Raw genomic sequence first — 72,089 nt, 5'->3', positions numbered from 1 at the left:
TCCGTCTAAGATCTTCCATCAAATGTTCCTTAACTTCGAGCTAAAGCCTCACTTCTGCTAAGCAAGGATCCTCTGAGTGTTAATTGAGCTCAGGTCTCACAGTACACAACTGATATTGTCTCAAGTAGTTCTTTAACTGCAACTGCAATCAATCCCACACTTCTGCCTACTTAATTCAGAGGGCCAGCTCCTCAGCTGTTGTAAATCAGCATAGCTCCACTGAAGTCATTCCAGCTAAGCATTTGACTCAAGAGTGCTTAGGAGTTTTTCCTCTAAGTGCACTGTTTCCTTGTCTGCATTTCTCAGCTGTTTGCCTAATGAGATACATTAACTTTATGATGTATAAAATGCCATGATATTTTCTTTTGAACAAGCCCCATGGGCTACTTTTAAACCATCTCATCCTAATTTAAATAGGACTGAGCAGGAATAGTGTACATGTCCTCAATGCATTTGTCAGTTGTGTTGCTTTGGGGATAAAAATGTAATTGAAACTGTTTATCTCCCATATTCTATTTCACAGCTTTTATCATCCTAAGCTTTGGGCTCAATCTTCAAGCCCATAGTACTCCTCTCCCAGAAGTACTAATTAAAGTACTTAGCCTCTCAATGTTTGAACAGTGCACAACATTAAAATTGCAACAGGTTCTGTTTGATCATTTCTGGTTTATACATTGCTTGCACCTCTGAGGCAATAAGAGTAAAGAGACAATGCTGCCTTTGTATTCTGCAGCTGTGAGTCTACCACCAGAATACTGGGTACAGTTATAATGTCAATACTCTACAAGATGTTGAAAAATGAGCTACAAGAGATGAACTACAAGAATGATTCCAGGGTTACAAGAGATGCCTTCCAATGACACACAAAAGGATCTCAAACCATTTAGCTTATCCAAGGAAGGGTTAAGATGCAACTTAAAATCCATTTAAAAAAAAAGTATCTGACAATAGATGGCTTTTTAATGTCTCAGACAAGGCATAACAAGATATAGTATCTGGAAGCTGAGGACAGAAAAATTCAAGCAGCAATAAATGTTTCAAGCATATAAATATGGTCAATTTGGCTCATGACAATCTTAGTACCAGAATATCTTCAAAAAGTGCAGTTCCCTAAAAGGTTACTTTTAGGATGAAAGGACTTAATTAACAACAACAACAACAACACACCACCTGATGACTACTGAATCCTTGGTCTTCCCTGTGCATGGGACAGTGTACAGCAAATTCTCTGTTGTCCCTGCAGAACTGGAACAACCCATTTCTTCACAACCCATTTTACTGATATTAGGGAATAAATGTCTGTTACTTAGGACTTTTGTGTGTAAAATTAGCTCTAGTAAATCCTTCTTCTCAATAGCGTCTTCTTTGGGATTATTGGTTTCCAAAAATTTTAGCAATAAAAAGCACTTATCAAATGATGTTAAAAAGTCAGTGGGGCAATACTGTTTGATAATTTTTTTTAAATTGATTGCCGTTTCAAAATGTATCCAAACAAGAAGCTGCATAGTAATTATAAGGTCCAAGTATTGCAAGCAAAACTACCATATTTTTTTTTAAATGAAACCTTAGAATAAAGAAATCTACAAAATAACCTTTGGATAGAAAACAAACCCTATTGCTTGACTATGGCATATAAATCATGACCATAAATTATACAGAATGTTACAAACAGAAAATATAATTGAGAAGGAAATTGAATAGATAATTAATCTTCAGTGCCCAATTCATCTTTATCTTTAGAAGTAATCTGCATGGAAAGAAAAGGTTTAACTTCAGCATAGTTGAACAATAATTGTTTCCAAAGTGAGACTTAGAGGAAGCTTAGCAGAGAACAAGACTAACATCTTGAAACCACAAGATAAGAATTCAGCTGTGTGAGGCTAAAATCTTTATCAGTTTTCATGTTCCTAGAGACATCTGCAAATATATGAATGTTTTAATTAAAAGAAATGGCCTTGTTATTTCTGAACTTGATCCATTAGCTTTTCCATTACCAGTGGTTAACAAAAGATACTATCTATTATGTGTAACAGCTTTCACTAATGGAAGTAGACAAAAGCACCTGATTAGAAATCTCATAAATTTCGATTTCTACATGGGAGGGTTCATGTTTCAGTTGTGTCTTTTACTCTGTATTCAACAAACAACAACAACAACAAGTAAAAATAACATGGACACGGGTGGGTTATAAATAGCCATGTTTACTAATTAAATACAAACATTCCAGGCCTAGCTACATATATACTGCTGCTACATATATACTGCTGTTTTTTTATCACCTTCTAAGGCCTGGTCTACACTAGGAGGTTATGTCAAATTTAGCAGCGTTAAATTGAATTAACCCTGCACCCGTCCACACAACGAAGCTATTTAGTTCAACATAGAGGTCTCTTAAATTCGATTTCTGTACTCCTCCCCAATGAGGGGAGTAGCGCTAAATTCGACATGGCCATGTCAAATTAGGGTAGGTGTGGATGGAAATCGACGCTAATAGCTCTGGGAGCTATCCCACAGTGCACCACTCTGTTGATGCTCTGGACAGCAGTCTGAGCTCGGATGCTCTGACCAGCCACACAGGAAAAGCCCCGGGAAAATTTGAATTCCTTTTCCTGTCTGGGCAGTTTGAATCTCATTTCCTGTTTGGACATCATGGCGAGCTCAGCAGCACTGGCAGAGTTCTCCAGCAGAGGTGACCATGCAATCTCAGAATAGAAAGAGGGCCCCAGCATGGACTGATCGGAAAGTCTTGGATGTGATCGCTGTGTGGGGCGATGAGTCCGTGCTTTTGGAGCTGCGATCAAAAAGACGGAATGCAAAGATCTATGAGAAGATCTCAAAAGCCATGAAAGAGAGAAGGTATAGCTGGGATGCAACACAGTGCCGCGTGAAAATCAAGGAGCTGAGACAAGCGTACCAGAAGACCAAAGAGTCAAATGGACACTCCGGATCCAAGCCCAAGACATGCCATTTCTACAAGGCTCTGCATTCCATTCTAGGTGCGGCCGCCACCACTACCCCACCATTGACCTTGGACTCTGAGGATAGGATATTGTCAACGGCCGCTTCCTCGGAGATGTTAGCGGACGGGGAAGATGAGGAAGGTGAGGAGGAGGACGAGGCAGTCGACAGCGCTTACAACGCTGATTTCCCAGACAGCCAGGATCTCTTCATCACCCTCACAGAGATCCCCTACCAACCATCCCTAGGCGTTAACCCGGACCTGAATCAGGGGAAGGATCAGTCAGTAAGTGTTTTAAACATGTAAACATTTATTTTGAACAGAACAGGAATATTAACAATGGTTTTTTATGATTTGTTTGCCCTAGGCGCTTAACGTTTTAGTCCTTGGCAGTGCAACTACTGCAAAAGAATCTAACAGCTTCTCTTTAAACAAACTTAGTAGTCACAGCTTACCCTGCTCACTCAGGAACCTAGCTTTCAAAGCCTCCCGGTTGCACAGCGCGTCCCGCTGGGCTCTTCTAATCACATGGCTGTCTGGCTGGGCGTAATCAGCAGCCAGGCTATTCGCCTCAACCTCCCACCCCACCATAAAGGTCTCCCCCTTGCTCTCACAGAGATAGTGGAGCACACAGCAAGCTGCAATAACAATGGGGATATTGGTTTCGCTGAGATCAGAGCAAGTCAGTAAGCTTCTCCATCTCCCCTTGAGACGTCCAAAAGCACACTCCACCACCATTCTGCACTTGCTCAGATGGTAGTTGAAGAGTTCTTTTTCAGTGTCCAGGGCGCCTGTATAGGGCTTCATGAGCCAGGGCATTAGCAGGTAGGCTGGGTCCCCAAGGATCACTATAGGCATCTCCACATCCCCAACAGTTATTTTCTGGTCCGGGAAGTAAATACCTTCCTGCAGCCATCTAAACAGACCAGAGTTCCTGAAAACACGAGCGTCATGAACCTTGCCCGGCCATCCTACGTTGATGTTTGTAAAATGTCCCCTATGGTCCACCAGTGCTTGCAGCACCATTGAAAAGTATCCCTTTCGGTTAATGTACTGGCTGGCCTGGTGGTCCAGTCCCAGGATAGGGATGTGAGTTCCATCTATAGCCCCACCACAGTTTGGGAATCCCATCGCAGCGAAGCCATCTATGATCACCTGCATATTTCCCAGGGTCACTACCTTTGACAGCAGTAGCTCAACGACTGCGTTGGCTACTTGCATCACAGCAACCCCCACGGTAGACTTGCCAATGCCAAAGTGATTCGCGACTGACCGGTAGCTGTCTGGTGTTGCAAGCTTCCAGAGGACTACGGCCACTCGCTTCTGGACTGTCAGGGCTGCTCGCATCCGGGTGTCCTTGCGCTTTAGGGCAGGGGACAGCAACTCACAAAGTTCCAGGAAAGTTCCCTTCCGCATACGAAAGTTTCACAGCCACTGTGATTCATCCCAGACCTGCAGCACTATGCGGTCCCACCAGTCCGTGCTTGTTTCCCGGGCCCAGAATCGCTGTTCCACAGCATCAACATGACCCATTGCCACCATGATGTTCACGGCGTGGGGTCCCGTGCTTTGTGAGAGGTCTGTGCCACTCTCAGACTTCACCTCCTTAACGCGCTGCCATAGCCTTCTCGCCTGGTTTCTCAGCATCTGCCTCTGGAAAAGGTGGATGATACGGTGCGAGGTGTTGACAACGGCCATAACTGCAGCAATGGTCACAGTGGGCTCCATGCTCGCAGTGCTGTGGCGTCCGCGCTGTCACTCACTAGAAAAGCGCGCAAACTGATTGCCCGCCGGCGCTTTCAGGGAGGGAGGGTGGGAGTGACGGTTGGATGATGACAGTTACCCAAAACCACCCTCGACACACTTTTTTTCCCCAGCAGGCATTGGGGGCTCGACCCAGAATTCCAATGGGCAGTGGGGACTGTGGGATAGCTGCCCACAGTGCACCGCTTCCAATGTCGACGCTTGCCCTGTTAGTGGTGGACTCACAAAGTCAAATTACTGTCCTTAGTGTGGATACACACGTTCAACTTTGTAATATCGATTCCACATATTCGATTTAAGTACAATCGAACTACTCTCGTAGTGTAGAAATACCCATGGACACAAAACTCAGTGAGAGCCACAAGAGGGCTCACAAACTATTTAAATGGATACTATCTTATTCCTATACACTACAGATTCCAACAAAGTTTTAGGATATTTGTAATAAAGTCATAAAGGACCACTGCCACAAAATCTCCAGCACAGCAACACTGTTAATCTTAGGCAAGTATTTCTACTTTCTTATACCATTCCATGTGATCTTTAACAAGCAATTCAGTTGTACTCTCTCTCTTTAATACTCTGTGCTAAAGCAGCTTTTACCTCTTGATCAGGAACATTTTTTAAATACAGAATCTAGGGTTTTGGTTTTTTCCTTAAAAGGGTGTTACAGGGCATGCTGACTCAGGAGCTAACTCAGCACACTGTCACTCTAATATCCACCCATATATATTAATTGGGACTTAATTGGATGACAGGGAGTTGACAGAGGGTGCTAACAGAGCAGAGCTACAACTGAAGGGCTAATTGAAGGTGAAGCAACCCCAGCAGGTGAGATTATATAAACTGACAGGAAGGAGGGGCAGGGAGCCTGAAGGAAGGCAGAGGTAGGTAGGACTGGCTGCTGCTGGTGGCACAGTTCCCAGAGGTCAGTAGCTATGACCTGGCTATGGAATGTAAACACATGTAATAGCACTGCAGGCTGCAGCCTGCTGAAAGTATACAATCAAGCAGTGGTTCTCAATTCTTCCAGACTACTATACTCCTTTCAGGACTCTAATTTGTCTTGTGTACACCAAATTGCATCTCACCTAAATACTTGCTTATAAAATCAAATATAAAAATACAAAGTGTCACTGAAAAATTGCTTCCTTTCTCATTTTGTCTGGATGAAATGTTAGTTTGTACCAGGGCCGGCTCCAGGCACCAGCTTGTCAAGCAGGTGCTTGGGGTGGCCACTCCGGAGAGGGGCGGCAGGTCCAGCTATTCAGCGGACGGTCCCTCACTCCGGCTTGGAGTGAAGGACCTCCCGCCGAATTGCCGCTGCAGATCGCGATTGCAGCTTTTTTTTTTTTGGCTGCTTGGGGCGGCCAAAACCCTGGAGCCGGCCCTGGTTTGTACTGACTTCACTAGTGCTTTTTATGTAGCCTGTTGCAAAACTAGGCAAATATCTAGATGAGTTGATTTAGCCCCTGGAAGGCCTCTGCATACCCCTGGTTGAGAACCACTGCAGTAAAGCATAGCGGTGGTGAAGGAGTGGTTGTGATCTGTGACCGAGGCCTCAAAGGACTCTCAGGGGAACCACCCTGTGACAAAGGGTCAAAACAGTCTTTGTGCTTTTGAAAAGCACATGAGGCATTTTCATATATAGTATTAGATATCATGGAGGAAACCATACACTTAAGCAGTTATTACTATTTCATCCAATTTGTCAGCGTCAACTCACAGAAGAGAGAATGACAGGGAGGGTGTGGGTGGGGGTGGGGAAGTTTGCTTATATCGGCAGATCTTACCTATCTAAGACACTTACAAAGTGCCATTGATATAGACTCCGTAGTAAACTGAGGACAGACCCATGCATGGAATTAAGCAGAAGGCCACAACTTTTATTACACTTTAACACAGAGAAGGGGCACTGCCTGCCCATTACCCATACTCACCTATACCAGACAATTAATTGGTTCCAGTGAGGTGGTTACAGGGCTCTTAACATGTAAACCATAATAAGGGATTGCTCTTCTTGGTCTGCCCCCCAGGATTCATCTCTCTGAGTCCTAGCACCCTCCTCCCCGTGAGAGGGACATAGGTGCAGCAGGGTGGGCACACTGGCTTTTGGGGGACACAAGGTTTCACCCTCTCACATGAGCCCAGGGCCCGTCACCAAAATCCTAGGTCCTTTATCTCTGTTGGAACAGAGCCAAAAGAGGTTCCACATGGCCCTTGTACTGAGCTAAAGTAAGGGAGTTGGGGAATGCTGGTCGATGAGCACTCATCTCCCCCAGCTGGCCAATGGGTCCCAGAGACTCCCAGGGAAAGAAGCTATCTATTGTGCCTTGGACAAAGTCTCCCTCCCTTGCTACTGGGACTGGCCCCCTTTCACCAACAACCCCATCAATTTCCCCCCACTTGTGGATGTGGGTGGCATTTCACTCAAGTATGTGCTAAGATGCTGTTGTGTCACTCTGAAGAAGCACTTACAGATTATTTTCATTATGGGAATTATATTCAGGCATGAGCAAATCACTATTTGTAATAAAGTGATGCCAATTCTCCATTTTGTGATACTAGTGTTATACCAGTATAACTCCATTGGCATCAAGGAGGTGAGATAGAGGCCTTTTATTTGTAAGCCTGACCTTTAGGTCTTCATCTGTAATAGATAATTTTCCATTTCAGTCATACAGCTGGCAAAGGAGCAGTTTCATACATACAATTAGTTAAAAAAATATTGCAAACAATTTTTCATGTTGTTTAAAGTTTCCCACTTGTTCAATGAAATGACTTGAAATGAAAAAATAAATAAATAAATAATTTAGAACCAATTCACAAGCAATTGAAATGAAACATTGGCATTTTTTGTTTGCTTCTCTAAGCTTTCTTCCCTTTTTAAGGGGGGGAAGAATCTGAATGATTTTTTTTTCTTTTCATAAAAAAAAAATCAGTAATATTTTGAATGAAACTCTTTTTTCCCTTTTGTCTTATTTTTTTTAAAGAAAAGAATTCCCATTTTTCAGATTAGTCCCCATATGAGCAAATGATTAGCATTGATAATTTACTTATCATTCATCATACAGCAAAAACTAATGATCTGATGATCAAGTCCCTGAAGACTATATTTTCTAAGGCTGATTCTGCCTATTTTATTAAACTCCTTGATTTAACTCAAAATATGCATGTTATTAGTATTATGTAGTAGTATGATCACTTAACTCTATGGAATGCTTCATGCAAGCCAGAGGTGGGTAAAACTTTATAATTTATAAAATGCCATAGTTCAACTCCCCCGCACCCAATCCATCTCACACATGCCACCTATTTTTGCTCAGCATTGTGCAGGGTTTTTTTAAAAAAACTCTAATTTATCAGAAAATCTTATTATGAATCAGATATTATCAAAAAATGAAAACAAATAACCGGGCTCCTCTAATATAAAGGTCAGAGCTGCATACATTTTTAAATAGATATGAATTTTAAAGATGATCCCTTCTTTCTGTAAAGTTCACTTTATGATAGATGAAGTAGGAAGATAAATAACTAACTGATTCTGGAAGGGTAGATTTTCTGATGTTGTGTGCTGTTGGATGACATTAGTATTTTCAAGTAGATTATTCCCATTCCAGTTTTACACTCAAGAGCTGCTAAAAGGTAACAGTATCAAAGAAGTGTGACAAGGTTTTGTTTCATCTCATCTTCCCCTTAAAATGCAGTTCTACTTTGAAAAGTGACTATGTAAAAATGCCCCCTTCTTACTTGACAGACCTTTCCCGTGTCTAAAAAGTACAGAGCAAATTATGCTCCCATTTCTCTTGTACATCATCAAGATAAAAAAAAACATCTAAATCTCAATTCCCATGTTGAATCTGTGGAAATGTCAGTAGGAAAGAAAGGAGGGAAAAAAACAGTTGTACTTATAAATGGAACATTTCCAAACTGAAAGGTAAACATGACAGTTTGCAATGCCATTCTTGTGAAGTTGCTTTTCAGAGCAGTACAGTACATGAAGCAGCAATATTAAAATGTTGCCCCTTTTACACTGGCTGTCTAATGCAGTCTAGTGCAGTGCTTCTCAAAGTCGGGCCGCCGCTTGTTCAGGGAAAGCCCCTGGTGGTCCGGGCCAGTTTGTTTACCTGCCACGTCCGCAGGTTCGGCCGATCACGGCTCCCACTGGCCACGGTTCACCGCTTCAGGCCAATGGGTGCTGTGGGAAGTGGCGGCCAGCACATCCCTTGGCCCATGTCGCTTCCCGCAGCCCCCACTGGCCTGGAGCAGCGAACCGCAGCCAGTGGGAGCCGCGATCGGCGAAACCTGCGGACGCGGCAGGTAAACAAACCGGCCCGGTTTGCCAGGGGCTTTCCCTGAACAAGCAGCGGCCCAACTTTGAGAAGCACTGGTCTAGTGGATGACAACTGAGTCTTGTCAGGTTTGTATTTTGAGCTCTGCCACTGACCTGCTTTGTGACCTTGTGTAACGCTTCCCCAGAGGGAGCCAGAGCTGTGAGGCATGTCCCTGTCACCTGCCCTTAGTGTGCAGAAGCCTTGTCTGTGCCTGCTGTGGATCAGCTCCCCAACTGCATGGGCAATATAGGCACTAGCTCCCTCCTGCAGGCCTTGCATGCCCTGCTGTTACTGTGCAGGTTAACAGTAGGCACACTCCAGGACCTGAGCTCTCCAAGCATCTTCTTGGAGTATCCAGCCCTGGTCCACTGGAAACTTCCAGCATTAACCAATTCGCTGCTTCCAAAGAAACAGTATATACCACAGTTTACCAGATTATCGCTCTGCCTAACACACAACACTTAGATTTGTTCATAGTAAAATCAAATATAGATTTGTTTAACAAGGCACAGAGAATCAATAGCAAGTACCAATGTGGGGAACAAATGGTTACATCAAATCAAATCATAAAATGCATTCCAAAGCCTAGACTTAATTACATGTCTGGTAGAGATTTGCTCACTCAAGAACCTTGCATTGCTTTACAGCCAGGCTGGATGTGATTTTCTTTTCTTTTCCTTTCCTAGGTAAAGGATTCAATGCATATCTCTTCACATGCCAAGATATACCAAAACAATCTTTTGTCTTTTATTCATAAACAGGACTCTCCCTGTTTGTTTCCTTCTGTAGATTTCATAATCTCTTAGTGAAATGACAAAGAACCTTCCATTCAGGTTCATAGTGGAGTTTTAGCACAGTGCTAACCAAGCGCCCACTTCAGCACAAACTGTATGTGTAACTTTGTGGTGGCTTAAGGGAAAAATAGCAATGAAGGATTTGTTTAAAAAAAAAATAGCTCTTACACTGTATTTCTTGGAATCCACTTTGCTTGACAATTTATTGTGACCTAATCAAAACTGCAAGATCTGGATCAGTTAGAATCTGTTTAAGTGTAAGCAGAGTCAGAATGAGCTCTCCCCTGACATCTGGTGGTGAGCTGTGGAAAAGGATTTCAGGGGCTGATCTTGTTTGCATGGGCACATCCACCCTGCCTAGCATGATGGGACTGCTTGCCCATATGGTCACTTTGGCTGCTGTGGGATACCCACTCTCTTTGTTATTGGGGTAGGAGCAATAAAGCGTTGTTATCCTGGTTATGTGAATCAAGGTCAGTAGAATTGTACTTGGCAGTCTCTGACTCAGGGACTCGCCCTCAACTAAGCAGCATGACCTAGACAAGGGACATGGGTTCCAAAACCCAGTGAATTGAGAGAGGTTGGAGACAGGCATTTGTACCCAGTAACATGGTCCTCCAAACACTACCTTGAGCCTTCCTTTCTTTACTGTGTAATAGAGCTAATTTAGACTCAAGTAAGAGTCTTATTACATGTTGCAGAACTGAAATCACTGATGCCTAAGCATTAGACTTACTCTGAGGTAGTGGTTCTGATACAAGAAGACTATGTAGGTGCACCAGCAGTGAGGTTCCCCTCCTAACAGCTGAAATCACTGAGAGCTGTGTTAAGTGGGGGCCCTGAAGACACATTGGTGAGTGGCTGGCGGAGAGTCTAGCAGGATACCACAGAGAGGTGTGACAATTGGCTGTTGAGGGCCCGAGCAGCAGAGAGTGTAATACCTCCCCCTTTCGACCCAGGCTGGGAGGTAAACTGCAGATGAACTTCTGAACTCTGGGTTGCATTGACCAAGGACAGCAACTGTTAGTTGGGTGACTTTTGGGTTGCTGGACTTAAGACCCTGAGGGAAAAGACACTTCCCAACTTACTTGGGCGTGGGTTTTTTGCTCATGGTTTGTGTTATGAATCCTGTTTCCCCAACATAATGCCACATTGTTTCCCTCCTTTATTAAAAGGTTTTTGCTACAGTCAGACTCTGTGCTTGTGAGAGGGGAAGTATTGCCTCTTAGAGGCACCCAGGGGGTTGGTATTTAATTGTCCCTGGTGGGGGCTCAAGCCAGTTTTGCATTGTGTTATTGAAAAGGAACCCTAGATACTGAACCCTGCCCTTGTTGCTGCCAACTCTGACGGGCAGAAGGGTTACATGAGCATTCTCATTATTTAAGCATTCTCAAAAGTGGATAATTAAGCAGATATTAGAAGGTGCATAGAAGAACAAGAACTTTTTAATCCCCTTTTTTTATATTGTCCTTGGAAATAATCACAGAATTTCACTAAGAGACTTTGTTTCATTTTGGGTGTAATTCACAGCCCACTGAAATCAACAGAACAATTCACATTGACTTCAGTGGGTTTTAGATCAGGGCCCGTATAAGTTAAACATGTGTAGTACCGTACTTAATATCGTACCAGATGGAACTTCTGACAAACAGTTCAGATGACATTATTCCTGTTAAAAAGGTTTGGGGCTCTTATTTCCACCCCCCTTTTTTTTTAAAGACAGCGCTACTTTGTTCAGCAGGAGATTTCTTTAAAAAGATGACTTTTGAAATCTCTATTTTATTTTAAAATCACAGGCTTGATCCTTTAACCACTTGATCACAAGTAAATTAGAGACATGAATATCTATTATTATTTTCTTAACAGTGGCACCCATGGTTTTGAAAATGGGACTTAGGTTTCTAAGTCCTGTAGGCCTAGATCCTCAATAGTATTTAGACATCTATATCCCAACTTATAAATTGCTTTGAGGATCTGGGCCTTAGGAATGTTTGAAAATGTCACCCTTGGTTGTTACAAACCTGAAGATGTCTCTGAGTAAGCCTCTAAAATCCAGAAGCACCCAAATTAGCATCTACTTTTGAACATTCAGATGACAGTGCTTAAGCCTGCAAGGTGGTGATCAACTCCCAGTGGGCCTAGCCTGGATTCCCTTGAAATCAACAGCGAAACTCCAGTAGACTGCATCAACCAATTGATTTCAGTGGGCATTGAGGATCCTCATGAGGAAAATTTTTGTCAAAATCTTACAGATCTATAACTTGGTTTTAAAAAAAAATGTTTTCATCAAAATCTGAAAAAATTCAGCCATCTCTAATTGTGAACAATAACTTAACCAGTGAGCCAATTCTATAATTAGAATAACTTACTGTAGGGATTGATGGTGAGGGCAAAACATATGAGGAAAGGCTACCCCATCCTAATTTCTACAACATATTTTGAACACAACATAAGCAATGTGACCTGGAACAAAGGGAGTAGAGACTAAGGCAAAATCAGAACAAAAGAATTTGAGGAACAGCAGTGCTCTAGTCTCCATGCACTGATTTCTCGGTTCCTCTGACGAAAACCACATCTTACTTGTTCTAATTCTTCCAAATGATTTATGAAACTTGCCAAACAATTTCTGTCCATATAATGTATTCTCAGCTTGCAGTGAATGGAGAAAGAGAAAGCCATGCTTCCCAATACTGACTTTAATCCATAGTCTTCCCTTTCAGAACCCCCTAGGTTACAAACTAATCCCATTGAAGTCCATAACAAAACCCCTATTGATTTAACAGAGCCAAGATTTCACTGCTGGTAACGATTGACATAATGCTTACAGTAAATTGTATTGGTAAATACAGGGCAGCAAATATAGACTATTTAAGATTTCTGAAAAAATAAATGCACCATTTTACTCTGACTGCTTACCTGTATGGTACTCTTGAGGTACTTCCATGGAATAGAGAGAAGTTAGCTAAATGACCAGAAATGTTACTGTATGTGCCCTGTCTCTTTAAAGCATATCAGAAAATTGGCATTTTAAATTGCTGTTGATGTCAAGGACAGGTTTAAACTGACTAGCAGGTTCACAGAGGATATCAGAAAGCTGTTGTGATTAAACAAAACCATGCAGTACATCTGCTTTTCAAAAAATAAATGACTGGTGGGCGTAATGCACTGGAATCAGGTTTACATTTAGAAATAAAGCATCAGCTGGCTAACTTTCCACCTCCCATGCCATCTATAATTTATTAAAAATGGTCAAAGAGGTAAGGTTATACTTCTACTGAGTGAATCTGTGGCAGAACAATATTAATAGCTAAAATCTGACTGCAACCCTGAGAAAACAGGAAAGATAATGAAATTGAGGAGGCAAGTGTGTTGGTGGTTATATAAAGAGAAGGTGAAATGAGGAGTTCAGTGAGAAGGTAAAGAAAGGCCTTTCATGCTTTGCCAGTGACAATGAAGACAGTGGAGGAAGAATGGAGGAAGATTACAGAATGTTTAATGAAGGCAGTAAAGGCAACGTGTGGCACAACGTATGTGTGACATTGTCTAAAATATAACCATGCAAACCATTGTTGCTACCACTGCTATATAATTGCAGCAAATCTTATACAAAATATAACTTATGGCCAGAAAGGGTTAAACAGCTTGCAGGCTGAATGACCCAAGGCCCACCTTTAAAGTCATGTTAGAAAGGTATGCAAATGATAATTAGGGCCATTCATGCTAAATAGGCTAGAACTTTGAAATGCAAACCTATATTGTAAGAAGTAATACTAATTGTGTGTATCTTAGATTCTACCCATAAACAGATTGTTCCTGTCTGTCACTATAACTATTGATTCTGAGATCAAAAGGGAATATTAACATTTAGATGAATCTTGGGTGAAATTATGTCATTGTCTATATGTCTCTTGAAGTTTGTAATAGACTGCCTAATGGATAAATTGCCCTATGTTAATTTGTGCAACTAATTACTGGTGGTGGGTAGGAAGTAGAAGGTTACATCAAAAGCCTATTATTTACCAAGGACTGTATGGTCAAGTGAATGCTAGAACACTGTATAAAAATACTCTTGGGTCCTGATTCTGTCATCTCAGATCTGCTTGAGATTTCATGCAGGGGAACCTAAGCCACAAAGATTGAGATCCCAGTTCTAACTGGATCACCCTGAAATATAAACATTGGACTATAACCTATGGACTATTTCTGAAAAATCTCTTTGCAACTACAAAGCTCACTATCTCTCCTATGAATCTGAATCTTAAGATTTGAACTCATGTCTGTATGTATATTGATCTTTTAACCATACTTTCTCTTGTTTTTTTAATAAATTTTAGTTTAGTTAATAAGAATTGGCTGTAGCATGTATTTGGGTAAGATCTGAAACATTCATTAACCTGCGAGGTAATATGTCCGATCCTCTGGGATTGATAGAAACTTTTCTTTTATATGATGAAATAAGATTTTCAGAAATCATCATATTTGACTTAGGTACTTGGATAGAGGCCTGAGGCTGGATCACTTTAAGGGAACTATGTTGTTTGGACTTCTGAGTAACCAGTAAGGTAATAAAGAAGCTGTTTTATGCTGGCTTGGTAAATCTAAGTATTGGAATATTCACCAGCTTTGGGGATTGTCTGCCCCATTCTTTGCAGTTCACCCTAACTGAGTGACCACAGCTGGCCCCCCCTGGGACCCCTGTCACAGCATGCTAAGAGAGTAACCTGATGGTGGCAGTCTGATGCAGAAGAGAAGTTAAAAATGAATGAATTATTCAAAGAGTTTGAGGAAGCAGGTTGTGATAATGAAAATCAAAAATGCATACAAGCAGGCAAAAAAAGAAGGCTAAAAAGGCAGTTGCTATGGCAAGAATGGAGGCTGTAGAGGAATTATACAGAAAGTTGAAGGAAGATGTCAGAAAGTTGGTTTTTAGTCTGGCAGAAAAGAGAAACAATGAAACATAAAATATGACAAAATCTTTGTGTGAAGGATGGGAACTGCTGGGTGACTAAGGAGGTGGTAGAGGTATGGGGAACAAAATTCCAAATGCTGTTAAGTGAGAAAACAGAGTTGCAAACGCAAGCACTACTGACAGTTATGGAGAAGCCTCAGATGGTATCTGTACAGGAAGTAGAAGCACTGCCTAAGATGAAACTTCTGAGAAAGATGATATAATAGTTGCTATGATCAAGTCAGTTGGAGATACTAGAGCACATGGCTTCATAGATTACTATGTGCTTGCTGGGATCAAGCTAGGATACCAGATGACTGAAGAATGGGTTGATTGTGCCTTTATGGAGGGGTAAGGGTGATGCAAACAATCCAAACCACCTATTGGTGCATCACCATGTTAAGTCAGCCTCTCAAAATCCTTGAGAGAGTTTTGGAGGCAAGGCTGAGGTGCAAGATGGAAGAAAATATAGGAAGGGAGCAATGTGGCTTTAGGAAGGGAAGGAGTACTATAAATATAATAGGTGCAATGATACAGAAGTTTGAAAGAATGATAAATGGATGGCATAACTGCTATGTGACATTCATTGATCTTGAGAAAGCATACAACTTGGTTCTATGAGAGCTGGTGTTTGGAGTACTGAAATGGATTGGAGGCGGGCCTGAAGTGGAGATGACAGAGGAACTGTATCAAAGGTCAAGAGCTCAACAGAACATGGAATTTCAGAGAGTTTTGATGTGATGGTGGGATTGAGATAATGGAGTGTGCTGAGTTAACTTCTCTTCATCCTAGTTATGAAGTTAATTAGTAGGAGAACCAAGACTGTGGAGCCACAGAGAAAACTAATGTATGCTGATGATCTGGTCTTTTTGGCTGATAAAGTGGATTTGGGAAATATGGTTTCAGAGTGGGAATCTGTGTTTAAAGATTATGGTTTGAAGATAAACAAATAAAACTGAAGTTATGCAAGTAGGGAAAGTGTCAGAAGAGCTGTTAGTTGAATTTTCAAGAGAGAAACTGAATCAGAAGAAAGAATTTGTGTACATCAGAAGTACACTTAATGCCAATGGAAAGTGATTGGGATAATTGAAGAAAAACCCAATGTTTATGTGCGGCAGTGGAAAAGTTGGGAGGAGTATTGTCGTACTGGCAATTAAGTAACAAACTGAAAGGGAAAGTGTATGCTGAATGTATTTATCCCTTCCTGCTCTATGGTTTGGAAACAGTGGGTCTTACAGAGATGGAAGAAAAAAAAGATACTACTAGTAGAAAATACACAGAGGAGAATGGCAGATATGTGGAAGGTAGGCAGCGTGTGCATGGAAGAAATTAGGAGGAAGATAGGCCAGATTGTGCACAGTTGAAGTGGGCTGGAAAAGTGATAAGAACAGGAGAAGAATGACCAGCAAAGAAAGAATGGAAGGAAGAAGACAACAAGAAAGGATGTGGAAGACCAAGGATATGATGGAAAGATTTTCTGTCAAGAAAAGTTTGAGGAGAAAAGGTCTGGAACTCACAGACCCAAGCCATGGACCGGAAGGTGTGGTGAAGAATCATGGGCACTTCTGACCCAGTGTAAAGGGGAAAAGGAGTCAAGAAGTGCAGTGAGATGATATACCGTCTTCTCTCACATAAATCTCTGAACCTCTTTCAGCTTCTTTCAGAAACAGCTGCATTCTAACCCTTTTGAGTATTGGAGGAGTTCTTACACCAAACAAACCTAAATTAGAATCAGTTCTATGACCTATGGGTCCATGATTTAGATTCTTCTCAAAGGCTCCTGGGTTCTTTGCACAGTTAAAGAATCCTTTTTCTCCATTGCTACCTTTCATCCCAAAGCTAATACCATAAGTATTTTCAAGCCTTTTCCTTTTATTATCATGCAATGCCTCTGTCAGTAGTCCTTGATGTGGTCTTTCAGAGTGTCTCTACTGCCCCCTGACTGGCTTTCTTTTGTTCGCGTCAGGTCAGGGCAGTTCTTGGTCCTGGTCTCTAATTAGGCCTAGCAGTCTGCTTTAGTTCCCTTGAGCTGTGTTTCTGGCGACAGCCTGATGCAGAGTGTTTCCCAGTCACTATTCCAGGCCTTCCTACTTTCCTTCCTTCTCTGAGCTCTCCCTTTTTATAGTAGGCTTTGTTTCCTTTACAGAATGGATGTGCAAACCCATCAGTATTCCATGCGCTCAGAGTGCAAATGATAATTATGCAACAACTGGGGTAGCAGGGCCTTCTACATATTGAGCTGCCAAAGGTTACTTTCTTATGTCATTGGATGATTTTTTTAGGTGGGAAAAATTTTCTCATGGCATACTTGATAATATATTTTAATATTTGTATTTTTTTCCTCCAGGCAAATGGGTATTTGCATTGCAGATCAGCTGATTGGTTGGATTTGGGGGTAGAACTGAGATTAGTCAGATTATTTAATGTACCTGATTAGCATTGGATCTTTCTGTCATTTGTTGTTATGTAAAATTTTGCAAAGAACTGAATGCTTGTACTGTGGTAAACTAGCACAAGATTAGGTTTGATATAGTACTCAGCATAGATAGGACTGTCATGTATACATTCAAGTCAACTATTCACAGTTAACCTTAGAATCTAATACAACCAGCTGATAGTAGACATGGAGGGTGGTGTTTAAAATCCTATGTGTTACATGGGGGTTGACATATTTGTTACAAACACACAATCTAACTTTCCATTGCAGATAAAAGTTTGAAACCAAAACTACAAAAATCAAAACCAATAAATACACCAAAACCAATTCCCATCATCTCCAGCGGAGAGAGATGTTCAGATTAAATTAAAACTATATGTCTTTCAAAGAAAGCTGAATCTTCAAAGCTATAACTATGTTTTCTCAAGCAATTTGAAATTCACTATCCCTCCTCCCTCCCCCCACCCAGTGCACAGCAGAGATTAATATTTTAAAGAAAAATGTCCCTTCCAATCAATGAATAAAAAAAAAAAGCAAGTGGGAGAGAAAAGAATAGATTCCAAAGGAAGGTAAAATATTTTCCACAGCAGGTAGATGAAAGTTAAATCATAGAAGGAAAAACTGGATGAGATAATAGGCCTTATTCTAAAAGGATGACTGACATTTGGAGATTATGTGGCATTTACAAAACCAACAACAGGTCAAAGAGAAGATTTCACAGAGCATGAGATGTTGCCTTAATTACCCAACGGTGTGTATTGAAATGTATTATCATTACTCAAAGATGATCAGAAGCATCATTTTGCTTTGTAACATGCCATGGCCTTTCATCTTCTACAATAAGCTTCTATCTATTGTGTTCTTACAATCCTATTTAGTTAGGCAAAGACTTTTGAAAGCTTCATTACACATGTTTAATATTCAGTGTATGAATTATTCCATTTTAATGTATAACTGCTTATTCAATATAAGTAATGAGTCTCTCAGCAATGAACTCACTGATTACAGGGAAAAACATCTTCATTTGTGTATGTGTTTTTTTTTAATGTGAATCATTAATCATTTATACCAATATAGCTTCAGAACATAGTCTCTGGGGTTTATCTTATGTAACCTAGAGATCTTAATTACATCTGACATAATTAAGCACATAAGAAAATCTGATAGTTTAGTGAATAGAAAATGTGGGAATACATAGTACTAATCATTGTTTTGAATTCTAATGGGTCTGAACCATCTTGGGACCTGCAACTTCAGGGTTTGATTCAAAGTCTGTGAAAGTCAATAGTTTTGGACCATGCCCAACAACTGTAGTCTATTTAAGCTACTTCATGCTGGTGTTACATTTTTGGCTTTGCAGTGATCTAGCAGACTGCTAGAGAGCCAAGTTTAGACCACAAAATCAGCCTCATGTTCCTAAGGCTGTCTTGAAGAACTGGTGTGCTCAGCCTACAGCCTGATATAAGTAGTGTAGGCAGTTCTGAGGGAATTCTGAAAGTAGCTCCAAGCATGCTTATTAGTTTCTGTGATAATACTCCCATAGGAAAATGGTGGAAGCCCCATCAAGTAAGTCAGTTAAAAATTGACAGGACAAAAATACCCAGGAATGAACTCAAGAAACAACACTGAACTAATAGTGGGATGGACACGACAACCAAATTGTTTCACATCTCCATTTAAAATCTGTGATTCGCTCAAGGGTCTCTTCTAGCCATACTAAGATGCTAATTTCAGTTTAACTGGTGCACAATAAGTCTGCATAAACGCAGGTATGTAAGGGTAAGTCTACACTGCCATTAAAAACCCATGGTTGTCCATGCCCACTGACTTGGGCTCATAGGGCTCAGGCTAAGGAACTATTTAATTACAGTGTAGTCATTTAGGCTTGGACCGGAGCCTGGGCTCTAGGCAGGGGTGAAAGTAAGTCCAGTGACTTACCAGTATGCTGGGGCCAGCTCTAGCCCCCGGAAGGGACGGGGCCTAGGGCGGAAGGGGCGTGGCTGAGGGAGTCAAGCCAGCCCCAGCCCACCCTGTAAGGTAAGTGCCCCCCCCACCGGGGTAGCAGCAGCAGCCTGGGGCTCTGGGGGCTATTTAAAGGGGCCATGGCTCCCCTGCTTCTACCGCCCCGGCCCTGTAAATAGCCGCGGGAGCCCTGGGGAAGTGGCGGGGCTCCCACGGCTATTTAAAGGACCGGGGCGGCAGAGGCAGCTGCAGCCCCGGCCTTTTAAATAGCCCCTGGAGCCCCCCGCTACCCCTGGGCTCCGGCGGCTATTTAAAGGGCCCGGGGCTCTCCTGCTTCTACCGCCCCGGCTCTTTAAATAGCTGCCGGAGCCCTGGAATAGCAGCGGGAGCCCTGGACTTTTTAAATAGCCCCCAGGGCTCCAGCAGTGAGGTTCTGGTGGCAATTTAAAGGGCCTGGGGCTCCAGCCCCTGCTGGGAGCCCCAGGCTCTTTAAATTTCCCCCTGGGGAAGCTGGGCCACCCCGGTATGGCAAAACGGCTCTTGCCGGTATGCCGTACTGGAGCGTACTGACTTACTTTCACCTCTGGCTCTAGGACCCTGCAAGGTGGGAGGGTCCCAGAGCTTGGGCTGCAGCCTGAGCCAGAATGTCTACACTGCAATTAAACAGCCCCTTGTCTTTGCTCAAGCACCTTAGCCCAAGTCAGATGGCATGGGCGAGCCACTGGTGTCCAAATGCAGTGTAGACATACCCTAAAGCAGTGGCTCTCAACCTCCAGACTATTGTACCCCTTGAAGGAGTCTGATTTGTCTTGCATGCCCCTCATTTCACCTCACTGTAAAAATACTTGCTTACAAAATCGGACATAAAAATACAAAAGTGTCACTAGCACATTATTACTGAAAAATTGCTTCCTTTCTCATTTTTACCATACAATTATAAAATAACTCAATTGGAATATAAATATTGTACTGACATTTCTGTGTACAGTATATAGAGCAGTATAAACAAGTCATTGTCTGTATGAAATTTTAGTTTGTACTGACTTCACTAGAGCTTTTATGTAGCCTGTTGTAAAAATAGGCAAATATCTAGATGAGTTGACGTATCCTCTGGAAGATCTTTACATACCTCCAATAAGAACCATTGCCCTCAAGGATAAGAAGAAGATTTGGGACAAGTGGATAACCTGTATTTTGGCAAACATTCATCCCTAATACTAAGGGACTCTACTGATTATATTCATCACCATTACCAACGGCAGTACATCCTTTAGTTTTGTGTGTAGTTATCCTCTTCCTTAATGCTCTTGGCCAGTGTTTCCCAAACTTGGGGCACCGCTTGCGTAGGGAAAGCCTCTGGCGGGCCGGGCCGGTTTGTTTACCTGCCGCATCCGCAGGTCCGGCTGATCGCGGCTCCCACTGGCCACGGTTCACTGCTCCAGGCCAATGGGGGCTGCGGGAAGCGGCGCAGGCCGAGGGATATACTGGACGCCACTTCCAGCAGCGCCCATTGGCCTGGAGCAGTGAACCATGGCCAGTGGGAGCCACGATCGGCCGGACCTGCGGACTCAGCAGGTAAACAAACTGGCCTGGCCCGCCAGGGGCTTTCCCTACACAAGCGGCAGCCCTAGTTTGTGAAACACTGCTCTTGGCTTTTCTTTTCCTATTATCTATCTGCTTGTTCCTTAAACATAGGAGTAGGTGTTTGTTTTCATTTTTGTTTTTGTTTTTAATAGTGTTATGTAAATAACCAGGATGGGAAAATCATTTGAATCTTTAAACAAATTTGGCTGGGTAATGTCAGTGTCCCATTTATATTCACTTTCTCCTTCCAGATTTTTGGAATTGAGCGTTGCAGTCATGAATGCTTCCACTCACAGAAAGCAAATTTTAAATTGATTTTCCATGAGTATTTGCACCAGAAACCTCATTGTAAGAGTTACATTTATCTAATCAGGAAACAGACCCATGTGGCCTGTGATGACAGAAGGAGTGATTTCAAATAGTAAGCTGCAGAATATAAGTAAAATTTATCTTGTATGGCAAATCCTATAGTCAAGTATTACTGACAGGAAGGTGGAAAAGATAACCTAATAGCAAAGATTGGAGAGGAAGTGTTCATGGTTTTGCCACTAGACTGGGTCTCAGTTCAGTGGGTTCAGTTCCTAGCTGTGATAGGCTTCATCTCTGTGACCTTAGACAAATCATTTACTCTCTACATGCCTCAGTTTCCCTTATCTAAATGAGGATATTAATACATTCTTTTCCTACCTTTAGTCTATTTAGATTATAAATGTTTTGGGGCAGATGTATGTACAGTGCCTGGAACAATGAGACCTCAATATCCGTTTGAATGACAAAGGCTACTGTAATACTAATAATTAATAATACTGCACTGAAAGACAATGCATCCTTTGTGCTGAAAGTTGAGGTAATTCCACATGCAGGGAACTAAGGCTTTAGGAGTCTCTGATGGCATGTTCCTGTACACCATTTCAGAGACTGCAGTTGGCCTCTTATTTTGGCTTTTAACTTTCTATTTTAATCACATTGCTTTCTTTGCCCGTTTATTTTGCTGGAAGGCATTTTGGTTTGTAGCCTCATCAATTACATCTTAATTACGTCTCCCTTTTCCACAGTGGATTTCTCAAACCTTGAGTTCTAGCCAGTTTTAATTTATTTTGTACTTTTTCAAAGTCTGTTTTCCCCCCCATGGTCCAATATTTGATTAAATTCCCTTCATTCAAGTTACACCAGATCATGGATGTTCAAAGTTATGAACCTTGAAAGAACTGGGAACATGAACAATAAGGCCACATACCTGCAACAGGATCTGCATAAGGGTTCCCTTAAGTACATGTGGAATCCCTAGGACTTCAGTGAGAATCTATATAGGCACAAAGTCTCACTTGCACATATCCCATCTCAGGATCAGGGTTTAATGCTGAGTCCATAGCTCCTTTAATTTCCTTTGGCCGAACGGTGTTCTACAGCTCCTTTCTTCATTTATAGTACTTTATCTCAAATATTAGATTCAGGTTTTAAAAATGCTTTAACATTTAACCCAAGTGCAAACTAATTTCTCTCCAGGTAAAGAGTTCTTTACTGCATTTGTTGTATACACACCACAGTTTCTATAACAGATAAATACTGAGCTATTGTTGTAATAGATGCCTTTGTTTTCTTATTTGGCCAGTCCAGAATAGTCCCTGAGTTAGAACAACATGATACCAAACAGCACAAATGGAAGAGGGAATGAACTTGTCTGTCATTCTTTGACTGTTTGGAAACCTTCTCTCTTGATGCACTTTTTGTGCAATTTGAACTATAAAATTAATTGTTCGTAGGAACCAAGTGTATTGTTGTAAACAATAGCAGTTTACAACAACTTTGGAGAAGCGTAGTTGACTACATAATATACACAGTGGTGAGAACTGGACAGGCATATTTTGGAGAGATTCACACTAAGAACAGGTGACCAACACTTTCAAAAGTAACTAATGATTTTGATTGACTTCATTTTCGGGTGCCCAACTTGATACATCTGGAAGAAGCCTGACTTTCAGAAGTGTAGAGCATGCATCCTTTGAAAAACCAGCTCCCTTTAAGGACCTCAAGCTGGGCACCCAAAAATTAAAATTAAATTTCTAAAATTTGAAAATTCTAAAATTTAGGCCTGTTATTTTTACCCATTTAAACACCGTTTGGCCACACCCAAATGTTTTGTCCATGTTGATGGTACTTGTGAAAACTATGGCAATATAACCTCACACATAGTTGTCTTGTTGATCTCCAAGAAGAGAGAATGAAATTAATACTGTTGACAAAAAAGGAAAATTCAATTCGTTTTAGCTTTGAATCTTAACTGAAGAGAGTCACTGATTCCTTGGGTTAATGAAAATATGATAGTAGCACATTAACCAAACAGTATTTGAGTTGCATGACAACCTGAGGGCAAGCTTCCTTTTTGGTGTTCGGGGCGAAGGGGAAGTTCAGGAGACCCAGTCTGATCCCAAACTTTTGTGGTTACCCACCTAGTTCCCTGATTTTATTTCATCACTTTTAAACAGCGGCCTATTTTTCCATGTTACATAATGCCTGAATGTTTAGCCCAAAGCAATATATGTTGGTGTTCAAAAAAAAAAAAAATCTTTCATATTATCATATATTCTAACAGATTATTTTAAACATGAAACCAAAAACTCCTCTATTTCTGGAGAGGAAAACTTGCATACCAACTTGAAGTTGATGATGGCAGGGAATGCAGTAAACAAAAGTTGCCAGAAACCTAGTAATGGAGCTGTGAGGCACAGCTATAAGACATAAGAGATGTATCAGTCCTGTGGAGATAGTTGCTAATCTGTTTTGTTCCTTGCATCAAGCATTAGAGTTCAGAGATCAGCAATCCCAGCAGGACACCTTCTGCTAACAAACAACAGCAATATTTCAGTTTGTGATTTGATCTCATGGAGAGGTAGCCACCATCCATTTTCCACAGGAAACCAGCCATTAATCCTTTTGGCTTGATTTTCCTTTGGGTTGACCAGGTTTTATTTTCAAAAACAGTCTCAAAAACTGTTCATTCGATAATTGTACTAAGTATGTCCTCCATACTAATTAGTTTCTGAGACCACTATTTCCTTTCCTCCCCACTCATATCTTGATAATTTCAGTTAACTTTTCATGTAATCAGCCTTTATGCATCAAGAGCATCTTATGAAAAGAGATAGACTAAGCAATTTCCTTCTTATTGTAGTATCCTTTGTGTGTTAGTCCCACTACCTACATTATCTATGCTCTGAAAAAAAGATTTTGTGCCTCCTAATGGGGAAAAGAGAACTTGCTTGCCTCTACAAAGCAACTAATGATTCCTACTAAGGGTTTAAATTCTTTCCAGTAAGTTATCTCTCATCTGATAGCACAGGCTTGTAACTTTATAGAGGAGGCTTAAAGGAATATTAACTTTTTATGCATCCCTTTCCCTGACAAAGTGGTGTGTCTTTAAATGTGCTATTTTATTCATGTTTCTTGCTCACATTTGCAGAGCTGAAAACCCCCCAGAAATCCCATTGTCTGTTAAAGTGGATGAATAAAATGGAATAATTAAGGACTATCGAGGCCCAAGGGGATGAATGAGTATCTGGAACCAGTCAAATTATTCATTGCAAGCAAATTATCTGATTAGTTTTTGGCATTTTCCTTAAATCAATTGTGACATTCCCCAGGGTACAATCTGGACTGCTGGAAAGCTGTGTCCCCTCAATTCTCCAGGCTGGGGTGTCTTTTACCCTGCTTCGCTGTGAGAGCAACCACTCCTGGTCTGCTCTCACACAGCCTCCAGCATGTAAATTATTCCCAGCTTTACTTCAAGAGTGTTTCAGATAGCCACTGCTGAATTATATTACAGAGTGATACCAGCAAATTCCCAGTTCCAGACTTCCACCCAGAAATGCCCAGTATCCTTATGGACAGTACATGGAAAGTTCGTAATTTCATTAATAGAAAATGATATGCACAAACATGGGCAGCATGTGACTTCTCCATTTGGGGAAGCTGGGTACACCCAAACCATGGCCCTGCCCCAAGGCCCACACCTCCACCTGCCCCTTCCCCCACCCTATTCAGCCTCTTCCCCCAAGATTCCCCCCCCCCCCATCTGCCAGCCAGCTGCTCACCACTTGTGCGTGCCTCTTCACCCCCAAACTCCCCTCACCCACTGGCCAGCCACTCACCACTTTGCTGCTTCACCTCCTCCCGCAGGCTACGCCCGCTGGCCAGCTAGCCACTAACATCTCTTCATCCCCTCCTCCAGCCGTGCCCCCCCAGCCAGCCAGCTGCTCACTGCTCATGTGCACCTCTTCACCTCCTCCCATGAGACCCCCATATGAGCGGAATGGGGACAGGAAGAGCGGGAGGGAGGTCAGGGACTCGAGGAAGAGGATGAGTGGGAGTGGGGCCTCGGGGTGGAGCATGTGTTGGGCCACGGCCAGGGTGCCCTTTCAGTGGTGGTGTGCTCTGAAGTTGGCAGGCTGGCTGTTTGGGAAGGCCTCTGTTTAGCCTCTCCTGGCCTCTTGTACCCGCTGCCCAGGTGCGCAAATCTTGTTATATCAAATGAAGTTTCCTGAACACTTCAATCCAAACATACACTGGTTTAGATAAAAAAACAAAACAAGTTTATTAACTAGAGAAAGATAGATAGATTTTGAGTGATTACAAGGCATAGGTCAGATTTATTTAAAAAGGAATAAAAGATAAGTTAGGTATTAGTTTGCATTTTATCAACCTAAATGAATTCAAACCAAAGATTTCTCTCACCCTATGCTTAAAGCAGTCTGGCTGGATCCTTCAGCCAGGTCTACTCCCCTAGTTCAGTGATGCTTCCTTTGTCTTTCAAACATTGTTGATCCCATGAGTAGCGATGAGGGAACAGAGGGGATGATACGTGTCCTCTGTTCTCCTGTCTTATAGCATTTCCCTTCTTCGAGGATCATCTCTAGCTAAGGTTCAAACAACAGCAAGTCTGTTTGCAAGATATAAAATTCTCGCTCACACCCCTCTTTCTGCCAAAGAATAGTCACATACCCAGGTGATTATCCAATTGATTTTGCTGACACCTGGCTGAGGCATCCATTTGCCTTTTGTATCTGAGAAACTGGTTTGGACTGCTTCCCCAGATTTGGAAAATGCCTTGGTAACATCACACAGTAGAATCTTATAACTTTACATACAGAGTTGCCACATACCAAGGCAATAAATGATCAGCAAATTATGGATTTTCATATGATACCTCTCAAGAAATACTTTTACAAAACTGTAATAAATTTTGTACAAGTGGTGAACATAAGTGTACAGTCTATCACATCTATTATTCAATCTTATCTGAAAAGTTCTAATCAGAGGAATAGAAACAAATATTTAGTTTATAATGCACCTTCTTTTTAATAAAACATCCTAATTAGACCATTCACCTCACTGTCCTCATAAGGCTGTGTGGTCTGGACAAACTGGAGTAAGGAGGTCCTGAGATTTAATCTCAGCTCTGCCACTGACTCACTACATGGCCATAAGCACCCCACTTTGCTTTTGTGGCTCAATTTCCCCCTCTAAACTGGAGATAATAATGCCTACCCATTGATCTTACAAGGGTATTGTGAGTATTATTAGTTTACATCTGTTGTAGAGTGCTTTGCGAACATATGAAGCGCTTTCAAAATGCTAGGTATTATAAGATGGGAGTTCATCTAACATGCTCTCCATGGACAAAGCAGACAAAATGAACTTGATGGATATCTAGTTTGGATGATTTTAGAAGTGCTTATCTGAGTTTAGGCTGCTGAGTAGAATTGGATTCTTAATTTTTAAAAAGACTTTTAAAAATAAGAATGAAAATCACTGTCTAATCTCCTTTTTTTCAAACATATATTGAAATCTTTACTATAACTGGCTGGAAATTCTTCATTAAGAAGTAAGAACACAATACTCCTTCAGTCGAAGTTTTGCTAGCAACTTCAGTCAGAGCAAGAGCAAACTGTATTTGTCTAGATTTACTACAAATCACAAGTCGGTATGTATACATTTTCTGACTTAGCCTCCATAATTTAGATGGTGTTTTTCATACTGAAAAATATAGGTAAACACCTTAGATTTAGTAGATGCCATCTCAGTGGCTTTGGTAATAAATGCAGCCAGAGTGTTTCAGCTTTCCCTTTCTCCCACACAGCTTCATTCCATGTGTTATTTGAAGGACTTCCTGGGCAGGGATTGATTAAGAATGTCAGATTCTTTCATTCACAATCACAAAATCTTTGCCAGAGGGGGACTGAAAATGATATAGAAACTTTCATCTCTCTATACTAGGTCTCTAGTTTGAACCTATTCCCAAAATTGCTAGTATTTGATGGCTTTAGCAGAGGCAATGTGTAGGGGAGGGGGGGGGTGTCAAGTGCCCCCCCCCTTCAGATTGACCTGCCGGGAGTGGGGAGGGAGAGGACCTCTGTCCTTCTCTCTGTACCCCTCCCCCTGGCACATTAAGCCACTCTCCCTGGCAGCTGGGCAGGGAGCAGGATGGAGCCACTTCTGCCTGACAGTGCCTGGCTGGGAGGTCATGTGTCCTCTCTGTTAGATTGTGCCCCCCAATATGGGGAGGCATGAGTCCTCTATGGTGTTTAGTGCCTCTCTACAGCTTCTAGAGGACAAATGAAACCCCCTACCACAACTGACACTAATAGGCAAATGTATTCACAGGACTTGGTGATAAATGAACCTCTGTTGCAGCTCATTCTGAGTTCAGCAACTATGCTTCTCTTCAAACTTGTCTGGCAGCAAAGTACAGTACTCCTGTTTCTGAGTTATTACATTGACTCTTAGGTCAACATATGTTAATTTTAAGATCTCATCGAACTTTAGAAAAGCTCTATGGATTGAGTGATGGGACACATCCCTGAAGCACACCCCTTTGTGGCACAATATGGTCTTGTGTATGCTTTAGTTCAGTTTCCCTCCCCCTACATCCTATCTGGCCATACTATCAGCCAGGCTCTACCTCCAATCCCTGTTCCTGTGTGCAACTGACAACTATTAAGTTCTAGTTCCGCACCTCTCAGAATGATAGTTCAGGTTCAGTTGCCATCTTCCTGGCTCAAATCCTTTCTTTTAGCAACTTACTCTAACCAGCCACAGTCCCCAGACATCTCCCTGCTTTCCAGCAAGCTGCTCGCCCCTGGCAGGAGTTGCCTACCTGCCATCTTCTCTTTCCCAGCCTCAGCAGCTGGACATCCCCCCTTTTAAGACCACATCCAACACAGGTGCAGCAGGAATGGCTGACTGACCCCAAGTCAGTTCTTTAACTCTTGCTAGCTCAGGATGGGCCTTTCCATCACAAGTGGGTCATCTATGTTCTTCATTTGTTAACTCCATAATGTCTGACACATTTTACAGTATGCAGAACAAGACTATTTTTCTTTTCCATATACCTCATCTGTGGAACCTAATGCCACTTGATAAAGAGCTCCGAATATTTTAATTAACAAACTGGAGACCTCTTTCCATGTTATATTTTTGGAATACGGAACTGTCATAACTATAAAGGGAAGGGTAACAGCTGTCCTGTGTACTGTACTATAAAATCCCTCCTGGCCAGAGACTCCAAAATCCTTTTCCCTGTAAAGGGTTAAGAAGCTCAGGTAACCTGGCTGGCATCTGACCCAAAGGACCAATAAGGGGACAAGATACTTTCAAATCTTGTGGGGGGGAAGGCTTGTGTTTGTGCTTTTTGTTTGGGAGTGGTTCGCTCTTGGGACTGAGAGGGACCAGACATCAATCCAGGTTCTCCACATCTTTCTAAACAAGTCTCTCATATTTCAAACTTGTAAGTAAACAGCGAGGCAAGGCATGTTAGTTTTACTTTGTTTTCTCAACTTGTAAATGTACCTTTTACTAGAGTGTTTATCTCTGTTTGCTGTACTTTGAACCTGAGACTAGAGGGGAGTCCTCTGAGCTCTTTAAGTTTGATTACCCTGTAAAGTTATTTTCCATACTGATTTTACAGAGATGATTTTTACCTTTTTTCTTTAATTAAAAGTCTTCTTTTTAAGAACCTGATTGATTTTTTTCCTTGTTTTAAGATCCAAGGGGTTTGGATCTGTATTCACCAGGGAATTGGTGAAGAGTTTCTCAAGGCTTCCCAGGGAAAGGAATCCATTTGGGAGTGGTGGCAGCGGACCAGATCTAAGCTGGTAGTTAAGCTTAGAAGTTTCCATGCAGGCCCCCACATTTGTACCCTAAAGTTCAGAGTGGGGAAGCAGCCTTGACAGGAACAAAGAAGCATAGTCAGATTCTGGCATTATTCTGCAGGCAGTGATAGGCAGAGTCATAGAGAAAGAAGATATGGGAAGAAAAAAAGATAGGTCAGGGTCAATCCTTGGTAACACTGAAAATATAAAGCACGTGTCCAGGGAGAAAGCAAAAATGAGAAAAGAAATAGATTAGTGCATTTGGATGAACATTAATGGTACTTACACCAATATGCAGAGAGGAGACTATGCCTCACAGAAATTGGTCTTTTCTGTTTTTGCAGTGCTGATGGTTTAATGAGGGCTTGATGCACGTGGCTCTAGTGGTCCAGCTTCCAATAACATTAACAGGAATTGGGCAAATCAAATACTGAGTTCTGAATCATGGAAATGTAGGATTGGAAGGGACTTCGAGAGCTCACCTAGTCCAGCCCCTGGTTCCAAGGCAGGACCAAATAAAACCTAGACCAACCCTCACAGGTATTTGTCTAACCTTTCCTTAAAAACCTCCAATGATAGCTCCCTTAGAACTGATTCAAGTGCTTAACAACCCTTTAGTTGTTAATTTAGTTTAGTTTAAAGAGTTTTTCCTAGTATCTAACCTAACCCTCACTTGCTGCAGATTAAGATGGATTACTTCTTGTCCTCCATCCAGTGGTCATTGAGAACAGTTGATCACCATCCTCTTTATAACAGATATAATATACCCTTTCAATATAGCTGAATACTGTTATCAGACACCCCCCCCCAGTCTTTTAAAAAATCTAAACATGCCAATTTTTTTAACCTTTCCTCATATATCAGGTTTTCTAAATCTTTTGTTCCTAATTTCTGTCTCCAATTTGTCCACATCTTTCCTAAACTGTGGTTTACTCCAGTTGAAGCCTCACCAATGCTAAGCAGAATGGGACAATTACCTCTTCTATCTGACCTGTTCTTCTTTTTGCGGATACAGACTAACACGGCTGTTACTCTGAAACCTATCTGACATATAACACTCCTGTTAATACCCCAGAATGAAATGTACCTTTTGCTCAACTGCATCACATTGTTGACTCATATTCAATGTGTTATCCACTACTGTTGCCCTGAAAATGGATTTTGGGGCACCCCTAGAAAAACCTGCCCATCACCCCTTTAACCTGTTCTTCCCAAGGTAAGGGTCTCCAGGGGAAACACTTAAAGGACACGAATATAACCATCTGATAAAATGATTGACACATGTAGTATTCTTTTCCTAAAAGTATCTTTTTAATTAATGTAATTTATAATCCCTACTACAAAATCTAGTCTAAAATTTAAAATCAGACACTAATCCCTTATTGCAAGTTAGAGAATATCCAAACTGCAATAACATACAGTTTAAATTATTCTAAGAGGTACTCTATTGGAGATGGCCAGTCTACAATAAATTGCTGCGTCATTTTTTAAACTTACACTTTAAATTTTACACAGATAAAATACAATTCACACACACTTCAAGCCCGCACATACTAACACTAATCCTATAATAAACTATCATTAAAACCGAGCAAGCTTATTCTATCTGTGGACTCCGCTGCATTGTTCATGGCTGCCGCTGCCTGCTGCTGCTTTTTCCACCACCGTCAGCTTCAGTCAGCTATCCATCTCTGCTCCTCTGTCTTTTCCTTCTTTGGCAGCTTCTGACTTCCTTGTCCGCTACTCTCCTGACTGACTTCCTCTGCTCCGATCTGAAGAAGTGGGCTCTGGCCCACGAAAGCTTATGCTCAAATAAATTTGTTAGTCTCTAAGGTGCCACAAGTACTCCTGTTCTTTTTGCTGATACAGATTAACATGGCTGCTACTCTGAAACCTACTTTTATACTGTTAGCTATTAGACCCTTACTGCGTGTGCTTATCACCTAGTTGTTTATCAGAGTTGTGATGCGTCTGTTTGGCTTTTTGCCTATACATTTTTTTTTTCTCCAGCTGAACTTTTGACTGGCTAAACTCTAGTCTGGGGAATTTCTCTGATATCACTATAACCCTCCAGATCCTTTTTCTTCAGTGCTACTGTTAGCCAGGTATTGCACAGCTATAAAATGTGGATTTGATTTTTTTCTTCTCAAGTATAGTAGTTTGCACTCATCTATACTGAATTTCATCTTATTGATTTCAGACTAATTTTCCAATTTGTCAAGGTCATTTTGAATGCTAATCCTGTACTCCTTGAAATGACATTTAATATTTTCATCTCTTCCATTTTAAAAGGTCAATCAAAATTTCCAAAGTTAGACTTACTAGAATAGGTCAAAAATTTATCATAAACTAATTAATATTGACAGCTTGCTAGGCGTCCCCACAGTATGTATGTAGGACACAATCCTGTTTCTATTTGTAATCAATGGAAGCTGAATCAGGACCCTATAAAACAAATATTGCCACATTTTTATATAAAATGAATATATCCAATTCCGAGTTCTGCTTTTAATGACATGTTTCCTAAGAGAGGTTTAAAATTGCTCGGAGAAGGAATTCACCAGCAATGAAAGCAAAACAAAACACTCAAGACATTCCCAGGACCAACCCACACACAGAGAAGGTCTGGCCTATTAGCAATTGGGATGACTAATAAGCTAGTATAATTGCATACCCAAGCTATGGATAACTGTCCAGAGGGCAGCAGTCAGTCATGATTTAGGACACTCTGGGTCACATTTGGGTACACACAGGTTAGATAAACTATGACTAAGGTTAAGATTTTTCACGGTTATTTTTAGTAAAAGTCATTGACAGGTCACGGGCAATAAACAAAAATTCACAGAAGCCTGTGACCTGTTTGACTTTGACTGTGGGACATCTTTATTTTTTAAAAAAGGTATATTCCTAATGATAATTTTGGCATAAATTTTAATTGTTTCACACTGCTATGTTTTTGTCTGTGACTCAACGTAGGGCATGATCTGCACTAAAAATTTAGACATATACAGCTATGTCATCCAAGGGATCTGAAAAATTCACCATCCTGAGTGCGATAGTTAAGGTGATTTAATCCCTGTTGTTAGGTCAATGGAAGAACACTTCCATTAAGCTGGCTACTGCCACATGGGAACATGGAGTTCAGACAGGGATGGAAAACAACCCTTCCAAAGCTATAATCTGCCTCTGCATGATGGGGTTACAGAGCCATAACTGTGGCACCATAGCTACCCTGCTGTAGTTCCCGTATTGTAGACAAGCCCATAAGAAATCATTGCTCCTGAGAAAAAGCAAACTGCTTCCCTTCACCCCTCATGAGAAGCTGAGACACAGAAATTGCCCAGGGATTGATTGAGCCCATGCTGAGACAGCGTGAACTGTAAGTGTTGATTTTCCTTGAATTACCATTCCACCTAGTGAGATATAAATCCACACTTATTTTGACACACCACACCAAATTCATCTCACTTAAGGGTCAACCAGCTATATTCTTGCCCTAGGTTCTCATTGGAGTATTTGAGCAGTGAGGTACTGGAGTCTGATCCCTCAGCGCAGGAAGATTAGGACTCTGATCTGTTACAGGAAACTCATTCAAATTGTTCAACAGAACATGAAGTTCTCTAACTTGGACTAGGGATCTCATTGTGTATTTCATGTGGCACGAGGGGTGGTGTAAAGATAAGTCTGATAGGTATGCTCTACTGAAACGCAAGCCAAGCCTTAGATGAGACATGTGAGATTTTGGATAGGGAAGACACAAAGTGTAAGGAGACAGAGGATCAATTATGTGAATTAAAGGCAGGAGAAAGAATTTCAGGTGCTTGTTAGAAACAAATTGTGTTGTACCAGGATTTTAGGATACCCCAGAGATTTATGTAATGAATGTGACTGATTTTCCCAAAGGGGGATTGAGGTTGAGAACCCAGATATGAGTGGGCTCTTAGAGGAGGCTGGGCAAATTGAGCAATTTGACTCCCATTCACGAGTTAATGAACATATCACTGCAGTTAAAAATTATCTAACATTTGTCAGAAATATATCAGAAGCAGCTATAGTGAAGTTTTTGAAGTCTGCAATGACATACAATCCTAGAAGCTGCTTGACTTGCTTCCCTCTGAAATGAGCAATGATTTCAAGAGGTTGTGTTGTGAATTGGTTACGCATTATCCAGAAAGGTCTAGCCCTGTAGCTAACATTCACAAAGTTATATTTCATAAGGATGACATGCCCAAGACACCATATGAAGGGATATGGTGGATTTGCATTCCCTCCTGGACGTGACAAGTATCCAGACCAAAGGCCTTACTGGAAGCAATTAAACCTGGAAAAATTACCCCTTGTATGAGACACAGAATAGTATTGTTGGTTGATCCAGATAAACTCCCTCACAGGAGTTACATCACCATACTTCAGAAAGCATGGTTGACCAGAGGTTCTGCCGTGAAAGGATGAAAGAAAGGTTCCAATAAGTTGCCAGGTAGCCTTTGTGCCCTGGGATCTGGGAATACTGAGCAAATGTGGGAAGGCAGACTTGCCTCCAGGAAGTGGGGAGGGGGAGTGGTAAGAGCAAGTAAGACCCTCACACCCAAAGTGGGAGACGGAAAGTGAGAGTGAATGTTATACAGGCTGCATGACTTGGAAAAGAGGTCAGGGAAGCAAACCTATGGACTTGAAAGCTGAAATAAAGCAGCTAGTCTAACTGCTGAACCACAAGCTGGAAATTGTATGTCCATATTTGTTCACCAGACCACCAGAAGTGCAACTGCAGTAGACCAGAAAGGTCTCAGGCAGAGTTGGCTAGTGCCTCTTCAATTAAGGAAGAGTGTTATTTGGAAAGGTTATAACGTTAGCAGTAAGAATTGTTCAATAACTACTTCTGTTCTGAAATCACTAGGTAAACCTCTTGTGCTCAGTGTGTGGGGGAAGAAGAGGAGAATATTAGCTACCATAACAACAGTGAGGAGGAAGTGTGGAGTAGCACTGAGGTTGAGTTAAAAAACCCATTTGGTCTCTGTTCTTCCCATAGTTCTAAGACTAGCTAAGTGGAATTCACGACTCCAGGTGATCTCTCTCAGGGGCTAAAAATAAAATGGACATGTCAGATAAGCTGTTTTCACTGTTGAGACAGTTGAGTGGGTTTTGATTAAAGCGAAAACAACCACCTCCTTTAGTATCTTGTTGCAGGATAAATGAAAAGCAATTCTTTTTTGGGGCGGGGGTCTACCTCATGCCTTGATTATCTCCTGTATTAATTGGATGATTTGATAAATTGATAATCAAAGGCAACATTGTCATCAACCCACTAATCTATCAACTTCATTAAATTAAGATCTGATGGTTACAACTGAAATTGAGTTGTAATTTTAGCCTTAGTAACGTTTATTGAACCTTAATATCGGCTTGCATATTCTTTTTATTGAAACCTATAAAAGTACATAGATTTGGCTTATTCTTTCAAATTGCAACACAAGTCCAGAACTAGGAAGTACAAGGTAATTTAGCTGGGTAACCCGAGAGCTGCTTTGCCCTCTTCTTAAATTAAAACCTTTATCCTTCACAACTCTAAATTTAAGCTACAGAATCAATCGCTTTATCTTGTGGCTTCATTAGCCAGAGTTAGTCCATCTTTCCCTGTTCAAAGAGGAAGGCATGTACCCATCTCACTAGAGAAGTGTGAGTGTCCAGCCTAAGTCACTTTTTATAATCCCATCTTTGAAAGAATATGTTCAGAGTAGGTGTTGATTATATCATCCCTTTGTCGCTTTATTTCTGTCAGATATGAAGGTGTTTATTACCCAATCACACAAAGGATGTCAGCTTCTCTGGTGTCATTTCCAAACACATATGTCTTATTTCCTTCTCTTGCTTGTTTTGTAAAAATGGCCAGGAGCATTTACTGACTGGTCTACAGAACACAAAATTGTCTACAAGTTTGAATCGCACTGTTAATTGGTCTAGGTCAACCTGGTGTATCATTATTCATGCTATTCTTGCTCAGGTCACCCAAGAAGCATATAAATACACTGTCAGGCAGAGTGTAAATGAAGTCACAGGGCCAAATTCACTTCAGGAGCTGCACTTGTAGAATTTGTCACAGATGCTAGTGGGAAGGCCACTCCTGGGAGAAAGCCTGGCAAGGATAGCAGGAAAGGCATGCTTCAGTGGAGCTAAGTTCCCTCTTTTCCATCAAGGGGGCCTGCAGGGTGCCCACATCCACTCTAAAATAGATTATATTAACAGCTAAATCCAAGGAGGGGGAGTGGCTAAGGAGATATCCTGATTCAGCAAGTCCCCTCACCAGCCTCAGTTAGCAGGTCTTTTATGGCTATTTGGCAGAGATTTCAGCTGTTATCCCCTATTGGAAACCCCAGGGGCAAGCAGGAACCAATAGTACCCTGGGTGGATTCCTCCCTAAAATACAGTGGGCTTGGGTAGTCCACAGAGACTAAATGTGCAGTAAAAATGCCCCAGAAAAAAAATGAATTGGCCACAAGTTAGTAGGAAATACAGACATTGTAAAGAGCCATTGCACTAACGCTAAAACTAGTCAGTCATATTTATCATAGTGACAAGCCATCAAAGAGATGTTTTAAAGACTGCTGGCTTTTCAGATAAGGAAATTTTTGATAAGCAAATAGTAATTAATTTTTAGTAAAAAGGTGGGGCTAGGTGGCTGAAAAAAAAAAAAAAAAACCCTGATAATGAGTTACTGGGGTTTTCACCTCCAAACTGCTGCTTCTAATCCAATGCACAACTACACTGAAAGAAACTGTCAGCCCCCAAAAGTTGTTTGTTAGTCCCTCTACTATACTTTGGTGGTCTCAGTCCAAATCCTGTGGACAGGGGTCTGTCACACAGACCAAAGCACACCATAAAAATAAAAAGCTGAGACTACTTCAGATCTACGGAATTCAATATTTCACTTACTGAGGGAAATACGTAATCTCCTAAAAGGACTAGTAAACACATGTTTATTGAACATTTTTCTTAGTCACTGAGAATAATCGATTCTTCAGATTTTCTAAAGTATTCTCAGCTTTTTATTTTCATTCATTGCATTTATGTTTTATGACGTGGATACTTTTCCATTAGGTGTTGGACTGAGATGACCCATTTGTGTCACCAAGACCCCAAAGAGCTGTCAGAGGATAATTATTTGCAATCAATACTGCAGTGCTCCAGATTAAAATCAGTCACAGAACTGAAAGGCCCAGCAGCTCGTTTCCTGAGTCATCTGCAGCTCACTTTTTTTCCTTTCAATAATTTAATTTTCCTTTTCTCTTCTAAAATTCTCTTGTCTTCCAAAATGGTGAGGTATCTGCCTGGTGCATCCTCGGTTTCTCACCAATGCAACCTGTCTCATATGGTCAATTGCCCAATTTTTATAGTTCCAATCTCTCCCCTCAATAAATGATTCTAAGAGGTGACAAAGGGACAGCCTGCAGACATAAAGCTTATATTTCAACATGCTAACTAATGAAGTTATAGCTCCAAGGGAAAGAGTGGCGCACACACACACAAAATCAGTAAAGCTTATTATTTGGCAATTTGTCCAAAACAAACTGGCTGTTCCCAGCTTGAGGGCTTGTTTCTTCTTTACGTGACTGTACTACTAATTTGCGTCTCTGGAAGAGCTTGGTGTTCTTTTAAGGGTCTGTGGCACTAACACCTGCAAGCAATAAATCAGGGGTCGGCAACCTTTCAGAAGTGCTGTGCCGAGTCTTCATTTATTCATTCTAATTTAAGGTTTTGTGTGCCAGTAATACATTTTAACGTTTTTAGAAGGTCTCTTTCTATAAGTCTATAATATATAACTACACTATTGTTGTATGGAAAGTAAATAAGGTTTTTAAAATGTTTAAGAAGCTTCATTTAAAATTAAATTAAAATGCAGAGCCCCCCCGACAGGTGGCCAGGACCAGGCAGCGTGAGTGCCACTGAAAATCAGCTCACGTGCCGCCTTCCGCACGCGTGCCATAGGTTGCCTACCCCTGCAATAAATGATGTATCCAGCACACTGGATTACGATGGTTCTTAGAATTTTTAATGTGTACTGTGGCAACAATTCCCTTTTCTCTCCTCCAAAGCCCTTAGTCTTTTATTTTTAATATTGCACTTTCCTCAGGCACATCTCCAGCAAACGTAGCCATTTATGGAAACTGACAAAATTTGCAACATTCTTTTGTTGAGTGTGTTTAGTCAAGTGCTTGAGAGAGGTGATGGTCTGACAGCCCTGAAGCAGGCAGTCTTGTGGTTATCCACAGCTACAGCACTGGTAGTAGCTGTACAAGTTTTCTCTCAATACTCCCATCCCCGACTCTCAGGAACCACTTCCTGCCCGCCCTTCTTCATTTTTGTGAGCACTGGCCATGCATAGCCTTTGCACTTCTGATTGGTCTCTACATGGAGGTGCCAAGGTCCACAGAGTGAAGCTCCTTGAGCTTTCCCTACCCTTGTCACCCACACTGTGGCCAGCTGCAATCCAGCTCTCGAACTGGGCAAAGTTGTTCTGACTTGATCTCAAACATCTTAGGGTTGAAACTGGAAACATTTTCATCAGTTAGCCTTCAGTCTATCTTCAAGTTGTTTAAAAAAAAAACCCACAAAAACACCTAGGATCACTAAAAAAAATAATAATCAAGCAACACTTTTAATCAAAAGTGACATGACAGAACAGCAAGAAAAAAAAAAATCTCCATCAGTGACTCTAAACAAAGTGAAAAGTGGTAATACCTTTGCCATCCACTGGAAAACAGCAGGCAGCAAAGAACAGCTGAAAAACATAAACTACAGATAATAATTTGATAGAGTTGTGATTTTTCCCAGCACTTACATTCTCCGTCAAACCTGAAATAAGTTTATATTCTCAGACCAGCTCTTAGTTCACAGTTGTGCTCCTCCTTAAACAAAACTTCAGAATCGCAATTGGCACCATGATTGGCAGAATCAGGAGAGCTGCCAAGGATTGAATGTATATGGAGGCAAGACCCATCTGTACTACAAAAGCTGATTGAGAAAGTCAATGCATGTAAAAGGATTTTTACTTACACAGAAAATGTTTTATTTCTCTCTTGTTTTCATAGATATTAAGCTATTTAAATGTGGTATTATGGATATTCTCATGTACTTTTAAAACTTGTTAGTGAATTTGCTATAATCTCAACTCTATTTTTTCTTGAAATTTAGCCATTTCAATTAAAAATGTTTATTTTTAAAGGGCAGATTGGTAGTTTATGTTCATTTTTCTACGGATATCTATAAATCAGAACACAGGTAAATATACATGTATGCTTTATGTGCGGTACTCTATGTAGGTTAGATCTTTGGGTCTGATCTAAATCCTACTGAAGTCAGTAAGAGTTTTTGGATATTTGATACAACAATACTTTGTGTAATACTGAAGTTTGCAAAAAATTGTAGAATATTTATATATAGGTATGTATTTGGGTATTTGACTTAGGATTATTATGCTTTTGTTACTGATTCAATTTAGATGGAAGAGTGACATTTTTCATATTTATGCATATATGCACATAAAACATGTTTGTGTACATATAGTATCTTAAGTTTTACAGATAGCTCATTAGCTACAGTCCAGCATACTCCTAAAATGAATTTAGGAGTATTTAATCAGTTATTCTGGTCTCTACCTGGTGGGGGGTTTTGAGTGGGCTAAAATCCACATTTTCTTTTCTTTTATTTTTATCTTGAGCAATAGTAAAATGATGTATTTCCTTGTGGCTATAGTTATTGTATTGAATAAAAATATTGTTCCTTCTTGTTTTGTAGATCTGAGGATGTTTCTTTGAAAATACATTGGTTTTTCATCAGTCTATTCTTGAAAATGTTCACACCTTAAGTATCTGTGACCAATATGTTAATCTAGGGTCAGATTGAGAAAATGCATGTGTATATAGTAATCTACTTGCCTAACTCTGCTCCTGCAGAGGTTGGGGTTGATGGAGTACAGAAGCAACATACAATTTACTTTGCAATAGGATTCTGTTCATGGCAGTGAAGTGGTGTTACTAGAGACATTCTGGAGGAAATCTCTCCAGAAACCATAGTTTTATGGTAATCTGAGTTTCTGCTCTCTACTTTTTAATTTGAATATTGTAACAGAATAGTCCTCCCTAATCTGCTCAAATTATATTTCATTTCCCACCACCTCTCCCACCCAGCATTTTGACTCCTTTATAGTTCTAATGTTGATTCTGTGGCCACGTTTCAGAGAGAATTTCAAGCCAAAGTAAAATATTTCTTCAACAAATAGCAAGAGTTGAAAACAAAAATAAATGTCCACCATCCCAAATAGTAGACATCTTTGACTGAATTTGAGATTGCATTTTATATACCATAAATCATATACCAATATACTAGAACTACAGTCATTCTCTTTTCTCAGCTGGGAAAACAAACTAATATTTTCATCACTAGTAGTCTTCAGTCTATCTTCAAGTTGCTTCACCAAAAACCTAGGAGCACTGAAAAAATAAAATCACCAATACACAAATAACTCACAGAGCTACTCCCAGGGCCATAAAGCACCATATAAATGAAAATATTTTAAAATGACCAGAAATCTGTCTTTTTTGTGCACAATTGATGTAACCATGGATGCAAGTTTTTACAGTATTATCTCCTGGCATTTTTCAAACTCATTCTTTCTCTGAAATCTGATTCAGATAGCTAACATGAAGACATACGCTCATCCTTTTAAACTACATCCTAATTTTCATCTCTCTGGGTAGTACATTGACACTCGTTTTGAGTTGCCTTATATCAAGATATAATTTGTTTTGCTTCCTTTAGCTTCTCCAAAACAATCTTAACTCCTGGGATAGTAAACAAGAAGTAGGCTATTTTTCTCAACAGTTTACAGAAAAGATATTGCTTTCTGATGGTTAGCCAGCGTCTAACTGTGTGTGGGGGGGACAACTTATTAGAGCTCTCTTTCAATGCAGTATTGACTGTGTTGCTATAGCAGCATCCAAATTAAAAGTAATCAGCTTCTTACATCAGCATCCAGTAAGCATTCCATGATTTTTATCATCTCTGGTTTTCTCCTTTTTACAAGTAGGTTCATAATGATGAGCTCTTAAAGACCAGATCCTCAGCTAGTGTCAATCAGGATAGTTCCACTAAAGTTACTAGAGCTACAATAGTTCGTACCAACTGCGGATCTGGCCCTTAATACATAATATTTGAAGAAAACCTGAAGTAATAAAACCTAAAATTAGAGTTACCCAAAAGGTTTAAGATGCTAAAACTGACTCAAAAATGATCCTTTGGTCACTGGAGAGATGGAGGTATTTTGAAGTACAAAACTGTGTGCAAAGGCATACTTCAAAATATGATAAATAGACTTGCTTCTTAAAAGCAGTTTCCATTTGTCTATGTTATTGCTACCACCCTTTACCACTACTGGTGCTCAACACCTGATAGAAGTGGTGGGAAGTTTCTAGTGAAAAAGCCTCCTAGACTGGGCCTTAGAAATCAAATAGGTTTTGAACTGTAGCTGCTCATTAAGCTAGCATTTGATAGCAAGCAGAGGTAACAATTCCCTCTTATGTATTGTACAGGGCAGCTATAATTATGCAAGGATCAAAGGTCATCCTCCATTTTGGAAGGCAGGGTCCTGGGCTACAGGCTCTGGTTGCTGCTGGGTTAGACTTATATAACATTTAGATAAAAAATAAACTGTTAAATATAAGCTCTCCGTGTTTTAATACCACCGCCACACATTTCCCTGAATAATTATTTGGGAAGTAAGTCCTGCACTAGCTGAGATGCTTCTATTGAATTAACTTCTGTAAGAACCCTTTCATTTGCAGAGATATTAGAAATTATCCTCAGAGTGCTCCTGCTGTGATAAAGATGGCATTGCCACAGCTGAATTAATATATCAGAAATGCATTTGACATGAAGTGTGCTGCAGCAAGCAGAGGATAGCAGTGTTTTGTTAGCAGTGGCTCTTCAAAAGCCCTACAACCTCCCTGTCCTAAGGCCTACAGGGAAGTAATTAGCATTAGGCCCTAGCAAACATGTTTTTTTAATATATTTTATTTCTTTTAAACACACACACAGCTTCCCTCGGCTTAAAATAGTACCAATCCCCTCCCAAAGCAGCTCTGATTCAGGGGAAGAACACCTTGTCCCTTGCTAGAACCTTGGAATATGTAAGTAGAAGGCAGAAGAGTTCTCTATTGCGTAATAGAGTCCCCGAAGAGCAGAGATCCCCTCAGCTCTCAATCATGAAGTGACAGAATGAGAAACCAGAATGTTCTCTAAAATTAAAACTGTAGAGATTTGGGATTTTTTTTTTTTTAATTTGGCAGAGAGTTTATAAACAAGTTTTTTCAGTTAGGGAAAGTTGTCCTCCAGGTGAGAGCAACAATTTAAAAGATTATTAAATGCTAATTTCTGCTGACTGCCTGCTCCTAATGGAATAGACAAGAAATGCCTTATCTTAAATGGCAGAGTAATAAATTATTGGTTGTATCTCAAAGTCCATTCTCGCATCACAAATTCTCATCACTAGTACAAAGAGGAATGCATTCCCTGTTGAGGTTTTTAATTTAAAATTACTCTAATAGACTTTGTTGCTTTCGTAAATATTTAGGGCTAGTGAACTATGCAAGGCTGACGGAATCCCCCATTCAGACTAATCCTATTAGCACAATGATACTCTAAAATTACATTTCTATATCAGCCAAATTGATTTCTGAATATAAGTTATCTCAAAGTTTAATGAGTGGTACACAAATGATACTCACACAGGGTTTTTCATATTCCAGCAGTAACTGGGGTTTTTTAGCAGATGTTAGAGAGATAGAGCCATCACTGAGACATTGGCCCACTCAGGAAAAAAAAGAAAGAGAGGAAAAAAAAAACCCCAGAAACTTATAGTCCATCTCATTCCCAGCCACTTAGAGTGAGTGGGAGGGGGCAGGGAGAAGTGGTTGAGGACAAGTAGTGGCGGGAACTCAATGTAATTTAGCTTGTACTAAGTGTCTGGCAGATAAGCCCATTTAAACAATATGCACTGAAAAGTGACCCTTCATATTCTGTTATCTCCATATATTTTTTCACCCCCTCTTTCCCAATCCTCTCATTCTTTTGCTGTATTATCCATGTTTGTATTCTTTCTACTGAAGACAGAACTTCAGAAGATTTGGTTTAGACAGGCAGCCACAGGTTTATCCACATAGTCTAAAGGTTATTGGACTCTCCACCCTCTCCCACATTATATAGAAAGAACAAACTTAGATTTATATTACGATAAATGGCACAAGAAACAGAAACTGAAGTGGGATATCCTCAGCTTTCCCAATGATGTTGAGCCTTCATGGTGCACTTGTTACTTTTCCAAACAACCACTTTTGTGCTTTCTCCCAGGCTGCCCCTCGAACAGAGGAGGAGCTCTCGATAAACATCCCCAAAACCCACTCGTTGTCCTCCTTCAAATCCCTCCTTAAAATTCTCCTTTAACAAAAAGACTACAAAACACTCAACAGCTCCTGTGCTGACCAGTTTTGTTTCATTTGTTACCATATGCTCCACCCATCTGTTGTCTCTTAGACTACAAGTTCCTCGAGGTAGGGACCACCCTTTTGTTTTGTTTTATAGTGCCTAGCACAATGGGGACCATGTCCATGACTGGTGGTCCAAGGCACTACCACAATACCCTCCCCCGCCCAACCAATTGCCCAACCAGCAAAATAAAGTGTATATGCTTGAATAACTCAGTCCGCCATCACTTTCTAACTCCAAAACTTTGGCATTTGGCTCTGAAAAATCCATCCAATTCCAATACTAGTAAACACTAACAAATAAATCATTATGGTCATCAATGTCACTACCACTATCACTCAGGGCCGGCTCCGGCTTTTTGGCTGTCCCAAGGGAAAAAAAAAAAAAACCTACGGCGCAGCCAGAGCGCGGGTGCAGGGGGACCGGCTGGGGGGTGAGGAGGAGGGGGCGGAAGAGAGAGAGAGAGAGAGAGAGAAGGGGGCGGCCAGGGCTACAGCAGGGGCGCTGCCACGTGGCCCCTCCCGCTGCGCCGCCTCCTGCCACCTGCCATGAGGGCTCCGCTCCAGTTGGCAGGGAGGGAAGGAAGAGGACTGCCCTGCAGGGTGCTCCAATCCTCCATGCCGCCGCCCCCTACAGGGCAGCCAGAGCAGAACAAAAAAAACAAACAAAAAATAAACAATCAGGAACTCTCTCTTCGGTACTATTGTCTCCTACGGATGCTAGTATATAACAACAGTGTCCAGTCTACTGACCTGGCACCTCGAAGTTACCAGAACAGATGGCTGATAGGATAACTTATCCTGTAAATCTGTTTAGGTCAAAAGCCTGCACCAGAATGAAAGCTTTAGGATTGACTGGGATTATACTCAAAGGAAGTTCTCCTCATCATGGTTCCCTCTTAAAGAATCTATCATTTCTTCATCTGTAAAAGGAGGATAACAGAAACAGAAAAATATGGTGTCAATGTTTTGAGCTGTTCTAATTGTAATACTTACCTCTCAGTAATGCGTTGTTAACTTTGGTTACTTTTTTGAAAAATGTGGATTGTGATTGTGGGTGATTCAATTTTTAGGTTCCCAATTTGAGACACTTTAGACCAGACTTTCAGACGTGTTGAGCACCTGCAACTCCCAGCAACATGAGGGGTGTTGTAGCTGTTATATACACACCAACCGTACAGAAGTCTGAGCAGACAAAAAGAATGGCAAAAGCCCTTCCTGCAAATGTGGTAAATCCCACATTCAAATCCCAAAGATTAGGACCCATGTACTCCCCTTTATATGGGGGGAAGGAGGAGTAGAGAAAGGAGAAAAATTTACTAGTAGGAGAAATACACACTGCCATTCTTAACTGTCTCATTTCATGTTTTATAAGCCTTCTCTTGTGAGAAGCAGAGATTCCTGAAAGAAATGGACTTAATCTGCAGCTAGGGTGATTTAAATTAGATACAAGGGAAAAAACTTTAAACTCTGGAATAGGTAACGTAGGGAGGTTGTGGAATGCCAGTCATTGGAGGTTTTTAAGAACAGATGAGGCAAACACCTTTCATGGCTGGTCTAGGTATACTTAAACCTGCCTCAGTGTGGTGTGGATGAACTAGATGACTTCTTGAGGTCCCTTTTGCCCCTACATTGCTATTATTTCTATTTCTATGTACTGAGTGCCCTCAACTCCCATTGTGCTAGTAGATGTTGAAGCCACTCAGCATCTTGCAAGACCAGGCCCGGTTTCTTCAACAATAAAAGTTCCTGACTTAAACATGACAAGCATGTGAACTTGGACTGAAGATTTTTCTGCTCAACTATTAAGAGCCACAAATGCTATACAAAGCTCACTTTAGAAAAGTCACAAACGGCTTCAGACAGATCAAGAGAGCTACCATGCTGCAGTGGAGGGATGCAGTTGTTTACGATGGGGAGCTATTCAGTTATGGGACTGACAGGAACATTAGCAGTCTGTGCTTGACCTGCCTCCCTGCAATTGCTCTGCTGTGTTTCAGTACTACTATTCCCAGTAGCATCCCCCAAAATAGCGTAGAATTGGAAAATGCCCCAATAGAGATCTTGCTTATGGTCAGGTCTACCCTAGAAACCTTTGCCAGTATAGCAAATGTCAGTTTAGGTGGTGATTTTTTTGTCTGTTTGTTTGCAATGTTTGTGTCTGGGCAGAAGCTCCCTGCTGTAAATGCAGTTATACCCTACATAAACGTACTCTTGCCAGTATAGTTTATTGTGCTCTCCAACGGATATAAACTATGTTGTCAAACACTTTCTAGTGTATACCTGGCATAAACTGTAGCTTCATATCAGTTTCCTCCTGAAGCCTGATGCTAGCAGCAGCTTTGAAGGGAGGCTGAAAATGTTTTAGGGCAGTCAGAAGGTCTATGAACTTTTCCAGCTCCAGTTAACTCAACATTTTTAATTGCTTTGTTAAATGGTTAAATGAAATACCCTAGTCCAGTGCAACTGCTGAACAAGTCTAGTTCTGAAGAAAATATGGTTTAATATTTGCTAAATGAGCCACTGGGCTCTAACATGACGTTAATGAAGGATTCAGAACAGGCTGATTTAAACAGCAGGCTAGAAAGGAAAGCGATGCAAAGAATGGGATATGCATAATTAGAGTTGCAGAGCATCTCATAACTCACTGCCTGATATTTACTGTTATTGTTCTTTCCACAACATTGGCTATGGGAAGGGAGAGAAAGATTAATCTTTTTAGAGTTTTGCCAGCTCACAGTTCCAGGTTTGTTTGGTTTTTTTTAATTCATGCTTGCTCCATGACTGATTTATCTCTACCAAGCTCTTCTCTTGTAGGTAAAGATATTAGTATGAGTAATTGTTTCTTTGTTGTGATCCAAGCTTCAGTTTATATTTGTAAAACAAGCAAGCAACACTCTGAATAGCTAATCAGATTTGTGAATGAATTGTGGGTTTTATGATGAAAGCATAACATTTCCCAGAGTCTCAAGGCAAGACATTAATAAAGATTCAGATATAGGGCCATTGCCAACTCATGCCAGGTTGTCTGTAGCAGCCATTTATATTCTAAAATGAATCTTTTCTACTGACGTTTTCCTGATACTAATTGTATGCGGTACTAAGGTGGGGGGAGAATAGCTCAGTGGTTTGAGCATTGGCCTGATAAACCCAGGGTTGTGAGTTTAATCCTTGAGGAGGCCACTTAGGGATCTGGGGCAAAAATCACTACTTAGTCTTGCTAGTGAAGGCAGGGGGCTGGACTCAATGACCTTGCAAGGTCCCTTCCAGTTCTGAGATAGATATATCTCCATATATTATTTATGGTATTAAACCATCCCAGGAGGTGGAGGTATTTTTGTACATTATATTCCTATTGTCATTGATGTCTTAAAAACTAAAGCAATGGATTGTGATGGCTTGAAATTATACAAAACATTAGGAATTAACAGTTTGTCATGCGTCACCAGGGAATATTTACTAAAATATTCATTATATAGAAGACCACCACAATAAGTTTACAGGTTTCTGTTCATGAACATTTTTTTTTTTTTGCTAATCACAATATTTCAGGTTTATCTATGGGTAACAGGATATTGCAGTGTCTGAAAAAGATTGAAAAGGCAGCTTTCATAAACATACAGCCTAAAACAAATTAAGAAACCAAGAAGTCTTTCACAGTCCATATATTGAAACATCACATTTCCCACCCCAATGGTATCGAGCAGTACAACTCAGTCCTTTCTTGACACACTTGTGATTGCCTGGCACCTCGATTCGCAGCCACTTCTTAGCAGTTCACGCAAATCACTTCCTTTCAGGAAGGTTGTCCGCTATCCATCGAAGGCATGACACCAGCAGTGTCCTAGTTGGTATGCAGCTCACCTGTGTTGAACCAGATCAACTTTGGTCAGTGGGAGGGTGTATAGTCCCCACATGGATAAAGAAGGGGCCAGTGAGGCCCTGGCAGCATGGCTAGCCCCACCTCTGCAGCCCTGTCAATTATATATGATAGGCAGGAGGCTTCAGTCAGCATGGGGATGGAGAAGCAGGATTGCCCTAAGCAGCAGATTGGAGGAGTGACTCTTGAAGATGTGGAGGGAACTCCTAGTCATGAAACCTTCACCTGACCCTGATGAAAGTACAGCAAACTCCCACGGTAAGACAACCAGGCTGAGCCTGTCTCAGAGACCCAGCCAGAGGGATTTCTCCAAGCCCATTGCACTGGGTCTGAGTTGTTGGCAGCACTATAGACTCAACCTCCCAACACACACACTTTTGCTGGGTCCATCTTAGATGATGTGGGGGTCTGACTTTCATTTGATCCCCCAGCCAAAGAAACTTAAGGAGGCCCACGAAGGCCATATTCCATCCTCCTCACCCCCATAAATAGTGGGGAAGTGGGGTCTGGGTTGCGACCACTGTAGATACCTGGGTGTGGTCAGGTTCCCCCACCAAGCACTCGGTTACAGAGGAATTCCATAGCTCTGCCCTCCTGTGTGAAGAGCTGCTTGCAAGGCTCATCAGCACCATTTGTGCTACTTTTCCTGCCATACAATACCACAACGAAGCACCCCAACAGAGGATAGATGACTGAACAATGGCTTGTGGTGCAGCAGAAAAATCCATAAAAGCAGGGGTCACTTCTTCAAAATGCCTTCCATCTCTCCCATGAGGACTTCTTTCCTCTTCCAGCAAAGGCAGACAGTGCTGCAACCAGTAAGAGACATGAAACACTGGTGAAGCCTTTGATTTGCTTAGGCCAACGGAAGAAGCTATTTAATGAGAAGGTATATACAGTGATGAGCTGGAGCCGGTTCGCGAGAACCGGTTGTTAAATTTAGAAGCTGGTTTAGAACCGGTTGTTAAATGGGTGGGCAATTGGGAGAGGGAGGTTTTTATGTTGTTACACCAGCCCACGGGCCACATCCAGTCCGCTTGAGCTTCTGGCTGGGGAGGCTCCCCTGGCACCTCCCTCGCCTTCCCCCCTCTCGCAGAGCCTCAGCATGCCGCGCCGCCAGCATTAGCGCTCTGGACCACTCCTGGGCAGCTCTGCAGCTCCCGCTGCCCTGAGCAGCATGGTAAGGGGGCAGGGCCAGGGCTGAGAGGAGGGGTTGGATAAGGGTCAGGGAGCCGTTGGAGGGGGCAGAGGTTCTGGGGGGGGGCAGTCAGGGGATGGGGAACGGGGGGATTGGGTAGGCGTGGGAGTCCTGGGGGTCCGTCGGGCTGGTGGTGGATGGGGTCGGGGCAGTCAGGGGACAGGGAGTGGGGCAAGTTAGGTGGGGGGTTTTGGGGGGGGTCAGGAGACAAGGAGCAGAGGGGGGTTGATGGGTTGTGGGTTCTTAGGGGGGCAGTCGGGGGTTGAATGGGGGGGGTGGAAAATAGGCTGTTTTGGGAGGCACGTGGGGCTTGTACTCACCAGGTGGTTCCCTACCAGTTCTTTGGCGGCACTTTGGTGGCGGGTCCTTCACTCGCTCCGGGTCTTCGGCGGCACTGAAAGACCCACCGCCAACATGCCACCGAAGACCCGGACCGAGTGAAGGACTTGCCACCGAAGTACCGCCGAAGAACCAGTAGGGAACCGGTTCCTAAGATTTTGGCAGCTCATCAGTGGGTATATATCAAGTTAGAAAACCAGACACCTGGTCACCCTACCGGAACACCCAGTTAAAAAAGGATCATGACGGCTCCGGTCAGCAGCACCGCGCAGCGGGGATGGCAGGCTCCCTGCTGGCCTCCGCACTGTGTGGCTACTGGGAAGCAGCCGGCATGTCCCCGCTCTGGCTCCTATGCCTATAGGCAGCCAGGGGGCTCCGCACGCTTCCCCCGCACCAAGTGCCACCCCCGAAGCTCCTATTGGCTGGGAACCACGGCCAATGGGAGCTGTGGGGGAGGTGCCTGTGGACAGGGCAGCAAACAGAGCCGCCTGCCCATGCCTCTGTGTAGGAGCTGGAGGGGAAACATGCCGCTGCTTCCAGGAGCTGCCTAAGATAAGCACCGCCCAGAGTCTGCATGCCCTCCCCTTCCCCAGTTTAGCGATAGAGGGATATAATCCTTGGAGTTCCTCTTGACTCCTTGTCTTCTGTTGCTTCTGGTCTGGGCCTTGAAACTCCTGGCAATGTAAACATCCCACACTACATCTATCCTTCTACAATACTGCAGCTGTGTCTTGAGCTATACAATTTAAACGCTTTCAATGGCATAGTCAAGTGCATTGCTAGCAACAGATTTCAACATGTTTATAAGAACTTTCCCATAAAAAATTATGGCATCAATTGCTGGAGCTCTATCTTTCAGTTGAACATAGCCATCCAGAATAGCCATAAGGCTGGATTTCTTGGCAAGGTGTAGTTTTCCAATCTGGAACAATGAAGGAGAGCATGCCTGATTCTCATGTTGAAAGAAAAAGTTGCCATCCCATGTTTAGCAAGCTTTGAGAAGAGGGAGCTGCAAGTTGGTCTTGGAAATCTCTCTTATAGGTGGTCTGCTGAACAATGGGAGTTTACTATGCTTGATAGGCTCTGTTAATGCCTTGGTTTTGTCTTGCAATCTGTTACAAATGTGGTGTATTGCTGCTGCTCAATCTTCTCAATCTCCTTAAAACCAACAATCGCAACAGGGTTTACAATGTCTTTGAAGTTCCTTTTAACTACGTCAACATTCTCTTTGAAGAGGAGGTTGCCCACGTCTGACCTCAACAAGTGCCGTGACACGTTGTGCAAAAGAATTAGGGACCCTTTTCACCATGAGTAGAAGCCTGCTCATGGTGCTTTGTGTTAGCCCCTTTTTGGGTGGTTCGTTTGTCTGCTGTGGCTTCAAATTCTCCTATCAACTGGGACACTTCTGGTCCCACTATCACCCAACACTGAAGAGCCTCTGGACTTTGAGTTAGACCAACAGTTCCACCCCATTTGATTATGGCATTATTTTGCTCATGATCTTGGTCAAGTGCAATTACAGAGAAAACACAGTGTCTTGCCAACTGTGAAGTTTCCCTGTAGGGGCTCTCTAGCTGTGTCTGGATGCACTATCTGAAGACTTACCATATCCCACAAGTGAACAGGCACCCAAAAAGCATAATTAGTTTGACCTAATGCAAAGAAACAGGGTGACAGCTTTCCAAGGTATGCAATGTAGAGAGCAAAGTTCACCTGCTGGATTGACAGTACGTAGCCAATACAAGAAGCTTCAAATGAAATGTCATGACAGAAGTAGATCATTGGGTTTTCTAGTTCTTTCCTCACATCATTTATCATCCCCCATTGGGGCCTCATCTTCCGTGAGAACTTAGGTATACATTGTGTATGAATTTTGGAGAAAAATGTACAGACTGCTGGCTGTTATTTGCTGGGTATGCCTAGTACATGGGACACTTGGAAGGAATCAGCCGCTCCTTGGGAAGCTATTTGGACCTGAACAAGGGCTTCCGTCCATTCACTATCTTCTAGTTTTAAAAGGAAAAACCATATTCTCATCCTCAAAAGCATTGGCATGCACTGTTTGCCATGATGGTAGAGATGGACAACCCAACTTTAAAGAAGGTACAGTAACTCCTCACTTAACGTCATCCCGGTTAATGTTGTTTCATTGTTACATTGCTGATCTATTAGATAACATGCTCGTTTAAAGTTGCGCAATGCTCCCTTATAATGTTGTTTGGCAGCCGTTTGCTTTGTCCACTGCTTGTAGGAAGAGCAGCCTGTTGCAGCTAGCTCGTGGGGCTTGGAACCAGGATGGACTGGCAGCCCCCCATCAGCTCCCCTATGTTCAGGTGTCCCTCCCCCCACTGCCATGCACTGCTCCTGCCCTCTGCCTTGGAGCTGCTCTCAGCAGCCTCCTGCTTGATGTCAGGGTATCTCCCTCCTGTATCCCATCTCCACGGAGCAGGACAGGTGACACAACAGGATGGAGGGAGCTTGCTGGCAGCAACCGCTGTCTCAACTTGATCTACTTAAAAAGGCATTGAGTGGAGTCAGCATACTTAAAGGGGCAATGCACATGTCTCTCTCTCACACACACACACAGTGTGTTTCTGTCTCACACACACTTACATACATCCCTGGCACTTTGGAAAGTGGAGGGAGTGGTGCACTCCAGGGGGATAGCGTGGGTTCATCATCATGTTCAGTTTCCTCAGGGAATGTTTGCAGCCACTGCCATGTGTCTATTGTGTCTCCTCCTGCCATTCATGCTGCCTTGTAGAGTGTGAGGCTACATTAACAATGTGTTAACCCTTGAGGGCTCAGCCGAGTGCTAGTTCATCATTTAGCAGCAAGGCATTCCCTGGGAAATATCCCACCCTCTTACTTCACCACCTCAACCAAGCTTCACAATTATTATTGCTGTGTACAGTATTAACTTGTTTAAAAAATTTATACTGTACATGCATACAAAAAATGTCTTGTCTGGTGAAATAAAAGTCCCTGGAACTTAACCCCCACTATTTACATTAATTCTTATGGGGAAATTGGATTCGCTGTACATCATTTTGCTTAAATGGCATTTTTTAGGAACATAACTACAATGTTAAATGAGGCGTTACTGTACATACTGGCTCATCTTTTCATGTCTGTGCATGAAGTGCCCAACCAACATAGATTGGTCAAGGCACTTTTCTAGCTTTGTCATGGTATAAACTTTCTGTTCCTTCACAGTGAGATGTTGCTGATGTACTGCAATAGTTATGACCAAAGTAAGGGCAGCTGGATTAATAGAAACTGGGTTTTAATGTTTAGACCCTCCAATATCATGGACATCAGTGCCAATAGTGACTCAAACACAGATTCTTTAAGCTGTTCTCATTTGAAACAGGTCTCATTTTGGCTGGTTGGAACAGACGAAGTGCTTCTTCCTCACAGTCTTCCTCACATGCCTCTTGGAGGTCATGTCCAATATCCTGGTCAATTTGTGTCATTCTGTGTGTGCTTGGAGATCTGAAATGTATGAAAGGGGATTCTAGTTCAAGGTTGGGAATGCATCTAGCAATTGTCAACCCCAGCTGTATAGACATTTTCTAATTTAAAGACTGGAGCCACATCTCCAGTCTCATCTTAAGTGTATGCTACCAGTTCAGCTAAGGCAATCCCATGTTAACATCATCTCTGTGTTGTTTTCCTCAGTTTTCTTATCCCTGACTTTATTGCAAAGAATCATCAAACATCTTGCATGATATTTGGCCTCTTTGGCTACTAAAGCATGTAACAGGGTCCACAACATGCCCTTCTTCCTGGGGTCCACTTGCTGCCCCCACTAAGGCTCAGACGGTTGTGCAACATACGTGTCTTTATTTACTTAACTTCTTCCCACCACCACTGTCCATTTATGTACAGCTTTACAGGATTAAGCTCCTCCTTTACAGGCAGAGTCAGCCTTCAGCTATGAAGTCTCCAGTTCCCTCCCTGACTAACTCCTTCTTGCCTTCTGGCTCCCTCCCAGCCAGGGCCGCACAGAGGATTCAGGGGACCTGGGGAAAGCAATTTCAGGGGCCTCTTCCATTAAAAAAAGGGGGCAATACTATATTTTTACATTTCCAAATACATGATACTAACCAGTGAAATACATTCAAAAATTTATTTTTAATAATTTGAAAATATCCAAAATACATTATTTAAAAACATTAAATGCTCTAATGGTATGTATACATTTGGAATTACATAATGGGCTGTTGCTGTTGCTGTGCCAATGGGCTGTCACTGCCTTGGGGTGGCGCTCTTGTTGCCCAGGGCTGGGTGGGGAGCTGGGCTCTGGGTCGGGGGGTGCCCGGTTCACAGGGCCTGGGCTCAGAGCTGGGGCTCAAGGGGGTGCCCGGCTCAGAGGGGCTGGGCTCAGAGATGGAGGTCAGGGCTGGGGGAGGTAGGGTGATCAGACATCCCGATTTTATCGGGACAATCCTGATTTTAGGGGATTTGTCCCGCGTCCCGACCTTACATCGGTCGGGACGCACTTTGTCGCGATATCGGGGGGACCGCGGCAAGCCAGCACTGCTCACCTCTTCTTCCGGGCCCTGGGGCAGCGCAGCTGAGTTCCTGCCAGCCAGCAGGTGCCTGCAGAGTGCTGCAGCCCCACTCCCCAGGCACGCACAGAGGCAGGGGCGGGGCTTGTAGGCACCAGCAGCGAGCCCCCCCGCCTCTGCCACCGCACGCGAGCTACGCAAACAGGAGCCAGAGGGATGCTCCCTCCTGCCCCCCGCTGCCAGCCCTGCGAACATGGCTGCAGCACGGCACCGCTTCTCCCTCCTGCTCCTCGCCCTAGTTCCTCTGCTCCTGCCCGCACAGTGGCCCCTCTGCTTGGCCACCAAGCACCTGGACCGGTCCTTCGCCGAGTGCAAGCGCTGCACCGACCCAGAGTGCAGCAGTAAGTGGGTGCGGGGGTCCCCAGATGGGACCTGCCTGCTGGATCCTGAGGCTAGCACTGCGGGGGGGTGTGTGTGGGGGGGGTGGACTGTGCCAGGCAGGCTCTGGGAGGGAGGACGGGGGGAGGGGTCCGATGCCGCTCTGGGTAGCCCGTGTGGGATGGGGTGATGATGCTGCAGGGACAGGAGACCCATGGGGAGGCCGGGGTGGAGGCAGTGCTCTCGGGGCCGGCCTTCGGGCAGGGCCATTGGGCCACACTTGTGGGCACCGCGATCCGGCCGTGAACCAGACGCTTCTCCATCCCTTTAAAGGGCCAGTACCCCGGCGTCCCGTCGGGCGGGTTCTCCCACATGTGCCGGTTCAGCCCCAGTGCGGGGTGTGAGGGGAGGCGTGTGTTTGGCCATCGGCTCCCCTGCCCCATCTGCAGCGTTGGTACGTTCCGAGCGGAGTGGGAGGGGACGAGTGGCAGTTGGCCAAGAGCGGGCTGAGGGAGGGGGCTGGGGGACGTGGCCTGAGCGCACCCAGGCTCTGGCGCTGGGGGGGGGGGGGGGTCCAGGCGCACACGGGGGGAGGGGCTTGTTGTTTTTTGCTCCGCCCCCCCCACCTCCTCGCGTCCCGATTTTTCACTTCTGTCATCTGGTCACCCTAGGGGGAGGTAAGGGGGGTGTCTGGCTCAGAGGGGCTGGGCTCAGAGTTGGAGGTCAGGGGGGCTGGGCTCAGAGCAGTGGGTCAGGGGAGGGTCCGGCTCAGAGGGGCTTACTATGCTGCTTCCTCCTGCCTCCCCCCCCCCGTCTCCCGGAGCCTCAGCGCGCCGCATTCAGAAGCAGGCCTGGACAGAGCTAAAGCAGCGTGGCTTCACAGGACTTGAGTTCCCGCCACTCAGCCGCAGCTCGCCGCCCCACCCCATTACCACACGGCTCTGAGCGGGAGGCACTCAGGCCCCAGGGGAGCCATGCCGCTTTAGCTCTGTCCCGGGCCGCTCCTGGACGCGACGCGCTGAGGTGCCGGGGGATGTGGGAAGGTGGGGGGAACCTCCGACATTCTCGGGGGAGGCCCTGAGGGGCCCGGGCAAACTACTCCAATTGCCCCGCCTCTGGGCAGCCCTGCTCCTAGCCTTTGTAGCCCTTGGCTTGTCAGGCCAGCAGTTGTTGACAATTCTCAGGCTGTCATCAGGCCTTTTCCATCAGCCCCAATCTGCTTCCCCTGATTGGAGCTGACTGGGCAGGGGCTAATTAGGTGCTTTTGCACCAGCACCCTGCTACAATCCCCTGCACTTAGTTTTTTGAGCAAACCCAGGCCTTGTGGCTGAAGTGCACATTTGCAGACTTGACTATCAGTACTGATAGTTGAAGCTTCATGGACGTCTTCTACAGTGAAAATTAATATACCATCAGTAGTATGTTTATTTTTCACTTTTTACTGAACACAGAAAAACTTTCATGTTTAATTGATTTTAGGCTGCATGTTTATGTAAGCTGCCTTTTCATTCTTTGAGACACAGCAATATCCTGTTATGCATAGATAAATCTGGGCTGGGGAGGAAATATTTTTTATTGTTAGGAAATAAAAATGTAACTTGATGTCCTTAGGGTGTTCTTTTCCTATCATTAATATTTTAAGTAAATATTCCCTGGTGACACTACAGAGCATGTCACTTAATATTTTTGTATGCTGTCAAGTCATCACAATTCACAGCTTTAGTTTTTAGGACACTTAAGACAATAGGAATAAGTGTACAAAAAATACAACACTGGAATGGTTTCATACCACAATCAATAGAAAAACTTAGCTCAGAATTTACAATGGCTGCCATAGCCAATATGGCATAAGTTGGCAATGGGCCTATATCTGAAAATCTTTGTTAGATCATGCCTTATGTCTCTGGCAAATTTCATGCTTTCATAACTCCCACAGATCACCCTCCCCCCCAAAATGTGATCAGCTGGTAAGATTCCTTTTTTTCCTATGGAAGTTAACACCCAGTACTATATGCACTAAATACTAGTCCTACTAAAGTTAATGGGAGTTTACCACTGATTTCAATAGATTCAGAATTTGGTGACAAAGCAAAAGACAATGCAAAGATAATATATTAACATTTAGGCCTTAAATAGAACTTCACATCTACAAGATGTGTTGTGAAAATTAGTTAATATATGTTGTCAAGGTTAAATCCTCACTCTGGCACTTTGAGTACAGAAGGTGGCGGCCCACGAGGATTTTAAAAATTAGTACTGGTCACTCTAGGGTTGTATTAAACTCACAAGCTTACAGCTTTTCTCTGACCTTGGATGGGTAGATGCTGCCACCACCCAAGTGCAAGACCCCTTTGAAAAACCAGAAAGGCACACTTGGGAATTCCGTCCTGTGGGGTACCATCAAGCCCTCTCTCACTCACACACACACACACTGGGAAAAGCTGAGAAAGAAAAACAAAGGAAATCAGCTATTACCACCAGCGAAAGACAAAAAAAAAGAAAAAAAAAAAAACCATGTGTATAAACCTCTTAAAACACAGAATTTCAATCCTGTTCTTAAAAAAAGTACCTTTTTTAAAAAAGAAAGAAAATACATCTGAAAACTCAGGCTATTGCTAGATTTAAAAAGAGCAAATTAAGTATCAAGAATAGCTTTCTTGAGGTCCAGCTTAAAGGCTACAAGCAAAACAAAAGCACCTGGGGTTAGCACAGAGGAATCCACAAGCCATAAAGAGATAAACCTAATCACATCTTTCTAGACATTTCCTGATCTACTTACATATCTGGGGTTTCAAATTATTAGTTTCTACGTATGATACAGATGATTTTTCATACCTGGCCCAAAGCTTCTTACAATGTCACCGATCTGTTCCCCTCTCCCCAGCAGAACAACCACAAACGAAGGGGAAGTTTTTTCTCAGTTTTAAAAAGTTCTAGTCTTCCCATTGGCTCTTTTGGTCAGGTGCCCACTCCCTTCCTTTTACCTACGCATCACAGTGAGACTTTTTAACCCTTTACAGGTAAGGCAAGTAGAGAACAGCTACTAAGAAGGATTGTATAGCTAACTGGCTGGATGGCTATCCCTAACAGGAAGCTACCCCATCCCTTCATTTATCACATATGTGCAATACTCTTAGGTATGTAATCAACCGATAACTGAAGGCTGGTAAAGTGATATTCTATAGCAATGGGATCTTGTGCTTTGTATAGTTTTATTAGAAGTGTTATGAGCTAAAACTGGTTAGGAAGACTGAGCATTTTGAGTGTATGGGCATTACAGATTTAGTGGTGAACTGTGGAGGGATCTGCTATGCTAATACTGTGTGTGTGTGCACACACACACACACACACACACACACACACACGTAACAGATCCAACACACTTCCAGATGGCTGCATCTGGGACTAGATTTTTCCAAAGGGCATCTGGGAAATGTGCTGATTCAGCAGCTCACAAAGCCATCTCATAGAAGGACTTTTATGGAGCAATAGGGTAAAATTTTCAAAAATCACTGTCTGCTAAGGGCCATATTTTTAAAGGTATTAGATGCCTAAAGATGCAGATGGGTACCTGGGTGCCTAACTTCCTTTGATTTCAGTGGGAATTAGGCACTGTTCTAATTATCTTTTAAATAGGTTTGGAAGGATTAGATTTGTCCATCCACACACAAATATTTCCATCAATAATAATTGAAATGTACAGAGAGGCCAAGAAAGAAAGGTGCTGTTTGAGAACTTAAGAGTTTAATTAAAGGATATTTACTTTGTATGTTCTGATGCAACATTGACAATTTGTCTCTGAATGGTTAACACACTTATTAAAATCACAATACCCATTGTCATTAAATTGTCAGACCTCACAAATTTTCCACAACTCTACAGAATAGAAAATAAATGCTTAAAACTTATAATTTTGTGCAATTGTGTAAAAACAGATCTGTCAAAATTAAAAAAAAAAAAACTGAATTCTGCCATGCTCACTTTTAAGATATGGCCCCTAGGATTCAAATTCCCATTTGACTTTCAAAGGGACCTAGGCTCTTAAATCACTAAATAGCTTTTGAAAAGCTTACCTATGTTCAAAGTTTGACTCCCTTATACTAAAATCCCTGGAGAAGTCAAGCAGTGATGGTACCATAACCTGCCCTTCCCTAATTTATGAAATTGGCCCAATGTGAAATGTCCTGAGCTTCTAATTATACTCTTTTGTGCAACCATTGGAATTAAGCCTTGACTTTTATGTTTTTTTCATTATGTTCTCCATATGCTTCTGAGTTGGAGACTGACATTAATTCTTTTCTACCAGAGTTGTTTGTTCACACTTGACCTTTTATTTGTGCTCTGGCTGGTAGTCTATTTTATAAGGAGCTTGATTTTGTATATAGCTAGTAGCTAACTACTTTCTCTTATGTTTTTAGCTAACCATTTAGCATTGATTGAAATGGACTGGTATCCCTGCTGAGCCCTTACCTCAAAAGAGAGATTGGTTAACCACTAATTCTCACTGCAGCATCAGAAGATAATTTCCCTCTGTAGTTCAATTATGTTTTCTTTATCAAAGAAGTACATTTCCATGTTGTAGCTCTCATCCACTGAGCATAATTAAAAATGCAATTTGGCCTTCTTCACAAATTGAGTGGGAGTAGAGTTGTCAGTCAGTATGCACTTTTGCTCTATAAACTTGAAGAAGAATTGTACTTAACCCTATAATTAAGGTACATCAAAAGAGAGAAGCAGCAGATTTTAAACTGCATGGTATTTAGCATGCTTTCAGTTGGCAGTCAAAAACAGCCTATCCCCAGAATGAAAAGGTGAATGAAATATTTAGAGAGGATAAGAATGCCTGCAGGAGGGTTGAGGGTGTTATGAATCCAGAAAGCTAAAAATGCAAAGCGATATGTTATGGGGAGAATTTTGTTTTCAGACATTTAACAGCTCCAGAGAATATGAAGAGCAGAACTACTCAGATATTTTGTCGCCTTCACATATGTGGTATTTCATATTTACAGTTTTTCAGGGAGCTGATTATATTTGTTGTGAATTGAAACAAAAAAATCCCATGGTCAAATTCCTTACTGAAGGCAGAATTATATATAACTGTCCCAGGGGGAGATAGTTTCAGAATCCTGGCACAAGTAAGTGGAAATTGGGACAAACTTGCTGTGGCGCAGATGCTGTGCTTCCTATTTCATGGAAAGAGATGCAATACATTTCTCCCCTCGTTTTCTTACTATTTCCACTGTTGTGGAAGCATGGATTGAGTTCACACTCCATTTCTCTTATCTGGAGGCATGATAAAGAACACAAGTAATGGTGGCATTCTGTAGGCCTCCCTACCTGCCAGGATTCAGGTAGTATGATAGATGAGCTAGACGCCCCGATTGAGACCAGTGCCCTATGGTGTTAGATGCTGTGCACACTGTCACTGCTCCAAAGAGCTTATCATCTAAATAGCCAAGACAGATAAAGGGTAGGAGAGAGGAAGTATTAGACTTCCTGACAATACTTGAGTCATGGATGATTAAATGGCTTATACAAGGTCACACAGGAAGTCTGTGGTAGAGATGGGAATCAAATCTGATTTTCTGTGTTCTAGTCAAGTGCATTAACCATAGCATACTCTGCCATGGCAGGGAAATTTAGGTCATTGTGTGAGTTGCAGTATGGTACAATCCACCCAAGAACATGAGAGATCAACACATTTCCTTTGTTAATAGCAAAAGAACGGGAAGCTCATGACAAATGAACCATTTAAGGTAAAGAGGTCTAGAATAAGTAAACTCTTGAAGAAATATGTGCCCATTTCTTATTTAATAATGACTTCTTGATTACTGTTAGACATTTGGTTTGTGAAGAAAGTATGGTAGGCTGATGAATTGCTGGGACTGGGCAGCTCATTTAAAATCAATTACCTAGCAGTGAGAAAGAAAAGCATTATTTAATGAGGTAAAAGAGCTCACTTTTTCTACTGAATTGCCCAAGCTTTTGCCTTTAAGAATTTGTTTAAAGCTAAATTCATTGTAACCAATTAAAACTAGACAAAATGTAACCTTATTGCTGAACCAACTGTTTTAGAAATGTATGTAAGAAGAAATCTTGTGCACTAAGTTTTGCCCTATTAGTTTTACTGTGCAATAGTCTATATAATAGTAAGATTCCAGGATTGTCACTGTGTGTGTCACTCTGAAGAGAGTCAGTGTGAAGTGATGGGAACAGCTACAAGCATGGCTGAGATCTTTTTTTGTTCAGAATCTCTTATCAGGTTGAATCGTCACTAGGATTCATGACCTATTGCTATCCAATTTTTAAGCTGTCAGTCATTTATGAATTACCCCTGTGTGACAGCATGGGCTTTTAGCCACAGCAAGGCAAATATCTATGCCAAGAGTTCTAGACTACCATTGGTCTCAGAGGTAACTCAACCCGGCGGCAGTCCAGGTCTTCGGTGGCATTTCGGCGGCGGGGAGCCCTTCAGTCGCTCCACATCTTCGGCAGCACTGAAGGACCTCCCGCCACCAAAATGTCGCCGAAGACCTGGACTGCCGCCGGGTGAGTACAAGCGTCACAGCTCCCCTGCTTTGCCCCAGGCCCCCTGAATCCTCTGGGCAGCCCTGCTACTGGCTTTCAAAAAATGATGAGAGTCGAGTTTCCGGCGAGAGTAGTCGATTCATCGACAAGTACTGTAATTTTTGACTTATTCTCGATTTTGTTGACAATTCTTTTTCATTGCAGTGGCTATATGATTGATTGTTGCATAGTAGAACAGTTTGTGGAGACATAAACGCCCCATTTCAATTCCGTTGATTTGCTGTAGGTCAATGAGTCTCTCGTGGTCACTGAGTGGTCGATTTGTTTTGGCAATGTAGTAGGTTGTTCGGAATACATGAGCAGTAGTTTCAAATGTTGCTTCTTCATTTTTAGCATTCAGATTAAGAAGAGTTTCTTTTTTAGCCATGGCTTGAATTTTTTCAGCCTCCATGTGAGCTGCAGATTTCTTATGTTTTTTTTGTTTGTTTGTTTGTTTTGTGCAAGAGAGAACAGCTCTGTCTCTTTATTCTTTCCATACGAGGATATTTCACAAGAGGCCCAGTTTGGAGAAATGTTAACCCCTTTTGCAGAATGCAGCTTCAAATCAGAAACGTCATGACACACTGTGTACCCAAGTATACTGCCCGGAGCAAAAAGTCAGTAGTTTTATTTTTTGAACTCCTCAAATTGTATTTTTGACCACACCGCAGGGTATGGTGGTAAAGTATCAGTTTTCTTACCTGGCAGTTCAGCAGTTTCATTTGTCTCTTCTGTTTGTGGTGCCTATGGCTCACCACATGACAAAAGGTATAAAAGTGTCAGCGCTTTTCCCTGTGGATAACTAGTTTCAGCTTCTTCATCTGTTGCTGTTTTTTGACTGACAATCCCCCATTTCCTCACTTTTACATTTAAACATACCCATTAGGGTATGTTGAACATGTATCTTCTTAGGTGGCATTTCCCCCCCACACACACTTACTGTCCTCCTACTGTTAATTGTACATCTGACAAGACTTGACCAATAAGAAGCAAGCCCGCCTGGTTACCATGTGGTGGTATAGCACTGAAAAGCTAACGTTTGGAACAGCCACGTGAATGTCTTCTTGTGAAAACAAAATCTTCTTGTCTTGCTTGACAGATCTAGATCTATCTTGCTGATCCATGTATGTTCTAAATGTATATGTACAGTATGGATAGATCTCTCAAAACAGATAGCTTTTCACTGTAGAACTAACAGCCCTCTGGAGGCAGGACACCATTAACCAACACCCAGCCACCCGAAAGCTGGGTGCCCATCCAGACCTTTACTGTTACAGAAGTTTCCAAGGTGTTAGCCTCAGAAACACTGTCTCCCCCGCCCCCTCACCCTTCAAAAGGGCGCCAGCACCCTCCCGACTCCAGAGTCCCAGGCTGCGCGCCTGGAGAATGCCCCCAGCTGCTGGAATGGGCGGCCGCTTGCTTGCGCAAGGACAGTAAATGTCAGTAATACTGTATGTATGTGTATGAATGTGTCACAAACAATGCAGCTGTAGCCTGTAACCGACCAGCAGTGATCCCAGCAACTGTCCCTTGCGAACTGCTGCTTGCAGAGAGCCAGGAGGTGCTGTTGCGTCTGGCAGTGGGCTGGGTCTGCCAAGGAGTAAGTAACTGAGGCAAAACCACAGCCAGCCAGCGAGCGAGCAGAGGGCAAGGGGCTGCGCTGTACCCAGAGGTGAAAGTAAGCTGGTACCACCTGGTACGGCATACTGGCAAGAGCTGGTTTGCCGTATCAGGGCGGCCCAGCTTCCCCAGGGGGCAATTTAAAGGGCCTGGGGCTCCCAGCATTGGCTGGAGCCCCAGGCCCTTTAAATTGTCACCAGAGCCCTACTGCTGGAGCCCTGGGGTAGGGCTGTGGGGCTCTGGGGGCTATTTAAAGGGCCCGGGGCTCTCGCTGCTTCTACCTTCCTGGCCCTTTAAATAGCCACAGGAGCCCTGCCATTTCCCCAGGGCTCCCGCGGCTATTTACAGGGCTGGGGCGGTACAAGCAGGAGAGCCACGGGCCCTTTAAATAGTCCCCAGAGCCGAGGAGTAGCAGGGGGCTCCAGGGACTATTTAAAGGACCCGGGGCTCCAGCTGCTTCTGCCGCCCTTTAAATGGTCGCAGGAGCCCCGCTGCTTCCACAGGGCTCCCGCGGCTATTTACAGCCCCGATCATTATGACACATCTTCCCACCATGTTCTTTTTTTTTTTTTTTTTTTTGAGTAACATTTCAACGAGAGTCTGCAAGCAGTTTAGGCATTACAACCATCCTCTGGTCATCATTTTGGTCCCTTGAATTTATATTCTTGATGAGACAATGGGAGCAAATCTTTAACATGATGGACTCTATTGACTTCCACAATGGAGCTCTAAGTCAGGCTAATATCAGTGTTGGATTTCGGGCCTCTTTTAAAAAAATCCTTCCTGGTTGAAGGACATCAGGGATGGGGACAGTTCCCTGATTAATCTATTTGCCATACATGGCAACTGAGCTGAGCAAAGCCCATGACTCCACCAGTGGGAAGTGGAGCTGGCTAAAAGTTAAATATTCCATAGCACTTTCAAGCTCCCATCAAAACAGCCTGTGACCTTTGTGGCTTCCTACATTTGGAGGCTTGTAGAGGCTGATTGAGAGTGGGTACAGCCCAAATTCTCAATGGGGGAAAAAAAAAAAAAAAAAAAAAAAAAAACAGAGCAAGGATCTAACCTCTTGTATTGAAAAGCAAGGCTGAAAGTGCTGCAGACTTTGTAATCCCTTTGAACTAAAGCTTTTTTTTTTTGAGATTACAAACTGCTCTAGGTGATTCTGTGTAATTTCTACTCCAAGTACTTTGAACTAAAGCTATTAGGCTTCTATGGTTTAGAGACTAGGTACTCTGTGCTGGTAGTACTTAACCTCTGTAGAAAACTCAATTATTTATTTGTATTGCTGTAGCATGTAGGTGTGCTAGGTGCTGTACCAGCTTATGCATTAGAGAAATTCGGGTATTCATAGTGAGCAATTCCAAAATTGACCAGCCACACTAAAAAGGTCTTGTTCGCAAACTCCAGCTGAGAACAAGGGACACTTTTACATATGTACCAAAGAACACAAAGACTTTGAAAAAGGAGGAAAAGAACCATTATCTAAAATTTCTTGTCTAACTGGTCAAATAGGTTATCTTACTAATATTGTCATTATTTGTCAATAGATTTGTCTGTAGTATTAAATTCTAATTTGTCAGATAAATTTGAACAATGGCAGCTTCCATCATGACATTTATACAGGGCGGGTCTACACAGTTGGTGCAGCGGCACTGCTGGAGTGCTTCAGCGAAGACACTATTAAATCAATAGGAGTTCTCCTGTCAGTGTAGTTAAGCCATCTCCACAAGAGGTGGTAGCTATGTCAACAGGAGAAGCCCTCCTGTCACCATAGCTCTGTCTACACCAGGTTGGTATAACTGCTGCGCTCAGGGGAGTGGATTTTTCATACCCCTGAGCAACACAGTTATACCAGTGTAAGTTTATAGTGTAGACCTTGCCTCAGAAAATATTTCATTATGGCATTTGACCACAATTCACTATGCAATTGCTGCTTTGATTCTGCCAAGCGCTATGAAAGTTGATGAATGAGTCTAGATGCTAATAATCAATTGAATTAACCCGATCCTTGAGAGAGATACCAATATTCACCTGAACATATTCCATTAGGATAATTCAAATCAATAGTTAACAAGCTTATTGTTATTGTCATTAAAGCAAACTTAGCACTTGTTTTTTGAATGTTATAATTCCTGATGTCAGATTTGTGTCCATTTATTCTTTTGTGTAGAGACTGTCCTGTTTGGCCAACAAAAAACAGTAGGCGAACACTTCAATCCCCCTGGTGACTCAATAACAGACCTAAAAGTGGCAATTCTTCAACAAAAAAAACTTCAAAATAGACTCCAATGTGAAACTGCAGAACTGGAATTAATTTCCAAACTGGACACCATCAGATTAGGCCTGAATAAAGACTGGGAATGGTTGAGTCATTACAAAACCTAAATGTAATTTCCCCAATACTAATTTCATCCAACTGTTACTCACACCTTCTTGTCAACTGTCTGAAATGGGCCACTCTCATTACCACTTCAAAAGTTATTTTTCCTCCCTTGGTATCCTGCTGTCAATTGAATTGTCTCGTTAGACTGACCTCACACTTGGTAAGGCAACTCAGATCTTTTCATGTATTTATACCTGCTCCTGTATTTTCCACTCCATGCATCTGATGAAGTGGGTTCTATAGGTGAAGATTCTAAGGGAAGTTAGGTTCCCATTGACAATTAACTCTCCTTAGCTTCTCAGAATCTGTCACACATGTCTAAGTGACTACAGACCTTGAAAAATATGAATGCAAAGCAGGATGAATTGAAATAAATGTGGTGTTAACTATGCACAGCTGATCTCCAGCCACCATCACTGGGAAGTTTGCACAAAATTCAAGAGTAGAGTAAAACCCTTACCTATTATTTAAACTTAAACTGCTTATTATAGATAATGTTTCATCCAGTGTCACTCCCCGGGAGAGAAATTATGTCAATAAGGTTGTTGATAAATTGGAGAGGGTGCAGAGGAGAGCCATGAGAATGATTAAAGGATTAGAAAACATGCCTTCTAGAGAGAGATTGTTAAGCTAAATAGATTTGGGAAGCTCATGCATGGCTTACTGCTGGATTTTTGCACAAGAGTAACTTTCTCCCATGAAAAATAGCAATTCCCCAATTAATGCAAAGGAAAATCCACTTGTTCAAGTATTCATGAACAACAAATAAAGAGGGGCAAGAATGTGGTAGAACTGAACAGTTCTTTGGAAATCATGCTGATGTTTGGGAGCACTATATTTCTGCAGTGTTTTGATTAGCTGTACACAATACTTCATCCTAATTTTCCTTACAGTATATTTAAATTTAAACTTATTTCCTTTAGCAATTTGAAATAACTAGTAATTTCTTTTATATAGTGATATTTTGTACAACAATTGCTTAGATTATCAAACAAACTAACAATGGAAGGAAACAAAATAGGGTTTAAAATAGAGAGCAAAGATTATAAAATCTAACCTCTTTTGGTCCCCTTTATGTTATCAATTAATTCTGTACCATCAATATTCCAAAATGTACTAAATACGTGATTGTTATAATTCTATAAATGTCCCCAGAGTTATGTTAAATTGTGATATGGTATCTTAAAATCTGTATGTCAGAGGTTCACTCACAGATGTTTGGCTGTGACAAAATACACCACTGTGTTCACACTGTTCACATCGTAATAATCTTTGTACAATGTATACCTTGTAAGGTATCATTTGAAAACTCAATTTGCTGGTTAGTATTGTCTTGATAAAATGTGTGGGGCAACATTGTATGGGAAGTTAATGTTTCCCTGTATGATGTTAAGAGTGCATGTTCAAGGTAGGCCTATTTGACCAAAGGAGTGTATGTTTGCCTTAATTTGCATTTAAGCAGTAAACAGTCATTGAGCAGGGAGGGAAAACAGAAATCTCAAACAGGGGAAAAAAACAGGAGGGATCATCCTTCCATACAGACTCTGTATCCTAGGGGGTACTGAACCTATGAAAAGCAAGGGCAAACACCAGAAGACACCCCTCTGTCTATCTCTGGCATCAGCGCTAAGAAAACAAAGGAAAAACAGCCATTGGACTAAGGAGTCATGATGAGTTTGGACAATAATCTTGCACGTGGTGAAAAAATTTGCTTGAATGGAATATAATTTGTTAAGTTAAACACTAGAAATAATTTTCTGTTTTTTTTTCTTGTAACCATTTCTGACTTGTATGCCTTATTACTTGTACTCAAATTTCTCTTTGTAGTAAATAAACTTGTTTCATCTAATCCAGGGTGTTTGCATTGAAGTGTCTGAGTAACTTCACTATAAGGAATACACACTAGTTTATCAGAGGAATAACAAATTTAATATTTCTGGTGTGGCTGGAAGAGAGCTGGACAGGGCAAGACATACATTTTCTGGGAATAATTCAGGGTCACCCTGCAGTATAACCAAGGCTGATGAAAGCCTGGGTGTGACTGCCAGGCTGCAGTTACACAAACACATCTGGGATGGTCTGCATGCTGGTGGCTAGTTGCAAGCAGTTCAGGTGGGAAGCTACAACAGAAAGGCATTGAAGGCACCCAGGTTACAGACAACGGATGACACAGAACACCCCCACCCCCCACTCTGGTCTGGATTATATCCAGTATGTCAGACTGACATAGCAATACACCAGTCACATTTTTAGGTTCCAACGAAAAGAGATGCAAAATGCTGGGTACCCTTCACTTCCACTGAAGCACCTAGCAGGGTCTACTGAGCAATTTCCTGAATGAGGCCCTTAAAGATTTCACCTTCCCTCAACAGTAAATATTTAACACAATGGAAAGTCCTTTTCAATTTCTAATTGGTTGGTATGTTGAGGAAGATAAATATTATCCAGAAAATACAAATGTAATATATTTTATACTACCTTCAGAAGTCTGTGCATTGTTCTATTTATGTGTGGTATAAGTGCAATTATAGGTGGAGAAAAAAAGGTTGATAGTTTCTTTCAGTGGAAAAATACCAGCATATAATTACAAAAATTACTTATAATCAGAAATAAGTGTTTAGCTAATGAGATTAACATAAGTGTTTTCTTGGAACTATTAATTAGAGATAGGTGAAACAAATTAGAAACACTTCACCACACCTGTTGAGAGGTTATTACTAGAGCTGTGCAGGAACCAGAATTTCCAGTTTAGGGAAAGTTCTGGAATTTAGAAATTAGTCTTTGTTTCAAATTGGAAAGAAAACAAAATTGATATTTCCTGTGAAACAAAATGAGAAAAATTTGGAGTTTATCAAAAATGTTACGTTTCAATAAAAAGTTTCATTGTAATTTTTACTTTTAAAAGTTGTATATTATAAAAAAATAAAGGTTAATTTCAAAGTGAAAAGTCATTTTGAAATGCAAAATCAAAATGTCCCATTCCAAAAATATCAAAATGAAACACTGACATTGAAACACTTAATTTTGACTTTTTCCCCCTCCCTGGTGTAGTGATCGAGAGCCAGAGGCCCCCCTGCCTTTAAACTTCAGCCATCTTAAAACTTGGAACCAGTTCCTCAGCCCTTTGTTAGCCTCCAGTTACTTATACATGCTCCCTCAGAATTCTACCTCAGTGTGGGCACACCAGGCTTCTGAATTAACCCATTCAGAGACATGACAGCAAGAAAGCAAGGAACACAGGCTTAGCAAAGTACTTTCTTAACCATGATGCTCTTACTCTTAAAGGCACTAAAGAAATCCAAGTCTTTGAAAGACTGACAAATAGTTCTGAGAGACATACCTCCGCTGAATCCAGGCTCAACCATTTGTGATTCTGAGGTTTGGTCAGTGTTTCAGGCAAAGCAGAGACCTCCTTCCTTCTCTCTCTCCAGCTTAGTCTTTTGGCATGTGCTGGTTGATGCACACACCTGTAGAGAGCATTCCCCCTTAAATATAGTCTCCGGCCTGCTTTGGCCATATTCCTCGCTTGAGAAACTCCCAGCACCTTATCCCAGCTGTATAGGATTTATTGTTCTGATGAATGGGATGGTAGTTGAAAAGAGTTCATGGCCCTTGATGATTCTCACATTGAAAAATCTTCTCCGAGGCCTTCTCTTTCTGAGCAGGGCCATGTTTGGAATAGACTGCTCTCGGCAGTGCCAGGGTAGTTTTACAACATAAAATGCAATCTGGCAGTTAGTACACAAAATAGAAGATAAAAAAAAACATTGAGTCCACAAAATGAAATGGCTCTCAATTTGATCGACATACCCAACGCTGTCACAATTATTTGTGGTCTTGAATGTTGTGTGTTAAAGAATTAATATTACAGTTAGAAGAAGCTGAAACAATATGGGATGAAGACTGAATCCAAAAGTAGAGTGAGGGTAGATGTTGCTTATGTGTGTCCATTCACAGTATCAACTTGATTAATTTTTTTTCTTCTTTACTGTTCTTGTTTTTTCTGATCCAACTGAAGTCATTCCAAAATTATTAAAAATCATACATGGTCTAAATGATTTCTTGGAGACATAACAATGGTGACTAGAAAATCTTTTCCACCCCAACTGAGGGGAGGAAGGAGAATAAGCAGGACTCTATCAGACATCTTTAGAGTAGCAGAATCACAAGTGAGTGATTTCCCCTTCGCTACAGTTTCCTGGGTTCCTCTCTCTTTGAAACCCCCAAAAACCCACCAACCACTACTCCAAAAAGTAGTCTCCACAAAGTTATTTCTTCAGTCACCAGCCATAAAACAAATTGAGGTAGTTTTTAATTCCCACAGAGATTTTCCAAATCCTTCCTCTTCATATGAGAGTTGAAAGAGTTGCTATAGAAAGGGAACCTGAATTAGTGTTCAATCATAGTCAGGATCATAGGTCTTGAAGTGCAGCTGCATTGGTGACTCCAGACAACCTTGGGCTGATCACATGCACTGGTGGCAGAAATACCATTCTCATGTCTACTGTGGTGACCATGGGTAACAGGAAATCATGGTTTGATTCCTGAAGAGGAACCTGAAAAATGGCTGCCACATCTAACAAAGGCAGCAGGTATGCAAGTTACCCACTCCCAATCTGGGGAGGTAGTGACAAAAAAATATTATAGCACTCTTTCGAGGCCCTGTAACTGGAATGAGTACAGTTTAAGACCACTTTAAAAAAAAAAAGATTTAGAGGACAAAAGGAAACAGAAGATGTTCCTTTCTTCTGCATTAACAGTAAGTTCAAAGTTGTATCACTAACAAGGATTCAGTAGTCCTAGTTATTCCAGCAATCAAAAGCTAATTTTGTGGGGGAAGACATCTAAAAAAAGTATACCGAGTGAATACTAATTTGGAAAAGAAAGATCATCCCAACTGTTCTGTGGAGTTTTATAAATAGAATACAAGTCCCAATGTGAAAACAATCCACAAGTCTACCCAAAGGGCTCAGCCTCAGGTGGAAGGGCTGTAAGTCATTTATTATAAGCATTGAATTCAAGAAGGTCATGCTCTGATGATCGGATCTGATTCCTTTCCATAAATAAATGGAAAGTACAAATGAGTATACACCCAGCCAGCACCTGCAATCTTTCTGCTTTGGAGAAAATAAGGCAATAAGTTCCCCCCCTCTGAAGAACTGCAGAATGTAATTAAGGCTTTTGTGAGCTCTAAGCTTCAGTGGGCTCTGGGGAATTTCTCAGAGAGGCATTTATTGAAGTTCCTTAAATGATAAATCTACAGCACTATTTCTGTGTAATCAGGGTCTGAATGAACGTTCCCAACATCTAGTGATGAACTAGGGAAAAAGACTTCAGTAACAGACCATGTTTGCATAAACACACCTACTCTGCCTCAGTATTTAGTAGAGGGTGCTGCTTTGCCAAAGAGATCAGTTTTGGCTGGTGTTGGGTTACAAATCACTTTAGCATTGAGTGCAGGAGTAATAAAATATTGTTATCCTTATTATATGAGTAAAGGGCAGCAGAACTGTACTTAACCTGTCCTGATTGAGGGGGTTGCCCCTAAACTAAACCTCACTTGCTAAGCAGAGGGTAGGGATGACAAATCCTAGCGAAAGAAGGCCTAGACTCCGTTTGACCTTCCCCTCTCCACTGTTTAGAGACAGAGCTGATTAGACTCAATTGTGAGTCCTTGTTTTGTTCAGTTACTACTAGAGCTGAAGTCACTATTAACCATATGCTGAGCCTTAGATTTGGTGTGGGACCGTTGTGATGGATTAGGTCACAGAAAACCCCTTAGGAACTGCTCACTGATGTGCTGAGACTACCCCTGAGCCTGTTTCCTCTGGCAGCTTAGGACTTTAGCTCAAACCAGGCAGGGCACTGGACACACTAGCCTGCTATAAACACAGACCCAGGTCTGAATTACATCCCACAAACTGCAGGCTTAACTGAAAACAGCTTAAGAAGTGTTCCTGTCTCCAACACTCAGATGCCCAACTCCCAATGGGGTCCAAACCCTAAATAAATCCATTTGACCCTGTATAAAGCTCATAAATAGTTTGCCCTCTATAAAACTGATAGAGAGATATGCACAGCTGTTTGCCCGCCTCTCCTCCCCAGGCATTAATACATACTCTGGGTTAATTAATAAGTAAAAAGTGATTTTATTAAATACAAAAAATAGGATTTAAGTGGTTCCAAGTAATGACAGAACAAAGTGAATTACCAAGCAAAACAAAATAAAACACGCAAGTCTAAACCTAATACGGTAAGGAAGTGATTACAGATGAAATCTCACCCTCAGAGATGTTTCAGTAAGCTTCTATCACAGACTGGATGCCTTCCTAGTCTGGGCACAATCCTTTCCCCTGGTGCAGTCCTTGTTCCAGCTCAGGTAGTAGCTAGGGGATTTCTCATGACTGCAGCCCCCTTTGCTCTGTTCCATACCCTTATATAGCTTTGGCACAGGGCAGGAATCTTTTGTCTCTCTGGGTCCCCACCCCTCCTTCTAAATGGAAAAGCACCAGGTTTAAGATGAATTTCAGTACCAGGTGACATGGTCACACATCCCGTGAGACCCCAAGCCTTCATTCCTCCCAGCCTGACTCACAGGAAGGCCTGCAAGTAAATAGAGCCATCCACAGTCAATTGTCCATGTTGATGGGAGCCATCAAGATTCCAAACAACCATTAATGGCCCACACTTTGCATAATTACAATAGATTCTAAGCTTTGTAATGATACCTTACACAAGACCTTTTGCATGAAGCATATTCCAGTTACATTACATTCACACTCATTAGCATATTTTCATAAAGTCATATAGAGTGCAATGTCACAACCATGTTGTAGTGAGATTCTCTGCTACCTTCTGAAATCACTGAGAGCTGGGTTAAGTGGTGGAACCTCAGACCATAATGTAACAGCAGCCATAGGGCAGTAGCAGAGCGCAGTGACAGCAGCATGATGGCAGCAGGGGCCAGTGGTGGCAGAGTTAATAATGGTGACTGCAAGCCAGTTGCAGCAGCGGTGCAGCCACTGAGATATTGCTCAATGCCCTGTCTCTTCCCTCACCATAGGGTGAGAGATGAGCTCACATGAATGCACCTCTGAACACTGACCATGGACAGTAACTGTGACTCGGGTGAAGTGCATTGAGAGGGGAGTGATGTGTTAAAGGAACAGTTGTCTAGGGTGACCATACATCCTGTTTTGACCGGGACAATCTGCTTTTTAAGCCTTATCCTGAACATCCTGACTTATTTTTTTTAATATAAAAATGGGCATTTGTTCCATTTGCTCTTGCCAACTGATCATTTGGCAAAAGCAAATGCACAAATGCCCAGTTTACCAGATTTGCCAGGTGTGCCCTCCAGGGGGCGTAGAGGAACACTGGAGGGCACTCAGCCCGGAGCAGCCTGGGTCTCAGGGGGTTGCTCTGGTGAGCCCTGCATGGGGCAGGGAGGGTGCAGCTTGTGGGAGCCCTGGCCATCCCATTTTTAATTTAGGAAATATGGTCGCTCTACGCTTGTCAGACTTTCACACTGCAAGGTGAGAAATTGAGGCAAAGGACACCACACAATGTACTCTGGATGGTTGTTTGCTCATGGTCATATGCTTTCAAATCATGGTTGTGGTGTTTTCCCAAACTAATGTTGGGTTTCTTTTCCCTTTTATTCAAGGTTTTCTTTGCTATTCACAGACTCTGTGTTTGCGAGTGGGAAATTATTGCCTCTTAGAGGCACCCAGGGATGCTGTTTAATTTTCCATTTTACTGGGTGAGGGATCGAGCCAGTTCTGTAAAGTGTTAAGAGGAACCCCTAGATATTCAACCCAGCTCCTGGTGCTGCTGAGTCTACCTGGCAGAAGGGTTACATCTGTTATTGTAAGATAAGCAAGAGAGTCAATGCTTCTGATAAATGAAAACTAAGGGGGAAAGGCATCGATGATTAAACTGACATTTTCAGGATTTACCTATCCTGGCTGACCGCTCTAATCAACTGAAGTACACAGGCTGTGCGCAAGCAGACTCTTTGGTAGCAACTCACATCACATGCAATAAAGAACAGAGCTACTGAAACAGATTGACAAAATATCAATAAAGAATCATTATGCTGTACTGTCGTCAGAGAAGGGTCTGTCTTCCTAAAGGTTTATAAAATACTGAGCATAATAGGGCCCCAATCCCAACTGGGATCTTTGAGTGCCATAGCAACAATTAATCCTATTACTCCCTTTTAGTTTAGCTATATGTTACATTCAGACCAGGTTGTTTCAACAGAAATAGTTGAATAAAATATTTGTAAATCCAAGACAACACAGCTCAGAGCAACTCACTGCACAGGTGTTTGCAAGGAGCTCAAACCCTTACCACCCACCCTGCTCACCAGAGCTGTCTATCAAGTACTGAACTTCCTGCAGAATTCTAGCTTTAAATGAGACAGAGGGGTGGGAAAATAGCTTGGTTTTAATCTATTCCTGTCTAAACTTCTTTCCAAAATACAAGCTAAAGTTTACACTATGGTTATGTCTACATTGCAGCTGGGAGCAGGCTTCCCAGCTTGGGTAGACAGACACATGCTAACACTGCTTGAGTTAGTGCACTAAAAATAGCAGCATAGAGCTATCCAGGTGGGTTTGTACTCAGGTGGTGAGGCCAAGCTGCCATCCCAGCAACCCTGGCTCAACTGCTATTTTCAGCTCAAACAGAACTAATGAGTGTGTCTGTCTTCCCAAGCTGGGACTCACTCCCAGCTGCAATG

The sequence above is a fragment of the Trachemys scripta genome, chromosome 2, assembly GCF_013100865.1.
Source record: "Trachemys scripta elegans isolate TJP31775 chromosome 2, CAS_Tse_1.0, whole genome shotgun sequence".
In the NCBI taxonomy this organism is placed as follows: domain Eukaryota; kingdom Metazoa; phylum Chordata; order Testudines; family Emydidae; genus Trachemys; species Trachemys scripta.
The sequence above is the reverse complement of the archived record's forward strand: the minus strand, read 5'-3'. Positions refer to the sequence as shown.